Source organism: Alosa sapidissima, chromosome 6, assembly GCF_018492685.1.
Source record: "Alosa sapidissima isolate fAloSap1 chromosome 6, fAloSap1.pri, whole genome shotgun sequence".
Lineage (NCBI taxonomy): Eukaryota > Metazoa > Chordata > Actinopteri > Clupeiformes > Clupeidae > Alosa > Alosa sapidissima.
Genome location: NC_055962.1, coordinates 33,761,939 through 33,828,605, shown reverse-complemented (window position 1 = coordinate 33,828,605; position 66,667 = coordinate 33,761,939). Strand labels below are relative to the sequence as shown.

At 41.6% G+C, this 66,667-nt stretch overlaps 3 protein-coding genes, 1 long non-coding RNA gene and 2 pseudogenes across 15 annotated transcripts in view; 1 reads left to right on the top strand and 5 right to left on the bottom strand.

Annotated features, from left to right (window-relative positions):
• The first annotated feature begins 7,564 nt into the window (after positions 1 to 7,564).
• cmtr1 (cap methyltransferase 1) lies at positions 7,565 to 23,092 on the top strand. Of its 8 annotated transcripts, none has more exons than XR_006032418.1 (25): positions 7,565 to 8,002; positions 8,338 to 8,445; positions 8,629 to 8,771; positions 9,010 to 9,168; positions 9,714 to 9,806; positions 10,264 to 10,335; positions 10,546 to 10,640; positions 10,960 to 11,032; positions 11,256 to 11,454; positions 12,161 to 12,279; positions 12,442 to 12,538; positions 14,176 to 14,308; positions 14,658 to 14,837; positions 15,338 to 15,394; positions 15,689 to 15,746; positions 15,900 to 15,968; positions 16,151 to 16,282; positions 17,280 to 17,408; positions 18,200 to 18,291; positions 18,616 to 18,684; positions 18,987 to 19,034; positions 20,514 to 20,626; positions 21,137 to 21,245; positions 21,561 to 22,346; positions 22,393 to 23,092. XR_006032418.1 is itself a non-coding variant. In XM_042095563.1 (24 exons), the coding sequence occupies exons 2-24, from the start codon at positions 8,340 to 8,342 to the stop codon at positions 21,694 to 21,696; spliced, it is 2,481 nt and encodes an 826-aa protein (XP_041951497.1). In that variant the 5' UTR covers positions 7,565 to 8,002; positions 8,338 to 8,339; the 3' UTR covers positions 21,697 to 23,092. The 8 variants fall into 8 exon arrangements, 3 of the variants coding, with proteins under 3 accessions (XP_041951497.1, XP_041951498.1, XP_041951499.1); XR_006032422.1 differs by having other exon boundaries at positions 21,561 to 22,392; positions 22,562 to 23,092; XR_006032421.1 differs by having other exon boundaries at positions 21,561 to 22,454; positions 22,597 to 23,092.
• On the bottom strand, positions 22,957 to 25,024 carry ccdc167 (coiled-coil domain containing 167). The gene is made up of 4 exons (XM_042095566.1): positions 24,732 to 25,024; positions 24,381 to 24,475; positions 24,228 to 24,280; positions 22,957 to 24,092 (listed from the first exon to the last, which is right to left on the bottom strand). Exons 1-4 carry the CDS (start codon positions 24,780 to 24,782, stop codon positions 23,989 to 23,991), a joined length of 303 nt encoding a protein of 100 aa, XP_041951500.1. The 5' UTR covers positions 24,783 to 25,024; the 3' UTR covers positions 22,957 to 23,988.
• A 5,110-nt stretch (positions 25,025 to 30,134) lies between these two features.
• On the bottom strand, positions 30,135 to 31,725 carry LOC121711199 (annotated as a pseudogene).
• Positions 31,726 to 32,743: 1,018 nt separating this feature from the next.
• On the bottom strand, positions 32,744 to 41,474 carry LOC121711198 (annotated as a pseudogene).
• LOC121712313 lies at positions 38,905 to 40,189 on the bottom strand. The gene is made up of 2 exons (XR_006032584.1): positions 39,796 to 40,189; positions 38,905 to 39,053 (listed from the first exon to the last, which is right to left on the bottom strand). It is a non-coding gene; the product is annotated as an uncharacterized LOC121712313 (long non-coding RNA).
• Positions 41,475 to 60,332: 18,858 nt separating the features above from the next.
• The window catches only part of LOC121711550 (clathrin coat assembly protein AP180-like), a 38,103-nt gene continuing 31,768 nt past the window's right edge, over positions 60,333 to 66,667 (bottom strand). For 3 of the 5 annotated variants that reach the window (XM_042095235.1, XM_042095232.1, XM_042095237.1), the window contains 4 exons: positions 65,657 to 65,729; positions 64,155 to 64,262; positions 62,335 to 62,442; positions 60,333 to 61,929 (listed from right to left, as the gene is read on the bottom strand). In XM_042095235.1, the coding sequence (XP_041951169.1) occupies positions 62,356 to 62,442; positions 64,155 to 64,262; positions 65,657 to 65,729 (268 nt within the window). In that variant the 3' untranslated portion in view covers positions 60,333 to 61,929; positions 62,335 to 62,355. Of the gene's footprint in view, positions 61,930 to 62,334; positions 62,443 to 64,154; positions 64,263 to 64,465; positions 64,520 to 65,656; positions 65,730 to 66,667 lie in introns of all 5 variants that reach the window. The other 2 variants (XM_042095238.1, XM_042095233.1) reach the window with 2 other exon arrangements.

Below are 66,667 nucleotides of genomic sequence, written 5' to 3'. Positions count from 1 at the left end.
TAAACCATTATAATTCTCCCTGCATGATTTGTGCAGCTCAGCAGGGGCATGTCTATTGTGACGCTGAGAGCATGTACGTGTAGCTGGCTACCGTGGTCGTGATGTGCGTTGTTCGTCTTCTCCTGTGAGTACTGATGGGATCAGGAAGATGAGGAGATCATGCCGTGGCCCATTTAAAGAGAGTAATCGCGTGTTATGTTGGGACTGCGTTTGCCATGTTTTACTTAGCCGCTGTAATTAACTCATCCTCATTATTGCACGCATGCTCTCTAAACGCAAGCCCTACATTTTGACAGACGTGTCAGCTCACAACAACACATATTTCAACTTCAGCTTAAGCTAAGCATACATTGCTTTGTCGGTGATACATTCATCTGGTCAGAGAACAAAAAAGCTTCATTGATCAACAAATGAACTTCTATCTTCTAGCCTACTTTAAGAGACCATTCTGGTGGTCATGTTGATGCAAATATAGTCATATAGGCTGTCTTGGCAAGACAGAAATTAACATTTAATGATCAATAAGTTCAAACTCTATATCCTCTATTAAGAGACCATTATGGTCATGTTTCTACATCTCTATGCTTATGCCTTCTTCAACAACATCGCTCTGATGGCCCTTGCATGCAGGTCACTCTCTATCTCTGGGATGGGTTGGCTGACCCATAATGCCCCTCAGAGATCAATGAGAGAGAGCCCTATGTGGCCGTTCAGGGGTTCAGCATGTCCAAATCAGGCCCAATTTGGACAGGAACTGAACTCTTTTTTGACGTTGGATCGGCTTATCTTCTGGTACAGCATAGCAAAAAAATAAATAAAACAACATAAGAAATACTCTCCTGCACAGACAAAAACACATACAAAAATTCAATGTGCAAACCTGCAATATGTTTCTGAAAAAAATGTACTAAATTGTCCTAATGTGGGACACCTACGCTCCAGTGGGTGTGGCTCTTCCCCAAATGAATGCATGTCAGTGAAACTATGGGAAAGCCAAAGCTGTAGGGTCCTGTGATGGGTGATTGGATGTGGATTTAATGTGTTGCCCTCAGCATAATATATAAGTAAGTATAAGTATATGTACTCTTTTGACCCCGTGAGGGAAATTTGGTCTCTGCATTTATCCCAGTCCATGAATTAGTGAAACACACTCAGCACACACAGTGAACACACAGTGAGGACACACTAATCCCGACGCAGTGAGCTGCCTGCTACAGCGGCGCTCGGGGAGCAGTGAGGGGTTAGGTGCCTTGCTCAAGGGCACTTCAGCCGTGGATGTGGGCATGGGAGAGCAGTGCTCAACCACTTCCCCCGCCCACATTTTTCCTACTGGGTCGGGGATCAAATGGCAACCCTCGGTTACAAGCCCGAAGCACAAGCCCGAAGCCCTAACCAGTAGGCCACGGTTGCCTACTATATATATAGCCTACTACTGAAGTCCGAAAAGCATAAAAATGTCCCACATTAGGACAATTCACCCCCTATATGATTTCAGTGGAGCAATCTTTAAAAATGGTACCTGAGAACTGTGCTTTCTCTCCATCAAGCTGTTAAAAAGTGATGTTAATAAAGGAAACACACTGTATTGTTTCAAAAGGGCATAACTGAGAGAGGTGATAATAACATCTGTTCCAATAAAGAGCAGAGTAAAGCAAACAAACCTCAAACCCTTAAACCAAACCTAAACAAGTGTTTGCATTAAAAAAAACACCTGCAATTTACTGAAAGACTTACAGTAAATCTTACAGTAAAACTACATATCTATTTAGGACTCCCTATTCAGTTATGCCTTTTTCTTTCGCAATGTGATGTCTTCAGTCCATCTGCTTTTGTTAGCTTGAAATAAAGATAAAGCCCTTTAGCTAGACTTCCTGAGAGACACACAGAGCTGACAGTGCCTGAAAGGTGGCTTGTTTGGGCCATCTTCCGAAACTGCAGGTCCAGACTCCGCATGAATCCTCAAAGGAGGTACCCTCATCTGAGGAAGTGTCGAACAACACTGGGTAAATACAACTTCAACAACATCCCGCTTGTGCTTGACCTACCCACTGCCATTATGAGTCTTTTTATGAACAAATTACCTTCTCAAACAGCATCTGTCTACCATTTACCAAGCGACCATTTGAACTGAAAGTGCAGGTGCACCAGAACACTGACACGAGTCAAAGCTGTCCTTAAATAAATGTCCTCATCAACACCGACTGCATCTCTCGGAGAGTGTCCTGTGAGCTCTGTGTTTATCGCCCTAATCGGTAGGCAAGCTTCGCCTGGCCAAGAGTGCCACACAAGACGTCAGGGGGTGCCATGGCACCTGGAAAATCCTGCCTGGCTCGACACGAAGCCATGGATAGCCATTCTGGCTTATCAGCAGGAGAGCGAGCTTTTTAAACATGGGCATCAATGGCTCTATGTTTACATGGCTCAAGATCTGCCAGGGCTCGCCGGGGTGCCACGCCAAAAATGCCAGCTGTATCCTGGCATCACAGTCGCCAGTGCTGGCACCATACTGGGCTATGGACAGCCTCGTCAGGTCACCCTCAGAACCACAAGGCGGCTTTGCAGCGATGCCACATCCTCCCAGCCAAAGGTCTCAGGCCTCAATAAGCCTTCAGTGGAAAAACTCAGAGCTTTGGAGCTTTGTTTTGTCAGCTTCTGTTGTGGAACTGTATTGGAAATCTAGCATAAGCTTGCAAGCGCATTTTAGCCTACAACCAGAGAGGGTTGAAGCTGAGTGGTTCGTAATCAAGGACCTTTGCCACTTCAGGTAGCTGCTCCTCAAGGCACAGGTTATGGGAACATGACAGGGAGCGACTGATTGAGCTGGAGGAGAAGTGGCCATCCACGGAGCAAGGCCAACAGCATCAGCTTAAACATCTTGCTTTCGTACAACTCCCGCTGTGCCCAGCGGTAGATACAACATAAAGAGAAAACCTTAAAGTTTTACTCGGATGTGTGGATCGCTTGCGGAAATGGAGGGGCACTTTTTTTTTGGGGGGGGGGGGGGGCGTAGTGTTAAGGTCACTTTAAAGAAACCCAACTTGTCTAGCCAAACTCACGCTTCTGCTTCAGCATCTAGACGAGCTAAGCACAGCAAACTGAGAATAGACTCTGTCAACCCCCCCTGGTGATATGAGACAGAGAGAGGGAGCAAGAGGGGGGCTATTGACTATTCTTCTTCTCTGGCGAAGAACTTTAGCAGAGAGAGAGAGAGAGAGAGTCCAGTGCTTCCTCGTAGAGAGCTGTTGTTTGCGGGTGCCCACCTACGCGGGCAGCGGGGGGCGGGCAGAATCTCGGGGGGCTGTCAGCGGAGCAGTCTGGAGCAGGGCTTGTGGTGAAGCGTGAGCTGGCGCGAGGCATAGCCGGACACTCCGATGCCCATCACCCCCAGGAACATGGCCAGTCGCGGCGAGTAGGGGCTCTCCCGGCTGTGCAGCACCACCTGAGTGGCCTGCGTCTGGGAAGGCAGAGAAGAAAGGAAAGATACAATTTATAGACCCTTTCAACAATAACAACAAAAACAATGCTTGAACGTTCTATTTGGGCCCCAATCTACTTCCTCTGCATTAAGATAACATATGGAATGTTAAAACGGAAGTCTTGTGGGGCCAACTATGATGCTGATAATGGAACTCTCTTGAAAGGGTCCATAATGAAGCCATGTGACATGCTGCTACATCATCTTTAAGACAGGATTTGTTTTTTTTTTCACTCTTTACTTGTGTTTGTGTGTCACTTGATTGTTTGCCACTTAAGATATGATGAAAACACTTCTTTACAGGGAAATAAAAGGTTCTTAGACCTCAGGACACTTCTTGTGAATGATTATCCAAGAGTAATTTTTCCGTGTGGTATTAGGGGTGTGTTTGTGTTTCTGTAAGCTATTCTGAGAGCCTGTGTTATTGTGTGGCTGTGTTATTGTCGTACGTGTGTGTGTGAGAGAGAGTGTTTGGGTGCGTCCAAAACAGGACTCTTAAGTGGAAATCCCTTCAAAGCAATCCCAGAATCTACCACCTCCCGGGTGTTTCTGCCAACAGCATTTCCCAGAGCGCTAGTTACCTCACTAAATCAGCTTATTTATCACCTGTAGAGCCCTTTGATGATTACTGTTGACACGCATCAACTAAAAACAATAAATGAGGTCATGTAGCTAAAACCGGCTGCTGCAAGTCCCAGAAAAAAACACTTGCTTGATTCCATGCCTCTCATGCCAACTGACCATTGATCCTATTAGAGGACAGTAACTTGACCCCAAAGATGTCCAAGCCATTGCGAGTTGCATTCAGAACCACTCACACACACACAGATTATGTCCTCAGTAATCCTCATGGAATAACAGACAGTTCAAAGGATACTCAGACACACTGGAAATTGCTGTGTCATAGGGTGTCATTGTATTAACCTGCCATAAAGCCTCAAGGTGTCATGCTTAAATGCATTGAATACATACGTGTTGACATGGTCTAGACGTTTGAAAAATCATAAGGTGTCATGTGCACAATAGAAGAGTTTAAAAGTTTTTGTAATAATATAATATTATCCAACTATTGTGGGAAAGATTCTTGAATTTCCCCTGGGGATCAATAAAGTATCTATCTATCTATCTATCTTAATCTCTGTTGATCACAGTCCAGTACAACTCACAGTCAGAATCATTATGAAATTTAATTTATAACATTTATCAATCAATAGTGGAGATGGACTTACCTGTAGGTATCTGATGTACCCAGGAGTCAGTAGTGGGATTCTGAAGAACATGTTGGAGAGCGCAGTCTCTCTCTGCTCTCTTACTGCTCACCCCGAAGTCTCAGACCTCAGCCCACCTGTTGGCTCTGTATGTCCTCTTTCTCTCCCTGTAGCTCCTCACACAGGCCCTTCACTGCTGCCTCTTGTGTGTGTGTGTGTGTGTGTGTGTGTGTGTGTGTGTGTGCGACACTCTCTGTCTCCTGTCATACACACAGCGATGGGCACCAACCCGCACAGACCCCCATAGACGCCCACACACCCTCGCCACACCTGGCCTGGAGCACACTGCCTTCTTTGTCCAATCTGCCGATCACCTCTCCACCGTCTCCACCCCACAGGTGATATATAAAGCCTGGGAGGATTGCGCAACGGTCACATGTGAGGTCAAGTTTGTGTATCTCTGTGTGCGTGTGTGTGTGTTAGAGGATTATTCTGACCGCTGGCTGGTGGACAGAGACAGGGATGTTGTGAGATTGTTTTTGTTCTGTCTGTACAGGTGGGCCACAGATACCCCTGCCCTCTGGAGCCCGGGGCAAAAGTCCAAGAGGCACAGTTACCAACAGTACCTACATCATTCATTTGAGCTAATTAATAGTCATTAAATCTATAAAGCTCTGTAGGCTAGAGACATTAGGAAAGAAACTAGTAAGGAAAGAAAAAAAGAAAGAAAGAAAGAAAGAAAGAAAGAAACAAACAAACAAACAAACAAACAATAAACAAATTGGCTGTGTTTGTTGCTAAAAATTGTTTTAGAACACTGAAACCCCATCTTCACTCATTTAAAAAAGAAAAAAGTCCATCCCACTTGAGTGATGAAAGAAGAAAGCAATATAGGAAGAAAGAAGTGTAAATGTAGAGATACATCAATATATCGTCCTATCTGTATTTGTCGATATTTGCCTATTTGACTGGTATTGTCATATTTCCAAGTATGTGTCTTACCAATGGTAATAGATGACCTGCATCTGTTATGTTGCATCACTTCTGCACAAGCTATATTTTGAGTTGTGCATGAGCTGGCACATTCAGATAGAACACTATAAAGGGCGTAAAGACTTGAAAACTGTTCAGTATTTTTTGTTATAATGATTATCTTTGTTTTCCTGCCACTAAAGGCTATAACCACCAACAAAAACTGAGTAAACAAACAATTGGACAAATCAATATTCTTAACATTAGTATCTCAGCCCAGAGTTTCACAAGCGTTGCATCCCGAAAATATAGACCCTTTCAAGAGAGTTCCATTATCAGCATCATAGGTGGCCCCACAAGGCTTCCTTTTTAACATTCCATATGTTATCTTAATGCAGAGGAACTAGATTGGGGCCCAAATAGAACGTTCAAGCATTGTTTTTGTTTTTATTGTTGAAAGGGTCTATAGGTATTGTTTTCTATGTTATTATAGTCAAGCAAGTTGTATATCTTTATAACATGTGTAGGCCTATATACATGATCATGTTTATTGTGTAAAAGAGTTCATTTATAACATGTGTAGCCCTATATACATGATAATGTTTATTGTGTAAAAGAGTTCATTTATAACATGTGTAGGCCTATATACATGATAATGTTTATTGTGTAAAGGAGTTCATTTTACATCTTAAAATGTAAACAGACTATATTTTCGGAAGTAGGTCTGCAGGGGAAGATGTTATCTGTAGGCTCCTTTTCAAAGTATATTCTGAATGCAAAGTATTCCATTCAGAATATACTTTGCATGAAAGGTTTCGTGAAGGAGCACAGGTCAGATGGATTTCTGAGGTGAATGAGATTATGCGTTAACTGCACAACACGGGTGGGGGGGGGGGGGGGGGGGGGGGGGTGAGAGACTTGATGTTTTAAAAGGTCTTTTTCTATTACCCACTAGTGACAATTGACCACTGGTACACAGCTACATAGCACAAACATTGTATGCCTAATTTAAACCAAGATATTCCCTCAGTGAAAGAAAGAGGAAAAAAGACCCTATATCCTCAAGTGCTGTCGGCTACTTCTCAAGGATCTGCATCATTCAAGACCCTTTCCCAGCCATGTGACATGGCCATTGCATCAGTATGACACAAATGCCCATGAGAATCAGATCAGTGCCCTACGCCATCTCTGGTCACCCTAAAGCTGCTTAGTGAGACATTAACTGTGTCGTTACTGGTCGCAAATAGGATCTGCCCAGTTGGAAGACTGGTTTGGTGCTTAGATTCAAATAAATTACATGCCGTAAATCCATTTAAATAATTGGTTCAAGACCACATTACAATATGCACAAGTGGTTTTGTGCCAAGCTGCCAAACTGCCAAACCCCTGCATATAATCAGGGGCATCCCATTAAAAGCAAACGTCTTCATTAGTAGGGACAATTATCAGCATGTCCAGTACACGGTCAGACAACATGTTTGTGTGCGTGGCCTTAAAACGCACACATGCACAAACATAAATGCAAGGCTAATATGCCTATGAAGCTTATACCAATTAAAAGAAAAGCTAAAGCACACACACTTTTGTTTTGCCATGGCCTATGTGTATGAAGTGTCCTAGTGTGTGTGTAACTAACTATTTAGGTAAGATGTGGCCTTAAAAACTGAAAAAATTACAATAAGATATCCTCCTGATGAAGATGATGATGATGATGGTGACATTATTATTATTATTATTATTATTATTATTATTATTATTATTATTATTATGTCTTTACAAGGTACTTTCAACTTACATGTTAACATGTTTACACATGGGTAAATGTACCAGTGCCACATTATTTTAAACAGGCAATATAAGGTCTTACTATATATTACGTCACATCGAGTCGCCAAAAACGTAAGGACCCTAACTGCGACAGTTCTGAAATTCAACGCGGGTCAACACTGGTCAGCATCCCAAATTCAAAACAGTAGGGGCAAAATGGTTTTATGCGAATAGTTTTCATTGAAAGCAAAATTGCATTGAAGCATTTTCACCCTCCTACATCCCTGAGGACCAGAGACTTTCGTCAGTGAGCTTTTCTGTGACGAGAACGATTGCATGTTACAAGTAAACAAGTCGAGTTAGCAAGCAAGCTAGCTAGCTGTGGCCAGTTGTGCTGGGTTTGAAATCGAAACCTAACAGCGTTGCTTATTAGGTTTTGTTTCGTATTCATATCTCTTGTTGTAAACTCGTCATTGACATCGATCTTTGGCAAACTGTTCTTTGGCGCATTTCTTTCGGATAGGCGGTTGAAGAGGACAGGAATGTACTACAATTATCTGACACTATAAACTTCAGCCAAGTATGTTCATGTCCCTGTATTGTTCTTGAAACCTCCATTTGCAATATTGCAAACTCTAAAGCTGTACTATAAATGTTATGTTGCTCACTTGATTGAGACTCCAATCTGTAAATCATGCAAAGTGTAACGTTAGACCTCAAAGTTCCCCATCATTTCACCTGTTTAAAGGTTATGTTCTTAAGCACGGGAGGGGTGTCCTAAAATGTTTATCATGAATCATAAGTCTGGTTGTGTGAGTTCTGCCAGTCGAACAAACTCTGAACTGATTATTATATTGATGTATTATGTTGGGTCTATCTGAATAGTATGTTGATTGAAATAATCTGGCCTTTTAGCCATGTTAAAAAGAAAATTCGTGGCCGAGGAGCCTAAGAAAAAGAAGCAGCCAAGGCGGGATGAGGCTAGCTCTGATGAAGAGTCGGCTCAACACACCACTAGCCAAGGTAGGATGGTGGGACAGACCATGAATTAGACTAAATCAGCACAACATTTACCTGGGGAAACTCTTATTGTCTTCCACATGAGCATGTGTTCCTGTGGGCTTTGGGGTTTGATGTGTAATAATGGCATGTGAGGCTGCATCAACAGCTAAATGTGTGTCCACTGTTGTGTGAATCTGTGCATAGACTCCAGTCAGAGTGACTCTATGAGCGATGCTGAGGAGGCCAGGCCTAGTTTCTCCAGGCCCTCCCAGAGCCAGCAGGCAGACAGTCAGGAATCCTCCGCTGGCAAGTTCGCCATGTACAACAGCGTCTCACAGAAGCTCATGGTAAATCATTCTTCATACATATCATAAATGCTTGCACAGACCAAGTGTGATGACAAGCAATGCAGTGCATAACTGCATACTGTAGATCAATGTAATTGGTTCCCTTTTTGGTGCTATTAAAAACCGAGACAAGATTCAAGACAAGTATAAATGTGCTTGGTACAGAATGTGTGGAGTGGACCAGTAGAAAATGTATTTACAGTGACACTGACACTATAACCTCTGTTTCAATCCCTAGGCTAAAATGGGCTTTCGTGAGGGCGAAGGTCTGGGTAAGTTCGGCCAGGGTCGGAAGGACATTGTGGAGGCGTCTACCCAGCGGGGCAGGAGGGGTCTGGGCCTGATGCTGAAGGGCTTCCAGGGGGAGCTCAACGTGGACTGGAGGGACGAACCAGCGGTACAGGACGCTCTTCCATTCCATTGTCCCTTTCAATCACTTTCAGTCTTTTTCTCTCTTACAAAGTAATAATACACACCACAGTTTTACCTCCTGTTAAGTGTTAAATGCATTTCATTGTATTTGTACACTGCACAATGACAAAGATGGATGTAATCATCGCTTCTTATGCACACACACACACACACACCTACACACCACAGGCGTTCATGAACCCTCTTTCTCTACACTTTAGCACACACAACAGTCAGCCTTTCTCTCTGTTCACACACATCAGTCTCTCTCGCTCTCTCTGTTTCCTTCTTCTTTCCCGCTGTTTACAGTTTGGGGATGTACTTTTACAAACGTGTCCTGCTAATGCAATGTTATTGAGAGCATTTTGCTATTTTGTCTTACACACTTTTTCTATTGTTTTTCTATTGACTCTCTAATCTTTTTGCATCTATCTATCTATCTATCTATCTATCTGTTTTTCATTGCTGCATTGGTCTTCTTTCTCTCTGTGTCTTGTTCTCATATACTGCATTCGTGTGCCACTCTTTCAGCCCAGCGCAACAGAGTCGGTGGAATGGTTTCCAGAATGTTCCACAGAGATCCCAGACTCGGATGAGCTGAAGGATTGGATGCATATCGGGGAGGTAAACTGACAGCAAACCGCCACGCTCACATACATTATGAGCCAGTGCCACATACAGTACATACAAACAAGCATTCAGATACAGCTGGAGGAACCAGCTTATCCACCTGTAAAAAAACAATGATGTATAGAATTGAAGATGAAGTGCAACACGTAAATGTAAATCAGTTTTCTAGGCCATATATACCTGCGTATACAAGGAATTTGGTCTCTGCATTTATCCCATCCGTGAATTAGTAAACACACAGTGAGGTGAAGCACACACTAACCCAGAGCAGTGAGCTGCCTTGCAGTGAGGGGTTAGGTGCCTTGCTCAAGGGCAATTTTAGCTGTGCCTACTGGTCGGGGATCAAACTGGCAACCCTTCGGTTACAAGCCCGAAGCCCTAACCAGTAGGCCACAACTGCCCCTACACTACTTATAATTGACAGATCACATGTGTTTGTGTGATTTCTCAGAGGAAGTTGAAGATTGAGGATGAGACAGAGTTCTGCTCTGAAAATCTTTTGCATCTTCTTCTCCGCTGTAAGGTGTGTACTGTGTGTATTATGTAATCCACGTGTGTGTGTGTGTTTGTAAATGTCCATGAGAAATGCTCTAGTTGTTTTTGTATGATAAGTAGTGGTTTTGATTGGTATGCTTCTGTTGGCAAGTATTGTGTGTGTGTTTATAAATGATTGCGTGCCTATACCGTGATGTTAATGGAAGTGGATAATGTCCTTGTATGTGTGTGTTTGTAGAATGTTTTTGATGATTTAGAGGGTGAAGAGATGAGGAGGGCACGAACCCGCTCCAATCCATATGAAACTATACGAGGGGCTTTCTTCCTTAACAGGTAATACAGTACACGACACACACACACACTTTCTCCGCTATACTGTGGTGTTCACGACTGTTGATGTAGGACTATTCAAATATGTGTGACCAGGCTTGTGGTCTGCATATGTTAGTGAGCACACACACACACACACACATACACACACACTCCCCTCTCTCACTCTATACACAGTAGCATGTATGACCGTGAGCTTAGTTGTAGTAGCTTAGTTATAGTTTCATTGAAAGTTTGTGATGGCAAACCTTAACAATTAAGATTTCTTTTCAGCTAACATCTGAGTTGTTTGCCAATTGTTCTTCTGCTCGTGCTCTTTCAGAGCTGCAATGAAGATGGCAAACATGGACCATGTCTTTGATTACATGTTCACCAACCCAAAAGACTCACAAGGGGTAGGACAAGGCCTTCACGCTTCTATTCTTTGAACTTTTAGTGTGCTTACGTGTGTGTGTGTGTGTGTGTGTGTGTGTGTGTGTGTGTGTGTGTGTGTGTGTGTGTGTGTGTGTGTGTGAGTGTGTGAGTGAGAGTGTGTGAGTGAGTGAGTGACAGTGTGTGTGATGAGAAGACACATCTTCATAAACCCCTAACCGGTCATGTGTTTGGGCTCTCTCACAGAAACCCCTGACGCGGGATAAGGAGGGCGAGCTGCTGTATTTCGGCGACGTGTGTGCGGGCCCTGGCGGCTTCTCGGAGTACGTCCTCTGGAGGAGGAAGTGGCACGCCAAAGGCTTCGGCATGACCATCAAAGGACCCAACGACTTCAAGCTGGAGGACTTCTACGCCGCACCCAGCGAGCTCTTTGAGCCCTACTACGGTAAGGCCTGGAGCAGAGGCCTTAGAGGCCAGTGAGTGAGAGTGGGGTGGACATGACCTGGTGTTGATGGCTAATAGTGAGTTAATGCAGAGATATTTGTCAGACAGAGATAAAGGTGTCAGATGATAGATTACCATCTGCAGTCAAAAGCAGTGGATGCTCATGTCAGTGGTGGTCTTGGGAAAACTGTCATTAGTAGTATTTTAAATACAGTCAATAAACTCTCAGTTTGACAGTTTGCCAGTTTCTTCAAAATTGATGTTTACCTTTGTGGCACTATACAGCGTTTCCCACAGATTTGAATTCTATTTGTGGTGGTAGGTTTGCAGAATTAACTTAAATGCAAAAGTTTTTAACAAATTAGCGCAGCGGGGTTATGATGCTAACCAGGATTGTTTGCAGGATTGTTAATGTTGTCTTTAAACATGCATGTAGGTTCGTTGAGAGACAGAGAAACAAGGAGAGGCTTTACAAAGGTGCACATAGCTCTACAATGAAAGAATTCCATCCAATTGAAATAGTACAACATGGAAAATCATTGTGTGGTGGTCAATGTTATTGTGGTGGGATGCCACAAATAAGTCAATGTATGGGATACACTGCTATACCATTTCTCATTGGTGATGTTATTTCTGCTTCATTGTGTTTTTTTACATTCTATATATCTCATCACTTGGCTGCACTCACCAGTCGCTTTCTCTTTCAGGTGAGGGAGGCGTGGATGGTGATGGTGACATCACGCGGCCAGAGAACATCACAGCGTTCCGGAACTTTGTCCTGGAGAACACAGAACGCCGCGGCATGCACTTCCTCATGGCAGATGGAGTAAGATTCCTCAGTCATTCTTCTGTCCTTCTCTTTTGAGAGTAACACGGGGAGTGATGCAAGGCCAGCTGCTTGTGCTTGAGAGGTGCCCGTACCAGCGGCCGAGGCTGGGGCTGTGGGGGTGCTGTCTGATGTGTGTGGTGTGTGTTGCCCCCATCACAGGGCTTCTCTGTGGAGGGCCAGGAGAATATCCAGGAGATACTCAGCAAGCAGCTCCTGCTCTGTCAGTTCCTCACGGCACTGTCCGTGGTCAGGACAGGTGAGTGGGTGTGTGGGTCTCTGTGTGCACGCTAGAGTTCTTGGGATTCAGTGCGTGCGTGTGTGCGCGTGGGTGTGTGTGTGTGTGTGTGCGTGCGTGCGTGTGTGCGTGTGTGTGCGCGTGTGCGTGTGTGTGTGTGTGTGTCTGCGTGTGCGTGTGTGTGTGTGTGTGTGTGTTCAGTGTTTCAGATTTTTTTTTAACAGTGGCGGCAGCGTCACGTTAACAATGCATTAAACCACATGTCACTTGACTTGAACGCTTGAACATGGGCTACCGGTAGTTCACGTTGACAATGGAGAAACGCTTAGCGTAAGCTTATGACGTTTATGACAGAAATTAAGTTTTGAGCCAATGTTGTAGAAACACAACCCACAACACTGCCTTTATTTGGTGCAAATCTCATTAACTTTATAGTCCGCGATTCACATTAGGCCTACTAGGCCATCACCACGAGTGCATACAAAACGTTTTTGGCCAAGTTTTGCCATTTAAATTCGTTCCTACCAGTCGTTGCTTTTTTACTGCGTCGATTCAAGATTGAGTGCGCATCTAATGTAACAGCGATGTCTTCGCGGAGACATCCACTCTCCAGTTTCATTTTTGCTGTTGTTACGAGCGAGCTATATGGAAAATACATGTACTTTCAATACGATCAGCTTCAGAAAGGAATGGGTTTACCTTAGCCTGTGCTACACCTTTCCACCAAGTTGTGCGAAAATTGTAGTTTTTGCGATGTTGACAAACATGCGTAGCACATGGAAGCTCTTGATTGCGCATGCCACTAAAGTCTATAAAAACAATATATTTATGGAATAAAACTAGACAGGTACCTCGGATTAGCATTGCTGTTTTTTGTTAGACTGCAATTTTCAGCAGCCAGCGGAGGGCATTTAGCCTACTATGCTTCCAGACAATATTTTGCATCTCCCCTAATTCTGAAGCAGTGGCACCACTAAATGAAGAGGAAACACTAAGAAGAAAGTTAATGCTTTAAATAGGCTACATCAATACAATATATAAAATGTGAAGTGAAACTGGACGGGCCATAATAACCTCTGACTAGTTTTAGGCTACTTGTTGTTAAATTGCAATGTGAGCGGCAGCCAGCAGGGGAGGATACGTTGGCAGGATTATTTAAAAAGCAACTGCAACTACATTGTGCGTCTGTCCTGATTCTGATACTGTGGGGGTATTAATTAAACCGTGGCGGGCCGCCATGCTGAAATAAACGCAGAGGAAACACTGGTGTTTGTTGTGTGTGTGTGTGTGTGTGTGTTGTGTGCATGCATGTGTGTGTGCATGTGTGTGTGTTTGTGTGCAGCATGTGATGGCGTGATGTGCTTAATTTTAGAAAGCCATTGGCTGGTGATGATCCCTGCCGCCATTTCTTTGAAGTGCACCTCAGGGTGATTTTGTGGCTAATTGCTCAGTTGGTGTCGCCTGTTTAACAGCCCTCCCTCTAAGAAGGAAAGCAGATGGGTTCCTGTGTAACGCGCTTGGATATTATCTGTGTGTGTGTGTGTGTGTGTTTGTGATTCTTTGTGTACTGTATGTGCATCCATTTCCATATCGTACAGAATGGAATCATTTTAATCAAGTTCTTTAATATATGACGGTCCTTCACTGTCCCCCTCCAGGTGGCCATTTTGTGTGTAAGACCTTCGACCTGTTCACGCCCTTCAGTGTGGGGCTGATCTACCTGCTGTACCTCTGCTTCGACAGGGTCTCCCTCTTCAAGCCCGTCACCAGCCGTCCTGCCAACTCCGAGAGGTGAGAGCCATGAGACCTCTACCTTCAGTGTCCGCTGCATGGATTAAGCCTAGTCTTAGACTAAAAGAAAAGTTCTAGGAGAGTTTCCATGGACACAGATTTTAGTCGAGGACGAGGCTTGAGGAATGTTTGGAGAACTAGCTGCTAGAGTTCAAGATCAGTAGGGAAATGAAGGAATAATCCTGCCACAACTATAAGCAGTAACTTGGTAAAGATATTTTACCCATAGATAATTGTGTGTGTGTGTGTGTGTGTGTGTGTGTGTGTGTGTGTGTGTGTGTGTGTGTGTGTGTGTGTGTGTGTGTGTGTGTGTGTGTGTGTGTGTGTGTGTGTGTGTGTTGTACTGCAGGTATATTGTATGTCAAGGCCTGAAGCCGGGTTCGGACGCGGTGCGGGAATACCTGTTCACCGTAAACATCAAGCTGAACCAGCTGCGACACAAAGACTTGGACGTCAACGAGGTCGTTCCGCTGGACATCATCAGATCGGACACGGACTTCCTCCACCACATGATCCACTCCAACGAGAAGTGAGATACACACAGACATACCTACAAACACAACAACCGGTAACGGGCAGCCGTGGCCTACTGGTTAGCACTTCGGACTTGGAACCAGAGGGTTGCCGGATCGAACCCCGACCAGTAGGAAGCGGCTGAAGTGCCCTTGAGCAAGGCACCTAACCCCTCACTGCTCTCCGAGCGCCGCTGTTGTTACAGCTCACTGCGCCAGGATTAGTGTGTGCTTCACCTCACTGTGTGTTCACTGTGTGCTGGGTGTGTTCACGGATTGGGATAAATGCAGAGACCAAATTTCCCTCATGGGTCAAAACATTATATATATACTTATACCTAACAGTAAACACACCTATGCACATGCATTCAGTCAAGCAGTGTTTTTCCCATACATACTTAAGTTAAAAAAAAAAAGTCTAAATGCAAAAATATTTCCCTTGGGATAAATAATCTATCTGTCTATATATCTGGCTATCGTTCTAAATAATGTAACTTATATTTTTATGCTCTTCCAGCCATTGTGCAGTGCAGGTCAAAGCCCTGGCTAAAATCCACGCCTTCGTATTGGACAAGTGAGTTGCTTTGTTACACAAAGGTTCTTTCTGGGTTCTCTCTGTGTGTCTTTTGTATCATACAGTACGTATTTTTGTTCACTTGGAGTTTGATTGTTTGTGGGTACTTATTCATGCACCTTAAGAGGTGTGTGTGTGTGTGTGTGTGTGTGTGTGTGTGTGTGTGTGTGTGTGTGTGTGTGTGTGTTTCTGTGTGTGTTTCTGTTAAAGATTTCCTGTTTAATATCAGTGTAAACATGTTGAACTATGTTCCTGATGGATTGCTCTCTCTCTCTCGCTCTCTCTCTCTCTCAGTACTCTGTCAGAGCCTCGTCAGGCTGACATCCGTAAAGAGTGCTTCAAAGCATGGGGGGTTAGTAACACCATCGTATATTTCTTCCTGTAATCACCCACAGAGGTCTGTAGCTGCATTTATTAGTGTATAACTGTCTACCGATGTGTGTTGTTGTCTGTAATGACTGCTAGTGTAGTTTAGTAAAATAAGTGATTCTTGTTTTGATTCCAGATCCCTGATAAAGCCAGGGTGGCTCCTGGACCATCAGATGCTAAAAGCAAATTCTATGAACTAATGAAGGTACGGAGTCCGGCTAGATGTGGGTGTGTAACATTTTGTACAAACAATATGGTTGAATAGATCTGCTTGTACTATGTCAATGTTAGGCAGAGTGGGCTGAGAATAGACACAGTATGTGCTGTATTTTAGAATGTGGTAAAATTGCCTTGAGTGTGTGAAATGTGAGTTTGCCATTGGTGTAGGGTTTAGACATAGACTGGCTGAGCCTGAAGCCAACGCCCCTGACCGCCACCACACTGGATAAGGTGCAGCATGTGCTCGACCACAGGTGCATCGTGGGGGGAGGAGAGCAGTTGTTTCTGCTATCGCTTGGGGTAAGAGCAACAGCTGTTTTCATTTTATTTATTTATTTATTTTTACATGTGGTAGAATTGACCATGGCTGTTCAGAGCCCTCTAGGGTCAAGAGTCGAGCCTAGTGGTCATGATACCTGAGACGAGGCATGTACTGTACGTATTATCAATTCAGGCAAGCCAAGTCTGAAGCACGCCTATCTTAAAGGGAATCAACTATCTGGTATTGCCTCAAATTGTGCAGCTGGGGAGGCAATAGATAGTTTGGGTACACAGAGAGCAGTAGATTGTATTTTGCTTTGTTTGGGAACACCAAGCCCCCATACTAGTTGTTCATTACACAGACATTACACAGACATTACACAGACATTGTTTATGATCCTCACGGTGTCGCCCAGTGATATCGCACATCTACCTCACAGCTCATTACACAAAACATAATGTTTTGGAGTTTTGATCGCTATGAGGTCATTAAACAAAACTCCAGAGAATAATGTAAGATAGCCCTTTATGTCTTTAGTCTTATATTATACATCATGTCTCCTTTTCTCTCTCTTCTCTCTCTCCATCTCTCTTTTTTCTTCTCCCTCTCTTCACTCTCTCCACCTCTCTTTTCTACTCTCCTTTTTCCTCTTCTCTCTCTCCATCTCTCTTCTCTACTCTCCCTTTCTCTCTCCTCTCTCTCTCTCTCCCTTTCTCTCTCCTCTCTCTCCACCTCTCTTTTCTACTCTCCTTTTTCCTCTTCTCTCTCTCCATCTCTCTTCTCTACTCTCCCTTTCTCTCTTCTCTCTCCATCTCTCTTCTCTCTCTCCCTTTCTCTCTCCTCTCTCTCCACCTCTCTTTTCTACTCTCCTTTTTCCTCTTCTCTCTCTCCATCTCTCTTCTCTACTCTCCCTTTCTTCTCTTCCCTCCACCCGTCCCTCCTGTCGTCTCTCTTCTCCCTCTCTTCTCTCTCTCTCCATCTCTCTTCTCTGCTCCACCTCTCCTCTCCTCTCTCCACCCACTCCACACTGTGCAGAGGTCCCAGATCTACACCTGTGACGGGCGGATGCCCCTGCGCTGGAAGAAGCTGGAGACGGTCAACAAGCTGGAGCTGCCCAGGGACACGCTGCTGAGCGTGGAGATCGTCCAGGAGCTCAAGGGGGAGGTGAGACCCAGAGGAGAGAGGTAGAAAGGGTCAGGTCAATCGAGAAGGAGGAGGAGGAAGAGGAGGGTTATCAGGAGGAAGGCTGCTTGATCAAGGCAAAAATCAGTATCACAATTATTTTGGTCAATATAAAACTTTCAAAAAATGGAACTGAAAGGCGTGTGAAAGAGCTAGAATTCAAGACAAAACGATAACATAGATGTAATTGCAAAACAGAATATGGCAAAATAATTGTATCTCAATTATATTTTCATAATCATTGGAAGTCATTGAAATTTGATTTAAATTAATTGCATAGCCCTAGTCAGGAGAAAGATTAACCCTTTGATGAGTGAAGTGTTTTTATATGTATTTTTATGTACTTTATTTATCAAATCATTCCAGAATAACCTATAGATCTAGAGTGTACATAACTTCCATTCAAAAGTCGCCTGAGTTCATTATTGCATATTGAAACGGAACCTAAACATTCTGATGACATTATTGCTCGTCAAAGGGTTGGTGATGAGACGAGAGGACAGAGATGGCTGTATGAAGCCCTGTGCATGCACACAGTAGTGATGGACAGATAGACAGGCATTCTGGGAAATTGACAGCAGGGGGATCAGAAGAAAGCGAGGTAGGAGAACTGCAATAGAGCTGCAGGCATGGTTAAAACCTAGTGTGTGTGTCTGTGTGTGTCTGTGTGTGTGTCTGTGTGTGTGTGTGTGTGTGTCTGTGTGTGTGTGTGTCTCTGTCTCTGTCTGTCTCTGTCTCTGTCTCTGTCTCTGTCTGTGTGCGCGTGCTCGTAGGGAAAGGCCCAACGGAGAATAAATGCGGTCCATGTTCTGGACGCGTTGGTGCTAAACGGGACGGACGTGAGAGTGCAACACTTCAACCAGCGGTGAATATGACCTCTGCACCCTCACCACATCTCACACGTGGCTGCCATCTCTTGTGAGATGAGAACACCACTGCTGTCATTAGATTTGAAGTGATCAGCTGTTGTGGCTGTGTTGTATATTATCTGCTACATGATGATGTATAGCACATCTGAGATCTTCAGCACAGTATATTAGTACAGCATCTAAGTATGTGTCACTAACTATATTGTCTGTATTTTCAGGTGTTGTTAGTTATATTTGTACATACAGAAGGATAACTCTGTGTGTGTCTGTCTGTCTGTCTGTCTGTCTGTCTGTCTGGACCACTGTGGGCTGTCTCTCAGGATCCAGATGGTTGAGAAGTTTGTGAAGGCGGTGTCTAAACCTAGCAGACCTGACATGAACCCAATCCGGTATGCCACTTCCACTCTTGGCTTTCTTTCATTCATTTTTTCTTTCTTTTCTCTCTCTCTCTCTCTCTCTCTCTCTCTCTGTCTATCTCTCTAGCTCGCGCTCTCTCTGTGTCTATCTCTCTCTAGCTCTCTCTCCCTGGGGATCAATAAAGTATCTATCTATCTATCTATCTATCTATATATCTATATCTATCTATCTCTCTAGCCTCTAGCTCTCTCTCTATCTCTCTATCTCTCTCTCTGTCTCAGATCTGGGAATTTCTCACCATCTTTATTTTCTCACTCAATATCTCTCCTGTCAGGGTGAAGGAGGTGTACAGGCTGGAGGAGATGGACAAGATCTTTGTCAGGTAATTGCTTGATCTCTGATATTAAGTGGTGCACCAGCCGAACCGAGAATCAGAAAGGGCACCATCAGAGAGACTGAAAGTGTTGGTTGGAATGTAATTGATTTGCTGGAGGTGTGGCATCAGACACAACCAATCTGATGGCTCCACATTCCGTTAAAAGCCCTAGGATCAGAAAACATTCCACCATATACATTACAGGCAATTCTGCAATGTGTTTTCTCTGGAGTGATGTGATTGGATTGGAGTGAGGTCTGGTTAGAATCCTAAACATATGTCAGGTGAAAAGATGTAGCAGATGAATGCTACAGAAAAGGTTCTATGTAGAGTTGTGAATCTTCCCTGATCGATTCGATTCGATTACGATTATCATGTCTTCGATTCGATATCTCGATGCATCACGATGCATCAAATGCACTTTTCTATTAAAGCCATATAGGATTAGCCTGGCGAGCCAGACCCACATTAAAATGTAGGGTCTGGGCACTCACCGTTCGCAGTGCTCAGTCCGAGGGGCGGGATAATCAGTTGTCTTTCAAATTCCCTCTGCACGCAATAGGATATTTGTTTTCAAGTAGCAGGGAATTCAAGCCAAACCGTTGCAACAATGCCATCAATCATTATGTTAAGCCCACCAAACGACTCTATACATGATTTGATGTCCTGGTTAAGTTTCGATTTCTGGAGCTCACAAGCCAACGGAGAGTTGCTAGACTAGCCACACACACACACACACACACACACACACACACACACCGTTTACAGTCTTGATTATGTGGAGGCCGCTGGGCACGGGGCGCGTCTAGATTTCTAGGTTAATATAGGATATTTGACTTGACCGAATGCATTAAGATACTGTATATTTTAATATAATACATTTTTCAATATTACTTAGTACAATATTACATCCAAAAATACAAGTAGTAAGGTATAAACAATCTTTTTTATTTAACAAAGTCTGAACACAGCAGACAATCTGACAGACAGATAATCGATTATGGTCGGCCACTGCATCGATACAGCATCGTCCATGTCCACATCCCGATGCATCGATTATTTGATTAATTTCAACACCTCTAGTACTGTGATTATACATTAAAGGAGCTTTGTGAAATCCTTTGGATTTCGAGTCGTCTTGAACGTAACCACACGGCACTCTTCCGTTGACCTACGTTGTATTTAATACATCACCCACAGGTCGAACAACATGGTATTAAAAGACAGACACTAGCTGATTTGCCTGATAACTTCAGTGGATATGTGGATGACACAGTGCATAGGCTGGTTGCTTCTTCACATTCTGTTGCAATTCATTTTTGGATATATATATATATATATATATATTTTTTTTTTTTTTTTTTTTTTTTTTTTTTTTTTTTAAAAACTCCATTGCATCTTTAATGGACCAGCATTTTTGAGCCCAAGTATCTGAAACTCTCGGTGTGTATCTGTGTGTGAGTTTTAATCCTGCCTCCTCCTTAGGTTGGAGATGAAGATTACAAAAGGCTCTGGAGGGATGCCCCGTCTGTCCTACACGGGTCGAGATGACCGCCACTTTCTGCCCAGCGGCCTCCACATAATCAAGACTGTAAACGGTGTGTGTGTGTGTGTGTGTGTGTGTGTGTGTGTGTGTGTGTGTTGAACAAGGAGGTTAAAGATTGGCTAGTTATGTCTGTGTATAAAGGAGGCATTATATATACGCATGAAATAGAACTGCATGTGCAAGAATAATATTTAGAAACATTTCGTGTCAAATCAGACAGAATCCAGGAAACTAGCTGCACCATCTTAAATTGTCTGCAAAGTTTGTCTACATGTTTAGGCTGTCTACATGTTTAATAGTTTTACCTGTAAATTTTTTACAAGGTATTAGCAGCACAGTAACTTGATCAACAGAAAACAGCAAAAATAATATCAGAAATATTTCTTTAAAATGTTTCAGAAATATTTTACAGGCCTTGGTCTTGATACCCATTCATGGCAAAGTATTGGAGTATTAACATGCATATGCATTGTGTGCATTTATAATATTGTATATACAATATAATATATGTTTTGTAATATCTTCCTTGCCTCCCATTTCCCCTTGTTTCTTTCTACTGTAGACCCCTGGACAATGGCCTACAGTAAAAGCTCAAAGAGGAAGTATTTCTACAACAAAACGACCCACCACTCGACCTTTGACCTGCCAGGCGACTCAGTCGCCCCTTTCCAGTACGGCCTCACCTTTAATCACCTCTCACCTGTCCAAATAGCCCGATCTTTACCCTGCATTCTACTGGAGTCAGACCTCACAAACATGAACAGACAGGAGGGAGTAGCCAGATGTGTCATCTTACCAAGATAAACAAACCTGTTGTTACGGCTGCACACCGCATACAGAAATCTACCTCAGCTATAATTTGATCTGCAACTGAAACATTATTAGTTTCTCATCGGAACCTAAAACTGCCTTAGTTTAGAATGTCTTTTCACCACAAGGCTCTTTTGTTCTCCGTGTATAAGTGTTTGTCTCTGTGTCGCTTTCAGTGTCTGCCATAAGGAGAGAATCTTCTGGGCATGGGAGGAAGGGGTCAAAGTTCATGATTCCCAGACACGGGTCGACCCTGAGAAGCTCTCCAAAGAACATCTGCTGGAGTTCATCCATCAACATTACCAGCACTGAAAACACAGCAACAAAACACTTGTCTGATTTCCATCCAAACACACACACACACACACACACACACACCAGTAAACATATACATGCAGTGTGTAGAGTGCAGTGTGCAGAGATCTTTAAACATCATTTAAACTGAAAAAAGGAGTTACCCTTTTAGTGATGCATGCTGCCTTTGCTTGTAGCCCACCATGTTAGACAGAAACTTTGTATTAATTTGTATGTATGTGTGTGTGTGTGTGTTTGTGTCTCTCTGTGTGACTGTCTGTCTCTGTGTGTGTGTGTGTGTGTATGTTTGTTTGTTTGTGTGCTTGTCAGTCCAGCTTTGTCAGATGTGTTACCCTGGCCCTGTAGCCTGGTGCTTTAGTGTCAGTCAGCACACATCTGCCATTCACGAAGCTCGACTTCATTTCTTTGTGTGTGCAAGGGAGCATGGAGAGACTGTTCTAGGAAGAGCTTACGAAGACATTTTATTGTTGTTGACTCTGTTTCGTGTTATAGAGCTAGTTTGGACATGTACATGTGCTTGTCTACCTACTTAACATGCACGAGTCTGTTCTGTTAATGGCGCCCTCTTGGAATAGACAGTAGTCTGTCTGCGTGCAGTGAGGTGTCTGTCTTCATTATGTCTCTCTACGCTGTCTGTTTGCAGTGAGGTGTCTCTCTCTCTCTCTCTCTCCCCCCCTGTCTGTGTGCAGTGAGGTCTCTGCCCTGTCTGCGTGCAGTGAGGTATATCTCTCTCTGCCCTGTCTGCGTGCAGTGAGGTGTGTCTCTCTCTGCCCTGTCTGCGTGCAGTGAGGTGTGTCTCTCTACTCAGTATGTGTGCAGTGAGGTGTCTCTCTCTCCCTCTCTGCCTTGTCTGCGTAGTGAGGTCTCTCTCTCTCTGCCCTGTCTGCGTGCAGTGAGGTGTGTCTCTCTCTACTCAGTATGTGTGCAGTGAGGTGTCTCTCTCTCCCTCTCTGCCTTGTCTGCGTAGTGGTCTCTCTCTCTCTGTGCTGTCTGCGTGAAGTGGTCTCTCTCTCTCTGTGCTGTCTGCGTGAAGTGGTCTCTCTCTCTCTCTGCTGTCTGTGCAGTGAGGTGTGTCTGAGGTGTCTTCTCCCCTGTGCTCCTATGGCCTTTAATCTCATTTTCACACAAGTTCATCTGGTGTTACTCTCCTTCAGCTGCATCACACCGGCCATTTTGTTTTTAATCCGGTTAATGGGAATTATAAAGGTAATAATTATAATAGAGGTAATTATTGAGGATAAAAGAAAAGGAGATTGATTTTGTTAAACTTTTCCCTGTTTTTATTTCCCTCATGAGAGTCTGTTTATGCTGAGTGGAGCGATTCCATTCCAGAACAGGATGTAGTTAAGGACTTGATGCCCAAGTCCAATGGAAAATAAACATGCAAAAAGTCTCCTTTTGTTGTGGTATATGTCTCGTAAAATTTGACCTATCCCATTTATGTATGTACCCATAGGAAACATTTGGATATTTCAGTAAATTATACAAGACTCATAATACATTCAGTACAACACAGTCAGTACAAAAATGGACACGCTCACATATCTAATCCTCGTCTGATCCAAAATGAAATTAAAAGCTGCGGAGGCGATGAAGGCAGATGATGTCTATAGTGGCTGCATGCTTTCAAAAAGTAAAATGTGCAAAATATTTCTGTATTCTGGAGACCTGAATGTTATACAGTTCAGTCACTGTGTAAGCCCAAATTTAAGTATTAGAGGATTTTTGATATTTCTGGCAAACCATTTTCAGCCATATTTCTGGGAAAATAGAATCTATATTTTGGCACAAATGACTGGGTATGGGAATACCATACCATAGGCCACAAAAAGGTATGTGCTACTGTCAAGTTCTCTTCTGGTCTTTGGCAGAGGAATCAGAACTCATTGTCTGTTCAGACTAGTCTATGGTCAGTGGGAGTCAGACATGTCAGAGTGGGTGAATGGACGAACGCTTCTGAGGAAAAAAAACTAAAGAGAATGGAGTTTGTCCAAATGGATGGGAGGTCTTCTGAAGTCCTCTGAGTGGTCATATGAAATGGCATTCAGGAGATGGAGACAATTGCTCTGTAAGGCTGAGAGAAGTCGGCAATTATACAAGTAGTTGTTAAACAGATGTTTTTCCTCAGTAGATAAAAGTGTAGTAGAATGGTTGGATGTTTTCCCTCAGTAGAAGAAGGTGCATAAAATGTTTGGATGTTTTCCCTCAGAAGATGGAAGTGTAGAGAGCATCGTGTTTGGATGTTTCCCTTAGTAGATGAAGGTGCAGTAGAATGTTTGGATGTTTCTCTCAGTAGATGAAGGTGTAGTAGAACAGTGCGCTGATGGCCAGCAGAGCGACAGAGAGCATCATGTTCCTCCTGTTCTCTCCCCTCAGGATCTCCAGTTCGCGATCTGAGACAGACATGGGTGAAGGTGGGTTATGCGACTTGGGTGCAGTTTTGAACTATTAATGAGTTATGAGCTTTTTGTTTGCTATTTTATTTAATCTTGCAAACTTGATAAGTAGCCTACTGGAACGGCTCTCACCATATTTCTGTATTCTTTCTGTCATAAGTGTCATCTCATCCTCCAAAAGTTTACTGTCCGGGGCAGAAAGACATTCAAGGCTTTAGAGTTGGCCCAAACGCATGGGACATTTCATTTTGACCTATGTGCTGCTCAGAACACCATCACATGTACCTGTCCTCATCGGAGAGCTCCTCTTTTCTGCGTCTGAACTCGGCTCTCTCAAGTAGGCCGTTGCATCGCGACTTGCGCTCTTCTACTCGATCGATCTACGATGCACAAAAGCAGAAATGATGCATAGCCTACTTCATTTCAGTGTCTGGTTAATTATAGGATACGTCAGTACATGTTGGCAGTGGAGATCAATAATTTACAACACTCTAATCAGATATTTACAATGAAAAGACTACGACTGACTGTCTGAGATCAGAACTACCGTTCAGTCAAGTCAGAATTCAAAACACTGCAGCATGCTCATTCTGTTCATTCATCGGTCATGACCTGATAAAAACAAACGTTACTAACCTCACTGGCCACACTTATTTTTTCTCGGCTTTTCTCCTTTGGCTTGGTCATCTTTCACTCTAACCTCCCTTGACCCATTAACAGTAAAGTCGGAGGTAACGCGACTAAAAATATCACCTGAACAGATAAATACAACACAACGCACTACCAGGAACTGCAGTAAGCGAAGAGACTTCCTCAGTGAAGACGTGTCTGTCTCCCACCTGAGGGGTGTAAGAGAATTGAAGACAACAGCGCGTCCTGCTGGGAAGGAGTGGGGGTATATTCTTAATCTTGTTAGTCGCCCTCTGTTGGCCTAATTTAACTTGCTGCAGTCATTACACAGTGAGTCTACATAACGATATTTGTGTTGATCAGCTGCTGCCAGAACACTGTCTTGAGGATATAGCCTAGGGCAGGCTATACACGAGCTCCATTGCTGAATTTGTCAGCAAATACGCATGTTCGATGCAAGATTTTGGCGGCTGGCCAGGGTCCTGAAACGCTTTTACAGGGATCGTGTAGGGCAGGAGTCAATGCAGGAGCCATAAGAAATACCCATGCCTCCATGCCATGACAGGGGGTGTGGTGCAAATGCATCGTCAGTGGAAGATAAAATACACCTAATGAAGAATGTGTTACAAAAAAATACAGAAAAAAATGGGTCTATCCTCGTCACAAACGAGGCACGGTAGGTTGACGGACTGTCACTTCATACCACGACCATGCCACACGCTCTGCCCCTGCACTAGTATATTACTGTAACACACAGTTGAAGGAAGTCTCGTCAGAATATCATTAATTGTTTAGGGAACCTTAATAAGGAAACACCATTTACATACATTAATGATCACAAACTTTTGCCCAGTAGTCATACTTCAACACAGGTAGGCTACAACAGATCCAATCAGCAATCTGAAAATGATCAAAAATGTGTTCATATAGTACATTTTGTAACAAATTGCAGTTGTGTTTCCACCTGCTGGTGAGTCTGTGTGGGGATCACACACAGAAACTATTGCCAGGACTGTTTACTGAAACATGAAAACCCACACTTCAACTCTTCTTCCAAAACATGAAGGAGTTTCAGTCAACATGGTTGCATCTAGAAGCATTTCATCTCCAGTCTAATAGGAGTGAGATGTGAGTTCAGTGTAGCATCCCTGTACCCCTTGCAGCAGTAGGCTCATCCTCCTGGACACTGACCATCTTCCCTCACTAGTTCTACCTCATCAGTCTCTCGTCCCTCAGCACTGTCTTCTGAGTCATGGCTAGCATCCAGACTGGACTTCCACAGAGTCCTCCTGTGTGACCTCAGGGTCACAGGTTAAGGTCAGGGTTACACATTACGGCCATCCACTGTCTTGCATAACGAATCACAGAAGTACTCTTGAGGTTCTCAGGCTCTAACTTGAGGACCATCTGACAGAAGTGAGATGTGCATGCCAGTCCTTTAGATGCTGTGTGGTAAGATGCGTCCGCCAGTGCTTTAGGCTGTGCGGTGAGTTGGAGGAGAGACCATAAATGTCATTGAATAGCCTTTGTGTAAAATTATATTTTCTAGATCAGTGCTGAAGGTTTGATTTTGCAGTGTAGTTTCATACCCAAGGTTTCTCCCATCGTCTTAACAGTCTCCTGCAACAACCATACCAGGTGGAGTGGCTGGGTGGAGACACCAATCTCCCCAGCTCTTATCACCACATGCCTGCAAGAATCCACACTCCAAAACTTCAGTATAACTCTACAGGAGAGTATTCCAGTGAGCAAGTGTTGATAAAAACCTGTTTGTTAACCTTGACATGAGGGAAACTCAAACATTGGGTCATTTATTATAGTAATAGACTATGAACATAACCTTCAGCAGTTAGCATTTTCTCTAACAAGGTTTATCTCCTCCCTGCTGGGCAGCTATTGGACATAAATTGTCAATTTCCCCTCTATCCTAATTTTTGAAGATTGGGCATACAGGTAAAAAGTTATGTGCATTACCGCACGTCCAAAACGGCATTGCAGAGCTCCCTAGAAGTAAAATGACACCAGATTTCTTGTGTTTCCTCACAATGTTAAGAGGGTGTAGTCTACTTTCTTTTTCGAATGACTGTATTGTATATGATCCAACTGTGCATTTCCAATAACCATGCATTATGAGGTATGACTCATGAAGTGAGATGTCATCTTTAGTATGATATGCTTTATTGATCACTAAAATCACAAGAGGATAGATAGTATTCGTCATTATGATTATTAAAAAAATTGCAGAAAATGACGCCCTGAATATACTCTCACGCAAAAGCAGCATCACTTCAGGATATTCTAAAGACACTGTTTTCAATCTGCATTATAAATGTGTTTTTACAAATCAACCAAACTGGATCAGAGTAGTGCTCAGACAGTGCAGTCGTAGAGTATGTTGTCCTTCCGGATGATCCAGAGATATCATCCGTATCGTAGAATAGAATTCACTCCGTATAGACAGAGCCATCACCTCACACCTCAATCGTAGACAAGGATCCTAGAATACTCTGCCAGTCAACTCACTAAGAAACAAACCCCTTAATTTCACCCCTTATAAATACCTTACTTTTGACCTTATCACGGTGAAGTTAATCAGGTACTTCGACCCAATTAGTTGCAACCAATTTGAAAACGTGGTTTGGTTTGCACCGTTGACTCCCAAGATGTCTACTGGTCATGGGATGTTTGACAATTTCCCTCCATACAGTGTAAAGATATTGCCATTTTTTATGCTGAGTTGTTGAGAGGTAACTCTCTGGGGAGACAGGTTGCTTAGCACCCTTTTATACAGTCCGCAACATGCTTTTTTCATCCTAATATAAGATTAATAACACTTGTCGATTTTAATTTTTGCAGTGTATAATCTGAGGTGGAAATGCATATGAAGTCTAACAGGGAATTAAAAGGAAACAGGAAATGTCACTTTTAATTTGTGACACTGATTAGGCTTGTGCCTTTGGTCTGGGAGGTGGTGGCTGGAGTTTGTTTCACACAAGTGCCCTGCTTTGTTTGTCTCTCCAACAACCTCAGCTCCCTCTTCCAAGTAACTCTTTAGCTCCCTCTAAAGGTTGCAGCTGAACTGCTCTATGGACACCCTTTTCGTATAATTTCATTGGACTGATTTTTTCCCTAAGACCTTTGAAGAATGTGACCAGGTTGGACTTGCAGTCCTTCTCTTGGCACTCCATAGCATCATCCAGAAGGTCGGAGCGCCCATGGAAAATGTTTTTCATGTCCTTAGGATGACGTGGCATTTTGGTGTCCATTAAAGTCACTAATCTATTGCTGACTGTACTTAGCCACTTACCATAGACTGTGTCAAACAGAGGTTGCATTACACTTTTTCGTTGTCCGTCAAAACGCCTACCTTGTGGATATATTTGAAAAACAAACCATTTAATAAATGACAGACGGACTTCTGATTTTTCTGTAATTATTTAAAAAAAAAAACATCTGTCAATGAATATTCAGTTAACGCAACCTCTGGTGTTAAACCAATTACTGTCACACACAGGGTTAATTAATCAGTATGTCTGCTATGGGATAAGTGGATATACCATATTATATTGTTTGTAATAATGTTCTTTATAAGGACATTGAGCTCCTTTACAAATTGACCTGTTCTGGTCTTTTTGATTTTTAGATATAGATGAAACCTGATCGAGTTCTTCAATGAATCATTCAGCTATGTATATTCTCAGAATATAGAGACTTTCTTTTCTTCTTTCCAGATAAATGGACATAGATAAATTATTTCAAGAATACAAAAACTATTTGTGGAATAAGGAGGACTGATTTTAACATTTTCAGGACCTGATACTCCGAGTGCTTTTGCCACTGCATGTATACAGGAAGACATCCAGGTGTAATTAGGTATAGAAATTGTGGAAATTACTTTTAGAGGCTCATAAGAGATGGATGTTCTAGAGCTGGTCTTTGCAGTTACACATCAAACTAAACACCCTTTTCCCTTTCGGAATAAATTGTTTTATGCTCTTGATATATAGCAAAGGGGAGTGGGGTTAACTGAAACTATATGTAACATATCAAACATCTCTTAAGAAATACAATGTTTCCACTTCTCTCAACATAACATGTAAATTAATGTAATTCAAGCAAGAAAACTAATGCGTCAACATTTTTGTTTAGTATATGTTTGTCTTTAATGGCTCCAACATCACTTCCAAATGCACAAAGCTGCATATATACTGACAGAAGAATATTCATATCTACCATAAAGCCATCATTGCCTCAATTTTCTATGGGATAAACTATTCCCAAACAATCCTTATTTAAAAAAAAAGAAAAACACCAATATATTTTGTCCAAATTTTGCAAAAACAAATCACCGTTCCCTTAATGTTTCTTTGAGGTTAACTCTGTACTGACTCTCCAAGCAACCAAATCACAAAAAAATACATACATACACAGATAAAACATGTACTAAATGATACAGGACATAATGTGAAAGTTAGAAACATACAACCACAACATTATCTCAAATATGAAAAAATAAGAATGAGTAATGAAAATTACTAAGTTACAAAATTACAAAAAAGTGGGGTCTAAATGACAAAAAGACCTTTTTTTACTTTCTGCAGAAATTCCAGTGCAACATCTAGAGCAGTTTTTCTCAAACTTTTTCAGACCAAGGACCACTTAACCAGTAAAAAAAACCTCACGGACCACCTAGCTAATAGACACAATAGGCCAACTCACCAACTCACAACCACCTTGCTTATTGTCTTTGCACCTTGCTTAATGTGTCAGAGGATTCATATGATTTAAATTGGCATATCTTACATAGGCAGTGTTGCAGAACTGTTTAGATTTACATACAAGTTGGTTCAATATTGCAAAAAACTCATCTATACTATTTTTTACCACGTCTGCTCGCGGACCACTTGGGATATCTTGCGGACCACCAGTGGTCCCCGGACCACACTTTGAGAAACACTGATCTAGAGCTTTCTTCCCATTTTCAGGCTGGAATGCATTGTTAAGAGTCTTTGAAGGATAATAGGAGTTGGGATACTGAGTTGTTTTGCCACCCACACCCAAATGTTTTGATTGACCCACAAGTCCTGACAAAGCGATAATGGCGCAGTTGGGAGAGTGTTCCGCTCCTTCTGTACTTTGCCGCTAGCAGAGCCCTCTCCACAGCCTGAACGAACACTACTCGCTTCTTCAACGCAGAGCCCTCTCCACAGCCTGAACAAACACTACTCGCTTCTTCAACGCAGAGCCCTCTCCACAGCCTGAACAAACACTACTCGCTTCTTCAACGCAGAGCCCTCTCCACAGCCTGAACAAACACTACTCGGTTCTTCAACTCTCTGTCATGGTGAGCAGCATCATGGTCACACTAGGTTTGCAAATACCAGCACTTGGCTTCTTCTTTGTCTGGTCTTAGCATTTTCCTGGTAAAACGACCAAAATAGTTGGTTGTTGGTTGTCTTTGGACATGGTCCAGATTTCTTTCAGGCACTTATCAATTTCCCTTTTGATGTTTTTAAAGTTCTTAGGGAAGTTTTCCTTAGGCGATGGCACAGGTCCCTCCACCAGTGTTATTTCTCAACAAAGCAGGTGTTTTTTTCTCATTTAACCTGGTAAAGATCAATGGATCTTACCTCAACAAACTCATCCTTGCTGATCTGTATTTTGTATCTACAACAATACTGACCTGTTTCACTTGCTGTATCTAAACGTTCAACAACCACTGCATAGTAATATTCTGTATTCTCTGACGTCTTTTTGAAGCCAACATATTCACCTCTTTCATAATTATTTATGAAGTTCATCTCGAGGGCATCATGCCATTCCTCAGGTATTAGACTTCCAGGGTCTGGATGATGAAGCCTTTCTCCTTTGCTAGCACTGTTACGAATTTCATACTTTTCCAATGCTTTCCTAACCTCTTCCAGGGTATCACATAACAGAAGCTGGCCCAAAGCGAGGAGAAAATCTGGGCAGAGAGTGTTCTGCAGCAGTGAATTAATTTCTTTGGTTAATCTGATGACCACTTCATACATTACATTGTCTTAATGTTCATATCATCACTCTGCTTCAGGTAGAGGGTGCAACCCTGTGTCTCTTTTGCAACATACACTTGTGTTTCAGAGGTAGTATTGACAAGTGGATCTTGATCTAAGAAGAGCTCTGTCTCAAGGATTTCACAGCATACAATTTGAAGTTTTCCGAAGACATTTTGACATAATTTAATGGCATCAGCAGAAAAGATGGTGCCTTTACTTTGTTCTCTAATCAAACTTGTAAAGCCATCCAAAAATGTTCTGGAGTTTAAATGTCTCTCAAACCAACCACTGAACTCACAGTTGTTTTCATATCGACATAGTTTCACACTACTACCCACAAGGCTTTCAGAGGTGACATGAGACAACATTGTGGGTCGACTGTCTTCAGGCAGCAACAATAGCATCTTCTGATGTTCAAAGATGTCCTCACTCAGATAACAATGTTCCAGGTTCATTAGGAGGCTGAGCTTGTCTTTTATTGAGTCCTCCAATCTTTTTGTCTGGAAGACTGTGTCATTAAAGTAGAGATCTTTAGACTCGTGCAGTTTGCCATCTGCTGATGGTAAATACAAATTCTCCTGGAATTGTATTTGCTCTGGTTGTGTTTTTATCAGTTGGAACAGGTGCTGGACAGCACGTTTGAACGTCAACTGCTGATTTGCATTGAGAGTTTCTTTTCCTTCAGAGTCCATGTAAATATTCTTGAGGAGTTTACAATACTGCCCAATTGTTGGCCTTTCCTCCACATCTATCCTTTTAAATAATTCAGCGTAGAGTGCATGCTGTGAACTGATTTTATACAGATACGGCCTGAACTCTTGGTAATCTTCAAGAAGAAGCACTGCTTGACTGGCTTGCACAAGAACAGTATCATTTTCAACAAGAACCACTGGCTGTTGTTGAAGTTGAGATCCACTGAAATCTCTGATTGATTGTAAGCAGTGGTGGACATTACTTGAGTACATTTACTCAATTACTGTACTTAAGTCGCTTTTTCATGTATCTGTACTTTACTTCAGTATTTCAATTTTATTAAACTTTTTACTTTTACTCCAGTACATTTTGAGGCCAAATATCTTACTTTTTACTCCACTACATTTTGTGACAGCTGAAGTAGCCTACAGCTGAAGTTCCTTTTGGAAAAAAGACTGTCCAAATACATGTGTTACATGTATATTTTCTATTAAGCGAGCTAGGCTTTAAATAATGGTGTTGCCTAACCTATGTTATTATCCACTATTTACTGTACCTTGTTGACCCCTTTTCACAATATTGATGTTAGCATAACTAGCCTCTTGACGCCATCGAGCAAATGATAGACAATGATAGACAATCTGACACTATCAAACACAAAAGGAAACATCTTGATTTGGTCTGAAATTGTAAAGCATTCAACAAAGAAAAATGTGGTTACTTTGAAATATGTAAGATAAGATATCACATTAGCTTGTTTTTAGTTCTTTCTACATACAACAATTATTAGCTGATTTTGTCCTTGAATGGAGGAGAAAGGCTTAATGAATGCCTATGTCTGTGCCGAATCATTTCAACAATAGTAAATGCAACTGTATTAGTCATAACACATTTCAAGACTTTTACTTTCGATACTTAAGTACATTTGAAGGCAAGTACTTTTGTACTTCCACTCAAGTGGAAATGTAAAAGGAGGACTTTTACTTTTACTGGAGTAACATTTGACCATGTGTATCTCTACTTTCACTCAAGTACAGGATTTGTGTACTTCGTCCACCACTGATTGTAAGTAGGCATATGATTGGTGAAATACTGTTTTTCTGAGGTTTCTCATATCAGTGTTTGGACATTCTGACTGACAGATGTTTTTCAGATTCTGGGCCACTGAATCACAGGGTGGCTTCTGAAAAGCTCCTGCTTTAACCAAATCAGTGTGGTAATTGAGAAAGTTTGTCTGTGGGCAGTATTGGCATGGAAGACCAAATGAGATACTGATGATCAGGTTCTGTTTCAATCAAAGACCCAATAAAACTTATGAACTGAGGTCTTGCTATGTACTTCTGATTCAATTGTTTGTGCAAACACAATTATCTCAATATCTGAGACAGTATGTTTCATTCCAAGTTCCTTCAGCAGTCCCCTCACTCTTGGTCTTGAGTCTTTGTGAAATAGTTTCCAGAACTTAGGTGGTACAAATTTCTCTTGAGGGAGCATGATGTTATAAAGATCTTGATTCTCGTCAAAAAAGTAAGATGGTAACTGAAGAGTACCATGGATGTCTCTGATGAACTTGACATTTGATAGTTTGGCCACAATCTGATCCTTGAACGTCTCATATTTTAAGACATATTTTGGACTTCAAGACCAACAGCAGCCGAACAGAGTTAATCACTTGTGTTTCTGTGAATGTGTGTAATAAGGGCAGCAGGAACTCAGCATAGAAGTCTGGATCAGTCAAAATGTTTATCTTCATTTTCTCTGACATGTTTGTTGACCAGGTTGTACTCCAGAAAAACATGCCCTTCTACATCAATATTAAACAAATCTGGAAATGTGGTATTGTAGTCTGTATTCAAGACAAACACATCCTGTCCCTCAATGCTCTCTCCCTCACCCTGCATGGTCTGAAACAGTGGCAATGACTTAAACCTTCTCAGGTATTCCTGGGAGTTTTTGGAAGTGTTAATTCCAGTTTGAAGAAATTCCTGAAGATCAACCAAGTCATCTTCAGACAGGTTCTTGAATATTGAGTGTGGAATCTGGAAAACTTGTTCCAAAACATAATTGCTGTTACCTGGCTGGAAGAGCTCAGGCACCAAATGATCATGAAGCACTTCATTGAAACATTGAAAAAATGAACAGTTTAATGTTGTGAGACCTAATTTGACTAAGATAGATGAAATGTTCCCATCTAATTTCCAAATAACACTTGAAAGATCCTTCATTGGTTTCAGAAAATGTTTGTTATTTCAGCTTAGGCTGATGACTGGAAGAACAGGAGAGTCAAAGAAGGCTTTCTTGATTTCACTGAAAGTGTCATTTGATTCTCCATCTTTGATGACCTCTAGTTTGATTTGTTCCTCAAAGAATTCCCATAGGCGCTTCAGGCAAGCAGGGGGGTTGTCTTCAATTTGAAGCTCTTTCAGTACAGGTATCAAGTATTTTGATGCAACAGATATTGTCAATTTCTGAAGATAACCACCCGTTTGAAGTATTTCACTGTGCCATACGTTACTGTCATAATCTGCAGACTGCTCTTTGTCCCTCAAATATATCCCAAAAGCTAGAATACTGCCTTGGAGAATCCTGATAAAAAAAAAACCTTAGTGTCTGATCTTGAGTAAGGAGAAGAGGAAGTCCATTGACAGAGTTAATGTTGTTCTCATCAATATCTTCCATACAGAACTTTAGGAGTAAGTGGCATCATCAATTTTCTTTAATGAGTGTGTGATCAACAGGTAAATGTAAGGCTGCCAATGTTTTTGAAGAATCATTTAGAGGTTTTGCCTTCAAGTACAGTACTCCCGCACTGTTTTGGGGCACAGCATCATCACTTCCACACCTGCTGTCTTAAAACCTGTAGATATCTTCTTCATCTTCTGAGACCAAGGAGCAACACTCATTCCAGTGTCCTCTAAAATTTCAAAAAGATCTGCTTCCAACTCCTCACTAAAATGAGGAGAATCCATAGGATTGTGCTTGTGAACATTTGACCAGTTGACTGTGTATTTTTTTGAATTCAATGCCATTGAAGGTGTTTCCTCTGCCAACTGCTGATGGGAAGTATGTAAAACAGGTATCACAGAGAGATCTCTTTCATGTATAGATCTGTATACATGATTGATCATTGCATGCCATTCTTGCTTAACGTTTTCTGAGATAGATGGGAAAAATGTCAGAAATGATGAATCTAATGTCCATAAATTCAGAGGGGTTCCTGTTCTAATGGTCATTTGTATGTGCTTTGACAGATCCGCATACAGGGGTAAAATAATGTCCAGCTTGAGTGACTTGTTCCATTCAGTCTTAGGACTCACTGCATCCTCTTTCCATAGGTCCCTTCTAGAAGGGTCAACCTCAAAATTCCCATTGACATGAACTGGCAGACCAGTCTCCCCAGGCAGAGGAAGGGAGCAGAATAGCCTGGGTCTAAAGGAGCCAAACTGTTCTGCAATGACCCATTGACTCCATGTTTCGTCTTTTGAATCTGATGAGGATATATGCATGTCATAGATGACCTGGCATGGGACCGGGGACTTTTGTACTTGATCTTGGAAGTTTGCTCTCTTAATGCTGCTCTCCTCAGATAACTGCTTTTCAATCAAATATTCTGTATGAAGTTTGTCCGAGTCAGGGCTGATTGTATGGAACTCTATTCAGGAAGTCTCTATGTTTTAGGAAGAGGATCAAACCATCTGGGTCTTCAGCAAGGACTTGCAACATTTCATCCATGTCACTGGGTCTGACACCTGTTTTGCATATTTCAGACTTAGCTGCCATTTTCTCTGTTCGGAGAGGAAGCCTAAACATAGTTCCAGATTTAAGGCTGAAATCTAAGGGCAGAAATGTTGGTATACATCCATGAATGAATTCTTAAATGTTTCTTTCGATGAGTACATGCAACCTGGTTTCTGCTTGGACGCCATCTCTGCATATTTCACATGTGGATCAGATATGCAAAGCCACTTGTCTCCTGTTACAATGGCAGGACAATCTGTGAGAAGATAAACAGAATTGAATCCAAGACCATATTTTCCTGTTTTTCCACGCTGTCCATGTTTTCCACCTTCCCCAAGATTCTTAATGCCTTTCAGGTGTGCATCAGTAAAAGCCTTGTTGTTGTGCACACAAAGAGCTGGACCTTGAAGAGAATCCCATTTCTTCCTAAATGTTTTCTCAGTCCCATGTTGTCTCTTATCCCAAATTAAGTGTATTTCTGTGGCTTCTGCATCATCTGCATTCTGAATGAGCTCTTTGATGAGGTCCTTTTTGGAAGGATATGCTTCTATGATGTTTTTTATTCGTACTGTTAGTTTTTCAGTTTGTCCAAATTCTTTTGCATAAGGTAAAGGGGCCATCAACTAAATGACTTTGTAGTGTGCGGTTCCTTGTTGTCCTGATACCAAAATGGCATGCAACTTTCCTTGCTATTTCTTTGTGACACAAAGTAACATCCGCTGACACTGGCATCCATGGGCTGTCATTGTAATGAAGATCAGAGCTGGGTCTCAGTACAGAGTTTGTATCAGGAACAAGATAGTTCTGTGAACTTGCATCTTCAGACTTACAGAGTTCTTTTCTCAGTATGTCCAGACAAATATTTAGATCAACTTCGGAAAGAGGATTGGGCCCGTATTTACTTTCCATCTCATGCAGAACAGCAGCAAACTGTTGAGGGGTAAATTGTTGTTGTACACCAACACATTGCCAAAGAGTGGAAAACATGGAAAAGGCATTTGGCAGGGCACAGAGATATGGTTTGGCTTCGAACTCTTGACATTTTGCCACCGATCTTGCATGTACAAATGTGTTGTCCACAAAGACAAAGGGGAATGATTTAGCATATTCTTCAATGACGGTTGGGTTGGATTGGGTTTGATCTTCATCATTTAACAACTTGTTCAAGTATTCATATCTGTCATACACTATTATGCCTAATAGAGCTTGATCGTGAACATCACATTTAGATGCTTCCTCCAGTTGTCGTAGCACTGTGTAAAGTGGTGGTGTTTTCCGCACACCCAGTTTGTCAAGGGCCAAGTTATCTTTGTGGATCTTAAGGTGCCCATGATCAACTGTGAATTCTGTCATGTTCACCAAATTACGGCAAGAGAAGTTATAAACATGGCATGGTTTTTTCAATGTAGGAATCAAATTATTGTTTAGTTGTGTATTGACTGGTGAACATGCTGGGATGAATGGTGTGTTTTGAAGTGAGTGCCAGTGATGAGATTTTTGGTCAACTGACAACTCCTGCATCAATTCAAACAAGCATTCAAGGCGCTTCATGGCTTTAGTTTTATCTGATTCCCAGACCTGTAAGATAGTGTTTGCTCTTTCTGCCACATCCTCTAAGAGTAAACGATCACTTAGCATTCCTAAGGCTATCAGCCTGTGCATCCTTTTAAGGGAGCAGAATTCATCTCTGGTACCATCAATAAACCTTCCTTCCTCCTGGTCATACAGACAAGCCACTTTCGCTGATGGATTCACCAATGTCCTGATGTATCGGAGTTCACCACTCTGCGAAGGAACACAGCGGTGCACTTTCAGTAGTTCATCCACTTCATCATTACTGAGGTCAATTGCACTGAGAATCGTAGCTTTTCTGTCTTGTGATTCCAGGGCGCCTAAATTTCTAAACACCACATCCTGGAAAAAATCTGTCCAACTGAGTGTTCTGTCCTTGACAACGGAAGTGGGACAGCATAGGATCCCTGGGTGTGATGGCTCAGAAAAATCTTCTCTGCAAGTTCTCCAACTTCCTTGTGTTCTGCTATGCCTGGGTCCAGAAAACACAGAATTAAGCGAGTACCACTTTATCCCATCACTGAAGAGTTTGAGATCTTCATTACAAAATCCATGCACAATTGCTGAGTAGAAGGCATCAACTAATGGTGGAAATGCTTTGCCTACTCTCACTATCTGGCCAGAATGTGTAATAGGGATAATCTGAAAAGCTTCCATTTTCTGATAATTGCTTCAGGATGAACAGGGTGATAATGTAGGCATTTGCTACAGCATCCTTCAGTAGGGCTTTGTTCCATTCTGCCTTCACCCCAGTCTCCCATAGACTTTTACGGTTTGACATCACAGCAAATGAACCGTTGATATTGACAGGGAGACCAGTTTCGATTGATAGAGGCAGAAAACTGAATGCCTGCCCAACTAAGCTGCTCTTCTTGACTGCCCATTTCCCAGTCTGGGGTTCTTTTTGCAAAGGCACAGCTAGTCCCCCAATTGGCACCGAGAATATGTTCAGCTCATTTTCTTCTTGGACCATTTTTAGTGAACTGTGAGTGCCGAAACAAGAATAAAGAAGCCAGTACTGGACATCATGCAAATCAACATTGTTTTGAATTATTTCACTAATACTTGCAGCAGAACCATCAATTATATCAGCACACTTGGTATGATGTTGCATCAAAGAGGCAACAGACTTTCTTTGACTGTCTTTTGGTCTTCCAGATATTGGAATCGTGTCCACAACTTTTCTTGTGATCTGAACGAGTCTTCATTTGCTCTTTTGTTGGAGGTGTGGTGGCATTCTCTGGCAAAGTCTGAAGAGAGACATCATCTACATTTCTCAGAAAAAGCAGATGAGTTTGGGATTTATGAGTCAGGTGTTTCTGAAAAGCCATAATACGATCTGTGTCATACACCTCTGTACTGATTTCTGAAATGTTGGATTCCTCTGGACTGCGAAAGGGCAACTTAGTGTGCCCTTGTAGAATTTTTGAGTGTTTTTCTCAGAGAAATCACAATCAAAAATGCCTTCATATGATTTGAACTGTCCTGGAAACCTTTTGGAAATCTCTGTTGGAACCCGTTCAGTTTGATTCCAGGATTTCCTTTATTTTGAATTAACTTTTTCAAATGTGTTACATTTGGATCAAAAATCAGGAGATTCTCTCCACTCAATATTGAAGGAACATCAGTCACATGATATACTGCATTGAATCCAATTCCAAAGTTTTTGAATGTCCAAAGACAAGGGCCATTACACAGGGACATACCACTGTCAATGAGACTGGCATACTGTAGGTGTCTTTCCCAGATAGCAATTACTCATTGAATCTATGTTAAATCAACATTATTTTGTCAATGTTAAAATCATTGAGTCAACGTCGCACTTCAACATTGATCCTATAACATTTTGCACCCTCTATTAATATTGAAGCAATGTTGAAATTCCAACTACAGATCAACGGAATTTTAATGGTATTTCAATTAAAATGAATATTGAAACAACGTTGAAATTACAACCAAACTAAAGATCAATGCGATTTCAATGGTATTTCAATTGATATTAAACCTCAGTAAACCACTTTTAATCTGGAAAAATATTGGGAAATTCACATCCTGCTTTATATACAGCCAGGATAAATTTGACTAGGCCTAGTATGGCTGGTTTAGGCTACACAATCGTGCATAAATAACCAGACAACTTATCAGTTTGAAAATCAAGTGCATTTATTAACTCTTCTTCATTTAGAAATTCACGTGTGTTGTGCTTCCCTGCCATCCATTCAGTATAGCATTCATAGACCACCCGTTCGCAGTTAGCCCTCCACCATCCAGTAGCAGAGTGAAGTGGCACCTAACAGAAACAGAAGAAAAAGAGATAGACAGTGTTAGATAAATATGTTCAACTGAAGGCTACTTATAATTGAAACTTAGAATATATATTCTATATGTTTGTTGAGTTTGCTGTCAAAATGCCAGGCTGAAGATAGTGTTAGAATAATTCAGTTTCGCAAGCTGGGTGAGCTCATTGAACATGCCGTGTTTGCTAGCAGCACCAGCCATTCGGGCAGCTCTGTTCGTCCGAACACTTTTGCTGCCCAATGAACGGTTAATGATAGCAGTCTAGTCAGATATGACTTAAAGTTGACTTATATCAGTACTGCTAAAGTTAGCCTATTAAACTCACAAAAATATGATCACCAGGAGTTACATAAATGTTAGCTAAATCTCCACGTAAACCAGCAGCACATCTTCAGCCTATAATTTTGAAAGCCTAGAAGCTAACGTTACCGGTAGGCCTAGCACTACTTCATATTTTATTATCATGAGTATAATAAACTGTAACTTACTGACAACAAAGGTAGGACCTAATTATAAATCAGACTGCCGAGTAACGTTAACCTAACATTATGATGAACTGCCATAACGTAAGTTAGCCTAAACATTAATTTGATAAGTAAATTTAGCTAGCCTAGCATTTGAATCAGTTTGTAAATCTGACAGTACGATGTACATAGACTGTAAACATGACCGAATTTAATGTAGTACACTTTTACAATAAAACATTATCGTTTGATAAATAAATGCTTGCTTACCATTAAGGAGGAGTGAACTTGACAGAGAGCTGAACACCCCCGTTGGTCTGACTGAACTGTTGCTGAAAATGAACTGGACAGTTCAAACGTCGTCGCGCGGTCAACTATAAATCCACTACTTTTCAATCACCACGTTAAGATTTCCCAGTCAACCACAAATCCATGACTTTTCAATATCTTTTAGTGAACTATGTATCAATGCTCTATCGATTATGGCAACATAAACTATAAACCAATGTTGTTTCGATAGCTCTCTTATCGATATTCATGCACTGTCGGGTTTTTGTCAGGATTGTAATGCTGATTCAATGTCTATTTACCATTGAGATTTCAATCTCAACCAAAATTATGATTTGGATGGAAAATCAACATCATATCAATGTCACCTTGCTATCTGGGTTGTGTTTCCTGAAATCAACCATGAATCTGCAAGTTCTAGCACCAGCATCCTCAGCATTTTGTAGGAGCTCTTCGAAAATGTCACTGTCCTCATTGTACTCCTTCAGGATGTTTTTAATTCTCTGAGTTATGGGTTCTGTCTGACCACACTGCTCTATTCCAATGAACTCTGGGTTTAGGATACGCGTGCTGAGGAGGGGTATGTTCAGCCACTCCGCTGTCACAGGAAGTACCTCTTCATGAATGACATAAAACTCTTCTTGGTCTTCCTTCAAGTCTGTTAACCCCTCTTTACTCATATCACAGAACAAAGTCTTAGAGGCAGGCTGCAAAGTGAATGTTTGGTTTTCAGCCATTACTGGTACTGGAGTATCATCCCTGGCAGTTTTTTTCTCTCTGCGCAACCAATTCAGGATATTTATGGACAACCTCAGCTCAGTGGGTTTTCCAAAGGGAGGATTTCTTTGATCAATCCTTTGCTTGACATCATGAAGTATTTTCTCAATCTCATCTTCTGAAAGGGTTAACTTCACTCTAAACTCTTTCAGTAAGACCTCAAATGGCAGGTACTCCTCTGGGACCTTCTCAATGTAAGAACTCAGATCTAATTCAGGGGGATATGCCAAAACCACATCACAAGGTGGTACAAAGTGGTTGTCAATCCAGAGCCAATGCACAGATTTTTTTTTCAACACCTCCCTAAAAGGCCCAATATGGTCCTGCATGAATCTGTATGTGTCATGCAACTTTGTTTTGAATTTGACATCTTTGCCCAGGTCAGGTGTAGTTTGTGACATTGAGTTTAGTACCGATGACTTGACAATGACTTTCTCAGCTGGTGGTGGATTCAATAGTCCCAGTTGTTTGCATACTTTCTCATTTAGCTCAGCAACAACTGGCATAACATGCCCAACAACAGTACAGTAAATTGAATGTCTAATTTCACATGGTTTATAAAAATGTCTGTTCTCCTGTTTCTTCTTGATTTTCTTGATCTTTTTTCCTCTTGAATCCATACAGGTCACAGCATATGGATTCTCACAAGGAAACCACTGTATCTTTTGTAGTTGCTCCAGCTGGCTTGGAGCAAATTTAGAAATTATATCATTGTCATTTAGCACTCGGAGAAGAACATCTGCTTTCTCCCATGCTTTATCCTCAGAATGTCCGAAGGACTTTTCAAGACTTCTGACAAGATCTAGCACATTGCCAGGTGATATATCCTTCTCTTCTGACTGCAGGCCAAGTTGGCGTAAGCTCTGGAGCATCTGTTCTATCATTACATAGTCGGCAGAAGGAAAGAAATTTGGCTCAAAGAGTTTTTTGAAGGCGTCATTGCTTGGATCAAAAACACTTGAAGCTTTGGCTTTCTGGCATTGTCCTTCCATTTCAATGAAGGTCAGATCTTTGCATTTTTTGTATAACGTCTCATTTTGAGAGAAGAGGGCACAGCCATGTTGTAATATCCAGATCATTGTTTTCTTTTCATTCTGCTGATTAAAATAACCTGCCTCAATGCATTTCACTAAATGAAGGGCCAGCTCTGCTGTGTCCCAAAGTTGAACCTTGAGGATTGACAAAAGTCTGCGATCGGCTCTAGTAGCGCACTGGACCACAGAATTAGGAATAGGGAGGTCAGAGGGAATGGCTGGTGAGGAGTTCAAAACCACTGCATGCTTTGATTTGGCACATACATACTCGCCAGTCATCAACTGGAACAGGGGCATCTTAGAGACTATGCTTTGCTCTTTATCGGAAAGAGAGTCCACAGAAGAGAGGAAGGATTTGATTTCCTCTTTTTCAGTGCAAGATGCAGAGTGGATTCCTCTGATGACCTGATCACTGCTCAGGTTTAAGAAGACCTTCAGCAGGCTTTTAGGTGATGGAGGAAGAACAAAGGCTTCTATGTCATGGTGTTTGAGGTACTGCTCTTGTTGTATGATAGTTCCCCCAATTTTCTTTACTACGTTCTGAATGTGTTTAGATAGGCTGCTATGTTTGCTTTGCTGAAATACCAGGGTTGGTTTTCTCTGTAGCTTTGCCAACAACACAGATTCAGAATCATTTTCGGGTGATTCCACAGGTAATAATGGCAGATTAACAAAGTAGCCTAACTCCTCCCAGTTGGAACTCAAATATTTCCAAAACTCTATTAACCACCCCCTGGGAGGATGTTCTGGATTACCTCTATTTGTCCTCCGTCTGGATATCTTCTAAGGATATCTTTCAAGTAGTCTATAAAAGGTGGAGATGTTGCACCAAATGTGTTTCTGAAAAAGAATAAAGTGGTGTAACTTGCATTGTTGTGTCGATTGCACAGCTCAGCCCTGTACCAGTGCCTCAGACTGGGAGGAGAGGGTGCTAGCAAGGAGGCCAAACCCTATGGGTGTTAGTGTATGTTGCTAACATGTTTCTTAAAGGAACATGCCGACTTTTTGGGACTTAAGCTTATTCCCCAGAGTTAGATAAGTCGATACATACCCTTCTCATCTCCGTGTGAGGGTATGCATTGAATAGGCTAAGGCCTGTTTCACACCAGGTGCATACAGAGTAGGCCTAGTAGTTCTACTCCACTTAAAAAAAATACTTAAACTATTTACTGCACGTAGGCTAGACTAGAGCTATGACGGAAAACCCAGTCTAGCAGATTGGGAAGTGGATGTTGTGAAAGTGAAAATATGATATTAGAAAGGCAAATCAAAGTTAAAGTTGCTTTTGACATAGTAGCCTACAATGAAGAAAACTGATGCTCTGAATACTCTGAATTTCTCTAATTGACGCATTTAACCGAATTTGGATTACATCTGTTTTTAACAGGCAGACTTTTTCACCGCATAGGCTACACATGGCAGAGTACCTCCTCCCCTGTGTTTGCATATGCATTAATGCATATGAAAATATGTTCAATGGTAGCATGTTCAAATGCATCATGGAAATTGTTTTTGTATTTTTAGTTGGATATTGGATGTGAGAACAAGAAAATGGTTGTTGCATTTAGTAGTGTATGAATGTCCCACACTGGGAAGCATTATAGTTTGATACTGCAGCTGAAGTTAGACTTGAAGAAGAATCTGTCTTCCTCATCTGTTCCATTTTTGAACAGCCATTCCATTATTGAAAAGTTGATTCAATTTCTATATTAAAATGAATTGACTAAAATCGGTATTGACAGGTCAAACTCTATGAAAAACCGGTGCATCTCTAGTACTGATGAATTGTATTGATTAATGGATGTAGAAGCATGCGTGTGTTTTCAGATATTCAGTGTCGGAGTGAACACGTAATGAGCCGAATATAACAGAAGATGACGTTACAACACAGCTAATGCTCCACCGGAAATAAATGAACTGGCTTAAGAGCTCTCTGTGCATGAGGTCCATTGATCAAAGTTTGTTAAATATATTATATCCCAGTCTGAAAGCCAGCCATAAATTACCCTGCCCACAGAATTTGAGTCTGGGAAAATGTGCATGCAAGGCTATATATAGGTTTTCCGGTTCCGGTCGGCGTGCTCCGTATGTAACTACCTAAACTTCCAAACTTATCTATCTTAAATCTCCTTGTTACCATCTACTTTCTACGGATTTACTGGCTACCGATTATATCTCGTGAACAAACTCTTGCATAAACTGTTGTTGCTCGAGGCTTTGGATTATCGGACTCTATAACTTGATCGTCAAACTTTTCTGTCAAACGTTAACGTTAAACGTGGGCTGCAAATAATACCTGGCCAAGGAAACGATATCTGGAAGAAGAAAGCATCAAACTCCTTCTAACGTCTCTCAAAACTAGTGACTCAATATAAAAGTGAGATCTTCTCAGATTACTTACCCGCTACCTGTGTTCGAGTTATCAAGGAACTGCACGATATCGCTGTTGCTAGTCAACTAGCACACAAACGTTTAAAAAACAGTTGACACCGGCGAGCCCTCGCCGCGACACGATGCCTCCCCTCAGCTGTGCACCAGGCTGCGACTCATGCGTCCTTCTCAGCGAAAAGATAGTGGAACTCGAAGCCAGAATAGCGACCCTCCATCAGATTGAGAAGGATGAACAGTTCCTCGACACCATTCTCTCCGTAAGTAACGTTACCTCTCTTACACACACAAATGCCAGATGCCCTGATTTCACTCTGTCCTCCAATACTTTAACCATGCCATGCACTAATGCAACTTCTGTCCCTGTTGCCTCTCCCCGGCCTCTGCTGAGAACCAAGCCTGCTCTGCTGGCCAGCTCCACTCCACACCAGCCTGAGCCATGGCGTAGAAGCAAGCATCACAAGCACGGCAGACGGTCCGGACGGCACCCAGGCCCAGCCCAACCTATACGACTGGAAAATCGCTATGCCATTCTGACCGAGGATGAGGAGCCCCTCCAGCCCCGAGACAACCATCCTGGTCCCTCCTCAAAGTCGGCGCCCCCCCGACCCCCTCCTCCCCGGACCTCATCAACCTCCACCCTGGTCATCGGCAGTTCCATGGTTAGAGACCTCTGCATTCCCCCATCATGTAGCGGTCCCTCCAAGGTCTACTGCTTCCCTGGTGCCAAGGTCCTTGACATCCAGCAGAAACTCCCAAGCATCCTGGCCCGCCACACCAAGGTCAACAACATCATCGTACACGTGGGCACGAACGACATCAGAGATAAGCAGTCAGTAGCACTGCAGGAAAACTACAAAACTCTCATCACCACTCTGATGGGCACAGAAAAACGCTTTGTCATCTCTGGGCCTCTCCCTACCTACAGAAAAGGTGCTGAGAGATGGTCCAGACTGTTCGATCTCCACACCTGGCTCAAACGCTACTGCGCTTCCCTAAGCATCCCCTATGTCAACAACTGGGGCTTGTTCTGGGAGAGGCCCAGTATGCTGAAGCGTGATGGTCTCCACCCAAACCAACATGGAGCCAGGCTACTCTCTGACAACATAGCGTCCACACTGAGACATTGACATTCTGTAGAAAATATTACAGATTCACGCCCCCCAGGTATTGATTCGAATGGCATTATACATGTGGATGAGTCTGAGAATGTTTTCTGCAGGGTAACATACAATACTACTACCATAGATCAAGCTGTGTCATGCAATAGCATGACTTACGCTTATTGTTCTATTCCAACGTTGATTTCTACCCAACGTATAGTAAAAAGAAAAGACAAATTTAAAACTAGAAACCTAACAAATATTCTTTCCATACCTCAGCATATTCTTCAAAAGCCAGAGGCATTTTCAGCTAACATGGGTTTACTAAATATAGGTGCACTTACTACCAAAACCTTTGCAATCAATGATTTTATTAGTGAAAAAAAATTGGATTTTCTGTTTCTTGTTGAAACCTGGCTGACTTCAGACAGCGAAGCTGTTCTTGTTGAGACTTGTCCCCCAAATTATAATTTCTTCCACTCAATTAGACAAGGCAAACGAGGTGGTGGAATTGCCTCCATTCTCTCAAACAAATATAGTTGCACACGAGTCAACTTTGGCGAATTCGCTTCCTTTGAGTATATTGCCCTCACTCTGAAGGCTGACCCAGCTGTACTTCTATTAACCTTATACCGCCCTCCTAAACTATGGACTGGCTTTCTCGACCAGTTTTCTGAACTTATGTCGCTCATCATCACTAGCTATGATCGGATAATTGTAAATGGCGACTTCAATATTCATGTCAATAAGACAACTGATGCTAAAGCCAGTAAGTTCCTTAATGTGTTGGACAGTTTAGAGCTAAAGCAGCATGTTACAGGACCCACCCACAACCTTGGCAACACCCTCGATCTAGTCATTTCCAGAGGGATAGAAGTCACAGACTTATCAGTAAATGATATAAATATGTCTGATCATCATTGTGTATCTTTTAATATTGTACTACATACTCCAAAAATTCATCCCGAAATTGCAATCAAATCGCGACTCTTGGACATTAGAGCAGAACAGCAGTTCATAGCTCTTATAGACTCCATAAATTTAGATATTTTACATCATCCCATTGATCAAATGGTAGAGGCTCTCAATCGTGAATTAGGCGCTCTGCTTGACAGAGTGGCACCCTTAAAGACTAAAAAAAGGCCCTGTAGCAAACTGACACCTTGGATGAACGAAAATATCCATGATCTAAAAAGATCATGTAGGAAAGCTGAGAGAACATGGAGAAAAACTAAGTTACAGGTTCACCGTGCCATTCTAAAAGAAAAAATTGCAAATTATAATAGAGCTATTCGGAATGAGAGGAGGAACCACTTCTCTAAGGTAATTGCTGAAAACAGTGGAAACTCTAGGGTGTTGTTCTCTACCATTGATAGGCTATTGCATCAAACACCTTTTGATACACTCAGTCAGGCATCCTCTCTAAGATGCGAAGAATTTGCAGACTTCTTCAAAAACAAAGTCATTTCTATAAGGGAGGCTATTGGTAACACAAGTAATATGTTTGATAGTACACCCAAAAACAGCCCCCCAAAATTAAGGTCCTTTAGCACTATTACTCAATCTGAGCTTGGTAAAATTATAACTCAAACCGGCTCCTCAACATGTGTTTTAGATCCAATCCCTACTACATTCCTCAAAAAAGTATATGATGGCTTAGCTCCCTTTTTTCTCAAGGTAATAAATACCTCATTAGAAACAGGTATATTTCCAACTGCTTTTAAAACCGCTGTTGTGAAACCTTTACTTAAAAAGTCAAATCTTGACCATACCAATCTGAGCAACTACAGGCCTATATCAAATCTATCGTTTTTGGGCAAAGTACTTGAAAAAGTTGTTTGTAATCAGTTAAATACCTTCCTCAACGAAAACAGTATCCTTGAAAAATTCCAATCAGGTTTTAGATCAAATCACAGCACAGAAACGGCTCTAGTAAAAATAGTCAATGATCTTAGACTAGCTACCGACTCAAACAAAGTCTCAATCCTTATTCTTCTGGATTTGAGTGCGGCATTTGACACCATTGATCATAGCATCCTAATTCACCGCCTTGCGAAGTGGGTGGGTCTCTCTGATAATGCTCTAAACTGGTTTCAAACCTACATTACTGGCAGAGATTTTTATATCAGTCTAGGAGATCATGTATCTGAAAAACATGACTTGCCTTTTGGTGTGGCCCAGGGGAGCTGCCTTGGTCCCCTGCTATTTTCTCTATATATGCTTCCATTGGGAAACGTCATAAGTCAACATAATGTAAACTTCCACAGCTACGCAGATGATACCCAATTGTATCTTTCTGTTGAGCCAACTAACCCAGATGGCCTTTGCTCCCTCACTGCATGCCTAACCTCCATTAATCAGTGGATGAGCAAAAACTTTTTGAAACTAAATGATGACAAAACAGAGGTACTTCTGGTTGGACCAAAACTAAAGCGAGATATTATTCTTAGTAATCTGGGGAACTTGGCACACCAGGTCAAACCAAAAGTAACAAGCCTCGGTGTCATCTTAGATGCAGAGTTAAGTTTTAAGCCCCATATCAGTAAAGTTACTCAGACAGCCTATTTCCACTTGAGAAACATTGCCAAAGTGCGGCCCTTTTTAACTCAACAAGATGCAGAAAAACTAATTCACGCCTTTATCACTAGCAGGTTAGACTACTGCAATGCACTTTTCACTGGTCTTCCCAAAAAACATCTAAAGAAATTGGCACTCATACAGAACTCTGCGGCTAGACTTTTAACTAAGACTAAGAAGAGAGAACACATCACCCCTGTGTTGGCTGAACTGCACTGGCTCCCTATTTCCTATAGAATTGATTTTAAGGTTATGTTAATTACTTACAAAGCTCTGAATGGCATAGCACCTTCATATATCTCTGAGCTTTTAATATCTTATCAACCACAAAGGAAACTTAGATCATCCAATTCTAATCTTTTAATCGTACCCAAAGTGCTCCACAAACAAAGTGGAGAAGCTGCGTTTATCCATTATGCCCCCAAACTATGGAACACCCTGCCTCTGTACATCAAGCAGGCGAGTTCAGTAAATATTTTTAAAAAAGATCTGAAAACATACCTGTACAGGAAAGCTTTTAGTTAACTCATCTTATCCTGTAGACTACATTTTCAGATTATTCTACATCTGCTACTATTGGAGGGCGCAGCCAGCCAGAAGCAGATGGGCTCCCCCTATTAAGTCAGGTTCTGCTCAAGGTTTCTTCCTGGAATATGGGAGTTTTTCCTTGCCACAGTTGCCATATGGCGTGCTTGTGGGGGGTAAGAGGGTTAAGGCTGCCAGTCTTATGACGTCATTTTCTATATTTTTGATATGTTGCTGAGCATATCATAAACAGCAAAGAAAAGTGATTGATAATGACTGACTGACTACTATTGTGTTACATGCTTCAAATGTAAAGCACTTTGAGCTGCATTCTGTGTATGAAAGGTGCTATACAAATAAAGCTTTATTATTATTATTATTATTATTATAAAACTGTGGTAAAACAGGATCTGTTGTTTCCAGGGACTCAAATAGGATGTAATTCTTTGTCATAATTAACTCACAGACACACATTAACAGTTGGCCTTGGGTCTTGGCATTTCTGAGATAAACACAACACAAAGTCTGATAGGCGGATTTATTCATGGATAACCTATGGTAATGTCTTGTCTTATGTCAGTAAATGTTTTCATGCGGGCAGAAATCCGCTTGGGGGGAGTCGAGAGTAGGGAACTTAATTCAAAACCATTTACAGAGAGATCAAACAAGACTGAAAGCAAACATTCCACGTATCAGTGTTGCATTAATCCCATGCGTATTGTTTTGCCATTGTTTTCAATTTACATCTCTATAAAATCTCATCCACTCACCAAAAATCACAGCTTATACTGCAGCTCTATGGAGTTTAAGGCTGAAGTTGTCCCCGTGTGGCGGCTATTGGCTTATCTGCATTTGATGGACAATGCTTAGCACTGTTTTTGTTCACAGAGGTATGATGGTCTTGGCTCTGTATCTAACTTAATTGTTCAAATAGCTTCAGGCAATCGAACTGAAATGTCAGATGAAACCTCATGCACGCAACAGTCCAATAATTGCCCAAACACGACTTGCTAACTTGACACCCGAAACTCTCTCAGCAACAGAGAAATAAAACAGCTCCAACTGGTTTCAGAGATGTGGAAAACATATAGTGTAATGCTGGTAACAGTACAACCTGTTCCCCTCAAAATATATTATGATTACGACCTTGCCACAAAATAAACATTTTTGGTGAAAGCAAGTCAATCTGCAAAACACTGAACTGTGTACAGGGTGATTAGTCAGTATTCTTTTCATTTGTCATTCAGATCAGAAAAAAAATAGTTGTCCATTCCTGAACATCATGCAAGAAACTGTTTACTGATCATTCTAATGTTATCACTCTGGTGCATTCAGAGTAGACGAAAGAGAGAGAGAGAGAGAGAGAGAGAGAAAGAGAAAGAGAGAGTGAGTATGATTATGCCTATTGGGCGGGGATAGACAGTGGCATGGTTGAGTGAGGGAAACAATGAGGAAATAAGGACTTATTCAGTTACAAATGTGTCTTAGTAGCTTAGTTTAGGATGCAGTTGTTTTGGTTTCAATAACCCAAAATTTAAAAAAAAATACAATTTGCTAGTTTGCTAATTCACTATGTCTGGACTTATTTTCCTATAACTTATAGACCTCTGAAGTTTGCCTACAAAAAAGCTACCATCTTTGTCGATATAAGGAGATCCGGTATCTTGAAATCTTTCCTATGGGAAAATAACAAGGGGATTTGGAATCATCAGATCTGTTAAATTCTCGTGGGGACGACGAAATCGGAAATGCAAACGTTTTGCTCTACATACTTTTGTCCACTGCCTTCGAGTGGATACTGTGATCTCCAGTATGTGAAGGCGGCACACTTTGATTTTTCACACTTTGATCAGCTGATCACTCGCTCTTATATTGGTGGAAATCATTTAAGGCATCTATTTTAAGCTGCCGTAGCTCCTTACTATTGTCACTTTCTCTACAAGCCTTTTTGTCAACACCCAATGTTTTGGTGATGTTGACTCTGACAAATGATTTACAGGATTTAATTGTCTCATAGTGCAATTGGGGTAACAATGTTGTTCATCTTGTTTTAGATATAATGTATTCATTCTGAATTTAGTTGCTAATCCTACATATCCAAACGCCCATCCCAAGATGGGTGTCCTGATAAACCTTACTATGTTTATTGATAACACCATGGTGATAAGGCGGGTTGCCGAACAGGTATGATAAGGGATCAGATTCCAAAAATAATTCTGTGGAAATGCATGGATTCCAGTTTCTTCCAGTAGCAGCAACTGGAATCCATGCATTTCCACAGAATTATTTTTGGAATCTGATCCCTTATCATACCTGTTCATTCTTACTCGTCGCTCGACTTATCGTGACTAAATTCAAGATGGCTGCAAACGCTAAACTTAGTGAAGATACTGTCTGCATAAATCGTCTTGTAAGTAAAGTACCAGTGCTTTTTCAAAGTTCTCAATGTCTCGTTTTAAATGTCAGGGCCCTCGGAAGTCTACCAATGAAGTGTGGAGATACATTGAGCCTCGTAAATGGTGTAAAACAGTGATTTATTTGCATGGCTAGCCCGATGCCGAAGCACCACCATTGAAAAAGCTGTTGGTAGCATCGGCTAACTAGCGCCAGATTTTGGAGTGCAGGGGACAAGCCGAGATGGGCTATGAGACATACGTTCACACTCGGTATCATGTTTCAACACACTTTAGGTCAATATCACACTGGAATTCTCCTTTAAGTCAAGATATTGTGTGTATGCAGTAAGAGATAATGTATTGTCCGCCATAAAAGTAAATTAACACTTTCCTTTATTCCTTGCTGAACTAGTTCTGCTCGATGTTTTCATGATCTTGTCATGACATGATAACTCAAGGACACATTTGTCCACATTCTTAAAGCGATGGGCAAAGCCAGCAATATCAGCAAATTAATAAGCAAATCAATCAGAATAGTTGGTTAGCCTTGTTAATCTTGAGTCACAAAAAAGTGCAAGTCTTACCAAAACTCTCAAAGCCACATTTGTATAATTAAAAAGCCTTTATTGGAATCAAACAAGTAAATCAATGTGATTTTATGAAGGACCTAATCCTAGTAATGGGTGGTTCTGATTCAACATCATTTAATTGCAAACTATCAGAGCTAGGATGGATGAGCTATCTGATAAATTAGGTAAGATAGGGATACTTTTATTGCCAACTATAAAGGTGTAGGCCTACCACACCAGCACTTTAGCATTGCTTTACAACACAACTTGCTTTAGAACCAGAGATGGACAAAGTACACAATACCTTCAAAGTATACACCTTGTCAAGCGATACAATGAAAATTGCTATAGTTCCTTATATCCAACATCAACAGTTTTAGCCTGGGTGCCAGCCAAACTTAGTCCCGCCCACAACATTTGAGGTTGGGAAGTTCGGTCTTGTTGTGGAGCAACCAATACCTCCATGGGAGCAACTATGCTCGACCCAAATCTGGCGACCAATCAAATCGGGCTTTACGATGATGGACAGGTGAGCAACAGCGTCTCGTCTATCACGTCATCTGAGCATGCTTAGGTTCATTATGTTTGCAACAAAAACGCTGTGGCTAGAAGGAGACAGATGGCTTCTACTGTAAGGAACTGGAAAATGCATATTATTTCAATGAGGTTTTATCACTGAAAACGATTAGCCTATTTCTGAAAACTTTGGCCAAAGTTGAGATGTGGGAAAACTGATGGTTTCACTTTCATCAAGGGAAAACAGTGTGTTGCATTGTGACATGTTGTCACCTGTTTGAGGGATTTGCGACAGTCTTTCCCAGCTGTTTATAACATGTTTGTAGCATATCAGTGTTCAACAGAATTTTTTTTAAAAACGGAGGGGATATAGGCTATCATTTTTTTCCTGATAGCCTAACATACTAGTATCTCTTAGATTTCGCTAATGAGTGTAGTAGGAGATATTGACGGCACAATAACTTTTAGGAAGACCAGAAAACAATGTTCAGGCATTTGTGGAGAAGAAGGATGGTTCGTTCGTGTGTTCTTCCTACATCTCACGGTAAGTTATTTCGTTGCTCTAATTGGTTAGGTCTATCCAATTGAGTGCAGAGGCACCCCCCCCCCCTGTATCAGTTGAAACACGCCCCATAATTACATCCCAATGGAGCAGTATCAGACTCATTTTCTGACTAGAATTGAGTATGGCTAAACGTCAGGCTACAACATTTTATCAATTTTCATAATGTTGCAACTGTCAAAATGGATGCAATTCTTTTCTGTTATCTGTTCAACTTTTTCACCGCCAAATACAAAACAGAATAACTGAATTATAACTGAATTATGAGTAGTTTATTTAGGCTTACCATTTAATTATGTAGGCTAAATGTATGTGATGAATGTCAGGTGTTCTTTTAATTGGGGGCCTAGCAGCGAAGCTGCGAAGGCACCCATTGAGTTACTAGCTTTTCCTATTATTATACTTCCGCCATTGGAGTCTATGGCAGCCCATAGAACGCCTGGCTAAATTTGGCAGAAAGTTTCGGGACACTTCACTGACCACTCACGCTAATTTACGGATCTCTAAACCCAGCCGTCTAGCGCCACCAACGGGTCAAAATTTGGTCGAAAATTGAACCGCTGGGTCGAAAGTTATGAAATTCGGCGCACTGATTCAGGACCGTCCCATGATCACTCTCACCAATTTACAGAACTCTATGCCCAACACTCTAGCGCCACCAATGGGTCAAAACTGGATTGCATTCACGCATGTGACCATTGAACGGTGCATCCGATTTTCACAAATCAGGCACTTTTGGATTCCCTGGACCGACCTGAGTTCATTGACTCCTATTACGTCACTTTTCGCCATTTTGGACTTCCGCCATATTGGATTTAGTCCAAACTCTACGAAAAGTTTCAGCGGTCACAAATTTCATCCGATTTTCACGGAACTTGGCGGAGATGATCTTCTGCCCGAGCCGCACAAACGATACTTGTCAGATTTTTCAATTTCATTTTTGTTTGCCCGTGACAGCCAATCAAATATGGTGATGAACCCGCCAAACAGGAAGTGGACTATCATCTCTGTGACGCTTTGAGTTAACATAACAAAACTCGATACCATTAGTCAGGACACTGTCCCAATCACTCACAGCAATTTTTATGCATATACATTGAACACTCTAGCGCCACCACCAGTTCAATGCTGGACATGCGTTCATGCGCGTGATCCTTGACCTATTTGTCTGATTTTCACAATTGAGGTAGTGTCTGAATCCTTGGACCATACAGAGTTCATCGACCCCATCCTATCACTTTCCGCCATATTAGACCTCCGCCATATTGGATTTAGTCCAAAGTCTACAAAACGTTTCAGCGGTTACAAATTTCATCCGATTTTCACAGAACTTGTCGGAGATGATCTTCAGACTGAGCTGCACAAACGATACTTGTCAGATTTTTTAATTTCATTTTTGTTTGCCCGTGACAGCCAATCAAATATGGCGATGAAGCCACCAAAGAGGAAGTGGGCTAAATTCTCGGCTATGCTTTAATGTATGAAGTCCAAACTTGGTACAGGGATTTGGTATCTGATTGTGATGACACACTAGGAAATTGGCATCATTTGGCCTCTATAGGGGGCGCTGTAATACAGGAAGTGGGCTCATATCTCAGCAACGCTTCATTGTATGAAGTCCAAACTTGATACATGGACATATTAGCTGATTGTGAGGACATGCAAGGAAAGTGGTCTCATTTGGCCTCTAGGGGTGCTGTAATAAAGAAAGTGAGCTCACATCTCAGCAACACTTTGGTGTATGAAGTCCAAACTTGGTAGAGGGACATGGTAGCTGATTGTGAGAATGCACAAGGACATTGGTGTAATTTGGCCTCTTGCTGTGAGTGCTTGCTCATGCCATGGCAACGCCATTCCTGCTATAGCGCACTGCTAGGCCCCCGCATTGCTGCTTGCAGCTATATTTTAATTTCAACTTCACCATGATGATGGAGGATGTTTTTAAGAAGAATCTCCTGTCACAATCATTACCACAGCCAAGTTCAAACTGGACTATTGAACTGAACTGGCCTGGAATAATAAATATATTATTTCATACCAACGATATAGTTCGATGATATTGTTAAATTAAATGGTGAGTTAATTTTACGCGTGTATAGAGGTGACCAAGAAGCTATTCTTGTCCAAAAAGTATTGCTACACCACCACGATAGGCTACTCAATATGTTGTCCAACAATGGTGAGTCATTTTTCCCCGTACTGGATTTGAGGGTTCCCCTGCCAAATCCCACTTTAACCACTGGACAGACACTCGAAAATCATCAAGACTACATTTACTTAGGTTACTGTCCACGTTATAGGTCTATTGTTTATTCAAACAGATTATCACTATAAACCCACTAGTTATAAGATAAACATCTGTACACAAAAAGTCTCTAGGCTACTTACTTTTTTCTAAGTATAAGTATAAGTATATATACTTTTTTGATCCCGTGAGCACACAGTGAACACACAGTGAGGTGAAGCACACACTAATCCCGGCGCAGTGAGCTGCCTGCTACAACGGCGGCGCTCGGGGAGACAAACAGACAAACAAACACCGATGAAAACATAACCTCCTTGGCGGAGGTAATAACTATATAACAGTATGCACACACACAAACCCACAAGAACTATATACAATATGCAAAATAACTATATCCAGCATGCACACGTACACAAATGCACACTCTCTGTATATAGTTCTTGTATAGTTATTGTGCATTTTTGTATGTGTGCATGCTGGATATAGTTATTTTGCATATTGTATATAGTTATTGTGGGTTTGTGTGTATGTGCATGCTGTATATAGTTATTACCTCCGCCAAGGAGGTTATGTTTTCATCGGGGTTTGTTTGTCTGTTTGTTTGCTTGTTTGTCTGTGTGTCTGTTCATCTGTTTGTTCGCAAGATAACTCAAAAAGTTTGGGAGTGATACGGATCACCGTCTGGATCCAGGAGGCGGTTATGTTTTCGCTTGGCGGAGGTCTGCAGTCTCGGAGTGCTTTTCTAGTTTCGCATGGCACACTTAATTTCTTAATCTGTCTGTCCATAGGTCAACACTGCCTCCTTACCAAGTTTCTTAAAGGTTTTCACCAACTCACCCCCCCAAGTATACGTGTTTACCTTGGAAAAACAATTTTGAGCCTGGCTTTATCACACTATCTGCTTTTGTGTGTATGCAAATTAGAGCATTTTTAATGAGATAGCACCTCATTTGCATATGTAAACATTAAAATATAAAAAACATGCAATACATTTTTTTCTCATCTTAACATAAGTAACCAACTCAGAAAGTTTCATGGTGATATCTATTATTTAAATATTTTACCCTATTCACCTGTACTGCCACCCTATTTATGCTAATTATGCAAATTACCCAAAGTGCAACTTTAGGCAACCAAGTTGACTTCCACCCACTAAGCCTATAGATGACATTTCTGCAATAAAACTTTAGGGTACTCAACATTTCTGGGTTTACTATTGGGCCTATGGGGATCACGACTAGACTAACATGTCCATCAGTGATCACTCTCATCTCATCTCATCACCCCACCCCAAGACCGATTTGTTTTTATTTCATGGATGCTCCGCCCTACGTCAGCTGCATGACATTACATTTACTAGGAAAGGAAACATAGGAATCACATGAATGTAGGAAACGAAACCTAGGCTATGTTCGTAGGCTATGTTCAAAACGTTTTCATAAAAGTGGATTGAGAAACGAAACACTCGTCAAAAAGCAAGAGATTAGGCCTAATCAAATCTGAAATACAACCCCAAACAGAGAAAGTTGGGACGTTGTGTAAAATGTGAATAAAAACAGAATGTAATAATCTGCAAATCTCTTAAACTCATAGTTGCAAAAAGGACACAGACATATCAAATGTTGAAAATGACAAATTTGACTATTTCATGGAAAATATATGCTAACCAAATATATGGTGCGGTGTGGAACTTCACCCATCTCGGGGATTTTGGAATGGACCACCCTGCTGAGTCCTCACCCCAGTCGCGCGTGAGATGGTGGTCACTGAGATGGTGGTCACTGACCATACCTGCGCAGGTGTCGACTACCCCTCACCATGCCTTAGTTATGCTGCTATAGCATAGTGCTGTCATGGACTTCTCATGTGCCACACCGTACAACCCCCTCCCCTCTCCTCTCTCCCCTACCCTCTTTCTCTCAACTCTCCCTCTCTTGCCCATTCTCACTATGATTTACTGTAACAATATATAGCACTACTGATCACTTCTTGACATTAACCACATTGATTTCAAGTAATACTAACCCATTCTACATTTCTCTTTCTTCTCCCTTACTGTACCTCACTTGTGAGGTATATCATCACCAGTCATCAACCATCCGTGTGCCTGGCCCTCCTCTTACCCATCCCACCTGAAGTCCCATCCTTGACTGCTGTATTACTGTCCCCCTACCTGGATTCCTGGCCCGTACAGCCCCATCACCTGCCTATGACAACTCTGCCCGGATTCTGGCCTGTCTGCTGACCCACCACTGGCCCCCTCACAACTTTCTTTCCTGGACAATTCCGACGCCGGACTTTTGCACTTTCTCTCACTAAATCATGATTATGCTTTATCATACCGGATACGTAATCATCCCACCTTTTTCCCAACTTTCACCTCAGGTGCTTTAAACACCATGTGCTATTCTCTACACCTGACTATGCATTTGTCATTGTTTATAGACCTTACTGTCCTGTATTGACCCTAGGCAGATGGGTCAGGCTCTTGAGTCATGGATCTGCTCGAGGTTTCTTCCTATATGTATCTCCAATTCTAGGGAGTTTTTCCTCGCCCCTGTTACCCATGGGCCTTCTTTTCTTTCTTTCTTCCTTTTCTTTTCTCCCTCTTTTCTTTTTCTCTGATTGCCTACATTCTGTAAAGCGCCATGATACATGTGTAATGTTTTGGCGCTATATAAGCACAATAAATTAAATTAAATTAATTTTGAATTTGATACCAGCAACATGTTTCAAAAAAGTTGGGATGGGGGTAACAAAATGCTGGAAAAGTTGTGTAATGGTAAAGAGAATAAAAAATGGAATGGTTCACAGCTAATTAGGCAACATGATTGGGTGTGAAACTGGCAACATGATTGGGTGTGAAAAAGAGCATCCCGGAGAAGCAGCGTCTCTTAGAAGTAGGCCCAAGTATTCATTCACTCTGTGTAAACCTGTGTGCACAAATGATTAAACAATGTCATTGTAATGCTTCTTAACATGAAATTGTGACATATTTAGGGAGTTCATCATTTACAGGACATACTATTAATAAAACATTCAGAGAATCCAGAGAAATCTTGGGAAACAAGGGAAAGAGCTGAAAAACAAAGTGGATGGCCTCAGATGGCACTGCATCAACACCAGACCTGTTTACAGACCTGTCATTGTATGGGCTCAGGAAAACCTCTGATAACCATTATCTATGTGCCCAGTTTGTTTCTCAATTCAAAAACTGCAGCTAATATTGTATTGAGACATGATACAGAAAATACCACCCTCTTATCTGGGCCTGAGCTTGTTTAAAATGGACTGAGGTAACATGGAAAAGGTTCTGTGGTTAGACCAATCAAAGTTTGACATTCTTTTTGGAAATCATGGACTCATCTGGGCTAAAGAGGAGAGGACCTATCCAAGTGTCCAACCTATCCAACTTGTTTTAGTGCTCAGTTTGAAACCAAACATCTATGACGGTGTGGATGAGCATTAGAGCCTACAACATGGGCATCTTTCACATTTGGCAAAGCACAATCAATTCCGAATGATGTATACAGGTTTTGAGCAACATATACTGCCATCCAGGCAATGTCTTTTCCAGGGACGACCTTGAATATTTCAGGAAAACAATGGCAAAATTAATTCTGCACATATTTAAATAGTATTTCTCCATAGAGGAAGAGTCCAGACCTGTCTGCAGTCCAGATTTGTCAAATTGGGTGCATAATGGAATGAAAAGCATGACTAAGAATACCCCATACTGTTGAGCAACTGAAATCCTACACTATATCGGGGAGTAATGGGACAATATTTCATTCCCAAAACTGTAGCAAATGGTCTCCTCAGTTCCTAAACATTTACAGAATTGTGTTAAATGAAGAGGTGAAGCAGCACAGTGGTAAACATGCTCCCGTCCCAACTTTTTTTGAAACATGTTACTGGCATCAAATTCAAAATTAACATATATATAACATATATAACTTTCCATGAAATAGTCCACATTTTAATTTTCATTTGATATGTTGTCTATGTCCTTTTTGCTGCTAAATACGGGTTTACGAGACTTATATTATGACATTCTGTTTTTATTTGCATTTTACACTTACAACGTCCCCACTTTTTCTGTTTTGGGGTTGTAGGCTAAGCCGCACTGTGTTTGTGTCAACGATTCCCGACTAGACACTGAAAGACCAGGGTGCATGAAACTTGTTGGGCATGTAACCCCACAAGGATGACATAAGACCATTGTTATTTGTTTTGATCGTCCCCATCTTTGGCTGACAGGTTCAAAACTGCACAGAATTTGAAGTGGATCATTATGACACCCTCTGAATGCACACACATACAGTAGACACACAGTAGACATGTAGGCACACGCACATGCATACACACACACACACACACACAAACACTCACACGCACACATGCAGGCAAGCAGGCACACACACACATCCCATTACCCCAACTCATCACATGGTGTGTATGTATGTCTAATTGAGTGCCTGTCACTTTAAGAAGAACGTGACCGTAATTAGCTTTCAGTCTCATGGTATTAAATTAGTAGGCCTAGTTGCGCATAGTGCAAGGATATGTGGATTTAATTAATCATGTTTTCTATGTCATTAGATAAAATAAATGTTCAAAAAACTAACAAGTCAAAGAACATCTTTCTGGGAAGTGTCTTGCAATGTTAATTTCTATTAGTAGGCCCATGGAAATGCACCATAGTTTATCTTTTATTTATTTGCATTGTAACGTTTGGAGGAGCAGGATATAGAAGCAAGTAGAGCAGTACTGTAGCTGTTTAGTTTATGATGGTTGTTAAGTTAACAACAATAATAAACTAAGTGGATAGGCCTACTTGCTTCTATATCCTGCTCCTCCCGAGCTACTGCTTCTCAACTCGTTTTCACTAATACAAGATGAGTAGCTCTTACATCACATTTAAGTTCTAAAACAATTATTTCAGACATCATTTACGAGATACAATTAATTTACTTTTGCTACCTTGGTGCATAAACCCCTAATAGGCAGTAAAGGTATCACAGTATCGGATAGGCAAGCTGGGAATTTAGCTAAGCTATCTTACTCTCCCGTGCCACCGACGCGCCAGGAGAAACCCATCTTTGTCCAGACAAAATTATTACCAGGACTATGGGCCAGGCCTTGCATGTAGCTCTTCATTTCACATAGAAATGACATAGTTGCACACGTGCACATTTTTGATCTGTCCGAAGGCCTAGACTGGACTAGACTGAAGCCCTCCTCAGTAACTGCCCTGATCTTGGCCTTGTATTATTACGACTGCTCGCGTTTTTTTTGTCAACGATTCCCAGGACACTGAAAGACCGGGCTGCACGAAACTTGGTGGGCATGTAGCCCTACAAAGACACAGAAACATTGTTTTTTGTTTTGATCTGTCGTCCACCCGCTGCACCGGGCCCCCCGAAAGGGAGGGTAGGCCGGACAGTTTTCTGTGAATATCTCGAGAACTGTAGGGCCTAGGATGACCAACTTTTTTTCGTATGTTGGTCTCAAGGGGCCATGTATACCCATGCCATTTCCACTAATTTTAGGTATAGTGCCACCTAGTTAAAAATGAAAAAGCAAAAACGAGGCGGTGTAATTGCAGGTATCTTTTGGCTGACAGGTTCAAAACTGCACAGAATTTGAAGTGTAGGGTGCGTCTAGATTTCTAGGCTACAAAGCAGTTGGAGTGGAAACTAAATCCACTATGGGCTATTGTTGTTTTGGGCTCTTTTGTATGTTTTCAATGCAACGACCATCAAAATACTCTATGTGTAAATTTGTGTACATTTCACTCACACACCAAAAGAATAACTGGCTTCTCTTATCATCTCTTCAGATCACTGTTTTTATTGTATTTCAACAGTATGCACATGCACTTGGGCTCAGGAGCTAGGTTATTCAGATAAGTCAAAAAATTAAAACAAAAATAACAAGAAAACAATCAAAAGCAGTCATTCATGGAACACATTTCCCCCTTTATTCTTTTTTTTAGTTTGTTTGTTTGTTATCTGTTCTCAACACTTCACCACAGTTTTTTTTTTTCAATACAGAAACAAAACACTGAACATCCAGTTATATTTCCATCCTCCAGTCACAGGGTTGACAGTCTCTGATATGGCAGATGCTGCTGCTGATCATTGGGATGCAGCCGGACGCTGAATACTGTCACCTTTCACTGCGGAGCTGAGGAGAGGAGGGTTGGGGGGGGGGGGGGGTGCATCCAATAGGCTACTAGTCTTCTGAATATAGATAGAGATATATACACATTGGGGATACAGTATTTCCACTTCTTTCCACTAGAGACTGTATGCTAAGCATTTTGAACGCAGTAACTAAAATATATGAAACAACTTTTTTTCATTTAAATTCAAAATAAAGACTAAAAGATATCTGCATTGTTTGGTCAACAAAATAAAGTCTAAAATGCATAATGTGGCGTGTCATATGTGACACGTGTAGCACACATTCAGGCGAGGAAAAGGGGCGGGGCAGGAACAACAGAAACAGGAAAAAAAGAACAGAAAAGAACCTGGGCGTCAACACATCAGGGGGGACTTTTAGTTCTCTTCTCATGGCGCTGGTGCTCTCTTAGAGATAAAATAGGGTTCTTCATTTAGTACCCTTCAGAAGGTTCTACCACAGGCACACTCTTTTGGAAGAGTTTCACTGACCTCCATTCTGACTATGAGAAACTCATCAGAAATGTTCAACCCAAATAAATCCAATTATAGGGGAACTTTACGTGGAGCAAGGCCTATGGAGAGCTTTCAGATTTTTTTTTAAGGAACTAACAAAGAACCCCAGAGAACTATAGTTTGTGAGTGTAAGTAGGTTCCCAGCCAAGTGCTGGCTAGGTTGAGTTGAGTTGGTGTGTGTGTGTGTGTGTGTGGTTAGGGAGGTTACACTTGTGAAAGTAGTGAAATGTCTGCACCACGACAACAGAAGGGGGGCCCTATGAGATTAACACACACTGAACATCGTTTATGTATTTGTTTACATGTTTACTTTTTTGCCCACAGAGAAAAAAAAACAACTTTCCCAAGCCACTCTGCATCCCCAAACCCCCATCGCAAAGAAGCCTAAGGACAATTTCCACCTAGCTCTGTCCACTGGGCGGCTGACTCCTGTTGTGACTGCACCATAGCTAAACATGATTTTCTTTTTTTTTTTTCTTTTTCATTTCCGCTTCATTTTAATTCATTTTTCACTGACCGAAGTAAAGGATGACATTAAAATACGCACACACAATCACACGTATACAGGTTCACATCCACTGTTTGTGCTACAACATTAGACAGAGAGAGGGAGAGAGAAAAGGGGAGAAGAAGGAGAAGGAACAGGTGACCAGAGAGAGGGAGAGAACATCACACACCCATATCAACAGGACTCCCATACCAGCAGGGCTCCAATCAGCTTTACTGGGAGCAGAACAACACAGAGAGAGAGAGAGAGAGAGAGAGAGAGAGAAACAGACAGACAAAAAAAGAGCGAAAATATAAATAAATAACTTGCAAATACAAATTGATGATAACACTACATTTCATAATAATAATACAATATAATACAGATTTCAAGGTCAAACAGACTTAAACTGGGGTCTGTGTGTGAGGTCAAGTCTGTGGTGAGTGTAGGAAAAGGAGCATGATGAAACAGCTACGCTACGCCATATGGTTTATAGTTATTATATGGAAAGGCTCTATAGGAAGCATTTCAAGGTTAAGGTTAATATTGCAGTACAGGGGGATGTGTGCTGTGAGTTTATGTGCGTGTGAGTGTTGGAGAGACAGCTGTACATATGACAGGGGAGGTAAGAAACTGTTTACCTGACAGGTTCTATAGGATCTCTATAGGAAGTCCTTAATGTTGAGGTCAGCCAGGGGGTCTTTGGGGGGTGGGGGCTTCCTGGGGCTCTGAGCCATAGCAGGGTTCATCTACAGGGGGTTAGTAGCATATACACACACACACACACGCACGTTAGTATATCTCTCAGTGGACACTACTATCTCACACACACACATGGTAGACATAGTAATAAGAGTCTGTGGGTGCAAGTCTCGCGGCAAAGCAGTAGCAATTATGGGAAGGTAGCCTACGCCAAGGCCTGGACTCTGAAATGGGTGAGACCACTCTGTTGAAGTCAATTTAAATACACCACATGCAACCAGCCTTAAATCTGATCTGTCTATCGGCAAATAAATGAAAACTTTCCTTTATCGTAAGAATGGGACATCCTATAGCCAAAACACCTAAGCGATATTGACCCATCACGGCAGGGTGTCCAAAACTAAATTTGTCATTTGTTGAATTGATATTTGGAGTTCAGAGAGGTTTCACATCATTATTGAAACTAATCTCTAATCTCAACTTCATCTGTGATGATTGTTAATTAAACAGGCCTATCTAACCAAACAGACAGTTCAAGTTCATGAGAGCACATGTCTTATTAGGCTATAGGCTACGGCTTGCTGGTGCTGCTATATTAGTCGCCTATGTTCCCACCCTCTGTTTCCAATATTTGATACACCATTTTGCTGGTATAGCTAGTAGAATAATGTGCAAATGATTGCCTTACTACAAATTCCAAATATATGGATGGATAATAGCGTGATGGAAAACAGAACGACCTCCAAGTCTATGACAGGGTACCCAAACTTAAATCAGGTAGGCTATACCAACCTGGTTGTGTAATTTCTCTTCTTTAGACCTTAGTCCACTCTCCTCTGTTCATAGCCTACAATAAGTGCTTCATTTGGAAAATATTAGGTGTTCAGAGAGTAGAAGAGAGCATAGGCCTAATAGCCTATAGTATTTCAATGTATGACCCACAACATATATAAAACAAGGCGGACAAACCAATCTTCCTGTGTTTCAAAACTCAGTTAATTAATCCAGTTCATTCATTTCTTTTTGCACGTCTTTCCAATTAATGCTAACACCATACGAGAATACTAAAACCGTAGACCTGTAATAGTTATCAGATATTAACTCATAAGTTTAATGTAATTTTTTGACATTATCATAGAGTATCCTTTTGGGATGCCATTGGAAATTAAACGTGCTTCAACGGGACTCCTATGAATATGTATCACATATTTTGCTCAAAATCTTACTGCTGCATTAACAAAATAACAGCCTGGTTGGATGTGATACGGTATTGAAAACAGGTCTGAAAAGCTACAATTAAGTTTTCTTTTGAATTGCTTGAAACAGTAGAAGAAATGCTACATACAGTATTATTCTTTGAAAAAGTATTCAGATCAGATGAATTGAGACTGTAAATATTGTCTGACGCATTCCATTTAAAGGTATTGCTCAACAGTGCTATTGTTTGACTGGTGCCAAAATACTCTGACAAACTCGGGGCCTGTATGTGTGCGCATGGGTGGTGTGTGTGTGTGGGGGGGGGGGGGTGTATATTTCCATGGAGTTGTGTGGATTTCTTTAAGAATATGTAACTTGCTGACACCGGTAAAGGTAGCTACACCAACCAGTTGAGCATAGTGTGTGTGTGTGCGTGTATGTGTCTGTCTGTCTGTCTATCTGTGTCCATGTGTATTTGTCTCTCTTTCTCTCTCTCTGTTTTTGTGTGTGTGTGTGTGTTTCTGTCGGTCTGTCTGCATGTGTATTTGTGTGTGTGTTTTACCGGTGCACCGCTCCCAGCGGCAGGGAACTGCGGCCTCATCATGGGCTGCTGGGGGAACATCATGGGAGAGCCGGGCATCATGGGAGCTCCAGCACCGGGCGCCCCCGCCTGAGAGAGAGAGAGAGAGAGAGAGAGAGAGAGAGAGAGAGAGAGAGTGGAGATAGCAAAAGAGTAGAACAGAGAAAGAAAAAGTGCGACAGGAAGAGTGACAGGAAAATGGAAGAGGGAGAAAAAAAAGTGGTTAAAAAATGTCTGCCATCTTACGGAGAGGGAGAGAGCATTCCAGGGGAGAGGCTGTTCATGTTTCTTACCATGCAAAATGGAGGCTGAGACCCCATATAAGGTGAGGCCCCTATGGGCCCAGTCTATGAAGGGGTTGAGGGGAGGGGGAGAGGAAGGGAGGGGGGTTACTGACACAGAGACAACACAGCACTGGACCTAAGACACAACACAGCACTGGAACTAAGACACAATACACACTGCAACATGTAACACACAGACACACACACACACACACACACACACACACACACACACACACACACACACACAGGAGTACTGACAAGACAGACTGGAGAGGTGGTTGCTTTGGTTTAAAATTATTATTATCATATATTAATATTATTATCCTTAAGGAGTCGAGTTGGGATGTTCTATGCTTTCATAATGGCTTTCATCATGATTGAACTTAGCATGGATGAAGCACCGTACGAATAAGGGTGCTTTCCAAACAAATGAAGCTGAAGTGACTGCCTTGCCCAATCAAAGCAAAGCCAGAGTATAGAGGCACTGGAAACCCATACAAAATTAAATATATCTCCAGTGTATTATGGATCTACTGTGGATACACTGAAATACACTGTAGTATATCAGAGAGGGGTTTTGTATGCTTAAAGCACATTTTCTGCAGAAAGTACTATGGGGAAAGTCTTCATAATGTAGACTGTGTAACTTCAGATGATTGACCCCAAGGAAGGACAGGAGCACACAGATAACTTTAATAACTTTAATGGCGCAAGTGACAAACGTTTTGACACACACAGCGTCTTCCTTGTGTGTGTGTTAGTCACTTGCACCATTAAAGTTTGAAAAAGTTATTTGTGTGTTCCGGTCCGTCCCTGGGTCCAGAAGTGCCCCAGGACCTGCTGCTGACAGAATGATCAGTATGGGAAGGTTTCTACTCAAAGCGTCTATGGATATTCTAAGCATATGTGATTCATTCAGTATATGAATCATATATGAATGGCTGGGTTTTGAGTGATTAAGTCTAACTTTAAGTCTGTTGAGTGCCTTTAAGTTCTGAACTTTTTCTTTCCTTTACATCTGCTGTAGAGGAAAGGAAAGAAAATAGAGAAAGAAGTCCTGCCATTCCCTGCCCCTTTCAAATGACATGATTGGAGCAGCCCAGAGGAGTCAGGCGAAGGGGACGCGCGTGATAGGCTCCATGCCATGCTCATCAAGTCAACACCATGCTCCAGCCCTACAACACACACAACATTTACCATGGGACCGCCCCACTGGGGAGGAGCTACCTGAGGAGCTTGCCAGTTGGCCCCGCCTGCTGCCCCATCCGCCCTATCAGAGAAGAGAGAGATCAACCAATCAGAGGGTGTCAATTTAACATTTCGTTCACCTTGTAGCATTATGATTACAGTTTTTTCTGAATGCTTAAACACAACCGTGATTCTTCTAGCACAATATCTAAAACTATTAATACTTATAGCAAAACCACTCACTGAGTTCGCAAAACTAAAAGCACAGACACTGCTTTGCACTCAGTTTGCAATTTTGTAATACACACTTTGCACAACTGTAGGCACAATCCACTGCACAGCACTCTTTTTGCGGAACTGTAAACACAACTCACTGCTTTACACTCAATTTCCAAATGATATCAACACACTCCTAGCAAATCTATACACATGTATGGCTATTATTTACACTATTTTGCCAACTCTCTGGCACACTTTCTCATGTGAAAACTGTTTTAGATAATTAGTTCACTTTGCAATCAGCCTAAGCACTGTAAATAAGCCACAGGTAATGTACAATGGGTACAATGGAGTGAGCAGGAAGAGTGAGAAGAGAAAAAAACAGACAAAAAAACAGTCTACATGTGGGGATATTGTCATGTCAGGCCTGGATACGTCATTCCAGAATATATTTTTCCCGGTGCCTTGGACTAGGACATTGCATGTGATGTAGACAGAATTTTGAGAGAGACGACCCGATGTAGACTGATTTGTTTTGTCTCAGTGAAATGCTATTTTGTGTTTTGACTTGGAAAAACACACTTGTGTTTGTTTTGATGTGTGTAAATAAACACTAATACTTGAAGTTGGGATCCCTGTATGTTTACAGAACTATGACAAAAGTATGACCTCAAACTGACATAGTCTACCTTGTGCACAGAGAAAGCAAAAGCCAGATGTGTTTTTTATTCATACCATCAGTGTGTTGTTGGCACATTGTGTGCTTACTATTGTGATGGCTTGTGTTTACTGTTAGATACG

Bases quoted from the DNA above. Each gene is read 5' to 3' on its own strand.
- cmtr1 (XM_042095563.1), top strand. From the start codon at position 8,340: ATGTTAAAAAGAAAATTCGTGGCCGAGGAGCCTAAGAAAAAGAAGCAG. The intron at 12,280-12,441 runs GTAAGATTCCTC...CCCCCATCACAG, and splicing joins ACTTCCTCATGGCAGATGGA to GGCTTCTCTGTGGAGGGCCA. The intron at 18,685-18,986 runs GTATGCCACTTC...CTCTCCTGTCAG, and splicing joins CCTGACATGAACCCAATCCG to GGTGAAGGAGGTGTACAGGC.
- ccdc167 (XM_042095566.1), bottom strand. From the start codon at position 24,782: ATGACCAAGCCAAAGGAGAAAAGCCGAGAAAAAATAAGTGTGGCCAGT. The intron at 24,476-24,731 runs GTTAGTAACGTT...TGTGCATCGTAG, and splicing joins AAATAAGTGTGGCCAGTGAG to ATCGATCGAGTAGAAGAGCG. The intron at 24,093-24,227 runs GTGAGAGCCGTT...TGTCTGTCTCAG, and splicing joins AGAAAGAATACAGAAATATG to ATCGCGAACTGGAGATCCTG.